This window comes from Panulirus ornatus, chromosome 61 (genome assembly GCF_036320965.1).
Source record: "Panulirus ornatus isolate Po-2019 chromosome 61, ASM3632096v1, whole genome shotgun sequence".
NCBI lineage: Eukaryota > Metazoa > Arthropoda > Malacostraca > Decapoda > Palinuridae > Panulirus > Panulirus ornatus.
This window is the reverse complement of record NC_092284.1, coordinates 13,492,556-13,555,286: the sequence shown is the minus strand read 5'-3', so window position 1 is coordinate 13,555,286 and position 62,731 is coordinate 13,492,556. Positions and strand designations below refer to the sequence as shown.

The 62,731-nt window shown below is 41.7% G+C and overlaps 2 long non-coding RNA genes across 5 annotated transcripts; both read right to left on the bottom strand.

The window, feature by feature from the left end:
• Positions 1-3,673: 3,673 nt before the first annotated feature.
• Positions 3,674-21,414, bottom strand: LOC139767384 (uncharacterized). 2 transcript variants are annotated; one of them, XR_011717056.1, is made up of 5 exons: positions 21,181-21,414; positions 10,364-10,496; positions 8,727-8,859; positions 7,087-7,219; positions 3,674-4,265 (listed from the first exon to the last, which is right to left on the bottom strand). It is a non-coding gene; the product is annotated as an uncharacterized lncRNA (long non-coding RNA). The 2 variants fall into 2 exon arrangements; XR_011717055.1 differs by lacking the exon at positions 3,674-4,265 and adding an exon at positions 5,453-5,579.
• Positions 21,415-52,133: 30,719 nt separating this feature from the next.
• Positions 52,134-60,894, bottom strand: LOC139767386 (uncharacterized). 3 transcript variants are annotated; one of them, XR_011717058.1, is made up of 3 exons: positions 60,644-60,894; positions 54,376-60,058; positions 52,134-52,838 (listed from the first exon to the last, which is right to left on the bottom strand). It is a non-coding gene; the product is annotated as an uncharacterized lncRNA (long non-coding RNA). The 3 variants fall into 3 exon arrangements; XR_011717060.1 differs by lacking the exon at positions 52,134-52,838 and adding an exon at positions 52,865-53,287; XR_011717061.1 differs by lacking the exon at positions 52,134-52,838 and adding an exon at positions 53,239-53,356.
• Positions 60,895-62,731: the final 1,837 nt, after the last annotated feature.

Genomic DNA, 62,731 nt, shown 5'->3' with positions numbered 1-62,731 from the left:
GGCCCAAGGGGAAAACGGGGGCACCCAAAAAAAGAAAATTTAAAGGGTTAAATTTAAACCCCCCTTGGGGTCCAAAGCCTTTACAGGATGTGTCAAAGGAAAGCCCCAAAATAAAAAGTTTATTAAATCCCCTTGGGGGGAAAACCAATACAGGATGGGCACCCAAAAAAAAAAAAAATAAAACGTTTATTTTTTCCCCTTTTTTGGGGGAAAAGGGCAAAAGGGGGTTGAGGCATCAAAAAAAGAAAATTTGAAAGTATTTAATCCTTGGGGTGAAAGGCAAGGGGAAATTGCATCCTTAAAAAAGAAAAATTAAGGGAAAAATTAATCCCCCTTTGGGGTTTTAAAGGGGGCCTTTACAGGGGAATAGGGGCATCAAAAAAGCCCCAAATTTAAAAGTTTATTTAAATCCCTTTGGGGGGGAAAAACCCCAATACATTGCATGAGCATCCAAAAAAAAGAAAAAAATTTTCCCCGGGGGGAAAAAAGGTGGGGCATCAAAAGGGAAAGAAACATTTCGAAAGCTTACTTTAATGCCACTTTGGGGATGCCAAAGGGCAAGAGAATTGCGTGAGGCATCAAAAATTTAGAGGAAAATTGAAGGATTAATCTAAATCCCCTTTGGCGTCTTCAAAGGCCTTTACAGGGGAATAGTGGCATCTAAAGGGAAAGAGACCTAATTAAAAGTTTACTTAAAATACCCTTTAGGGGTGCCAAAGTCCAATACAGTTGCATGGTGGCATCCAAAAATAAAAAGACAAATTAAAGGTTTATTTTAAATCCCCTTTGGCGCCGCCAAAGGCAATTACAGGGGCATAGAGGCATCAAAAGGGAAAGAAACATTTGGAAAGCTTACTTTAATGCCACTTTGGGGATGCCAAAGGGCAAGAGAATTGCATGGAGCACTCGAAAAATTTAGAGGAAAATTGAAGGATTAATCTAAATCCCCTTTGGCGTCTTCAAAGGCCTTTACAGGGGAATAGTGGCATCTGAAGGGAAAGAGACAAATTAAAAGTTTACTTAAAAGACAGTTTAGGGGTGCCAAAGTCCAATACCTTTGCATGGTGGCATCCAAAAATAAAAAGACAAATTAAAGCTTTATTTTAAATCCCCTTTGGCGCCGCCAAAGGCAATTACAGGGGCATAGAGGCATCATAAGGGAAAGAAACATTTGGCAAAGCTTACTTTAATGCCACTTTGGGGATGCCAAAGTGCAAGAGAATTGCGGTGAGGCATCCAAAAACTTAGAGGAAAATTGAAGGATTAATCTAAATCCCCTTTGGCGTCTTCAAAGGCCTTTACAGGGGAATAGTGGCATCTGAAGGGAAAGAGACAAATTAAAAGTTTACTTAAAAGACCGTTTAGGGGTGCCAAAGTCCAATACAGCTGCATGGTGGCATCCAAAAATAAAAAGACAAATTAAAGATTTAGTTTAAATCCCCTTTGGCGCCGCCAAAGGCAATTACAGGGGCATAGAGGCATCAAAAGGGAAAGAAACATTTCGAAAGCTTACTTTATGTCCACTTTGGGGATGCCAAAGGGCAAGAGAATTGCGGTGAGGCATCCAAAAATTTAGAGAAAAATTGAAGGATTAATCTAAATCCCCTTTGGCGTCTTCAAAGGCCTTTACAGGGGAATAGTGGCATCTGAAGGGAAAGACCCTAATTAAAAGTTTACTTAAAAGACCGTTTGGGGTGCCAAAGTCCAATACCTTTGCATGGTGGCATCCAAAAATAAAAAGACAAATTAAAGGTTTATTTTAAATCCCCTTTGGCGCCGCCAAAGGCAATTACAGGGGCATAGAGGCATCAAAAGTGAAAGAAACATTTCGAAAGCTTACTTTAGTACCACTTTGGTGATGCCAAAGGGCAAGAGAATTGCGGTGAGGCATCCAAAAATTTAGAGAAAAATTGAAGGATTAATCTAAATCCCCTTTGGCGTCTTCAAAGGCCTTTACAGGGGAATAGTGGCATCTAAAGGGAAAGACCCTAATTAAAAGTTTACTTAAAATACCCTTTGGGGGTGCCAAAGTCCAATACAGTTGCATGGTGGCATCCAAAAATAAAAAGACAATTTAAAGGTTTATTTTAAATCCCCTTTGGCGCCGCCAAAGGCAATTACAGGGGCATAGAGGCATCAAAAGGGAAAGAAACATTTGGAAAGCTTACTTTAATGCCACTTTGGGGATGCCAAAGGGCAAGAGAATTGCATGGACGCATCGAAAAATTTAGAGGAAAATTGAAGGATTAATCTAACTCCCCTTTGGCGTCTTCAAAGGCCTTTACAGGGGAATAGTGGCATCTGAAGGGAAAGAGACAAATTAAAAGTTTACTTAAAAGACCATTTAGGGGTGCCAAAGTCCAATACCTTTGCATGGTGGCATCCAAAAATAAAAAGACAAATTAAAGCTTTAGTTTAAATCCCCTTTGGCGCCGCCAAAGGCAATTACAGGGGCATAGAGGCATCAAAAGGGAAAGAAACATTTGCAAAGCTTACTTTAATGCCACTTTGGGGATGCCAAAGTGCAAGAGAATTGCGTGGAGGCATCCAAAAATTTAGAGGAAAATTGAAGGATTAATCTAAATCCCCTTTGGCGTCTTCAAAGGCCTTTACAGGGGAATAGTGGCATCTGAAGGGAAAGAGATAAATTAAAAGTTTACTTAAAAGACAGTTTAGGGGTGCCAAAGTCCAATACCTTTGCATGGTGGCATCCAAAAATAAAAAGACAAATTAAAGGTTTATTTTAAATCCCCTTTGGCGCCGCCAAAGGCAATTACAGGGGCATAGAGGCATCAAAAGGGAAAGAAACATTTGGAAAGCTTACTTTAATGCCACTTTGGGGATGCCAAAGGGCAAGAGAATTGCGGTGAGGCATCCAAAAATTTAGAGGAAAATTGAAGGATTAATCTAAATCCCCTTTGGCGTCTTCAAAGGCCTTTACAGGGGAATAGTGGCATCTGAAGGGAAAGACACAAATTAAAAGTTTACTTAACAGACCGTTTTGGGGTGCCAAAGTCCAATACAGTTGCATGGTGGCATCCAAAAATAAAAAGACAAATTAAAGGTTTATTTTAAATCCCCTTTGGCGCCGCCAAAGGCAATTACAGGGGCATAGAGGCATCAAAAGGGAAAGAAACATTTCGAAAGCTTACTTTAATGCCACTTTGGGGATGCCAAAGGGCAAGAGAATTGCGGTGAGGCATCCAAAAATTTAGAGAAAAATTGAAGGATTAATCTAAATCCCCTTTGGCGTCTTCAAAGGCCTTTACAGGGGAATAGTGGCATCTGAAGGGAAAGACCTAATTAAAAGTTTACTTAAAAGACCGTTTGGGGTGCCAAAGTCCAATACCTTTGCATGGTGGCATCCAAAAATAAAAAGAAATTTAAAGATTTAGTTTAAATCCCCTTTGGCGCCGCCAAAGGCAATTACAGGGGCATAGAGGCATCAAAAGTGAAAGAAACATTTCGAAAGCTTACTTTAGTACCACTTTGGTGATGCCAAAGGGCAAGAGAATTGCGGTGAGGCATCCAAAAATTTAGAGAAAATTGAAGGATTAATCTAAATCCCCTTTGGCGTCTTCAAAGGCCTTTACAGGGGAATAGTGGCATCTAAAGGGAAAGACCCTAATTAAAAGTTTACTTAAAATACCCTTTGGGGGTGCCAAAGTCCAATACAGTTGCATGGTGGCATCCAAAAATAAAAAGACATTTTAAAGGTTTATTTTAAATCCCCTTTGGCGCCGCCAAAGGCAATTACAGGGGCATAGAGGCATCAAAAGGGAAAGAAACATTTGGAAAGCTTACTTTAATGCCACTTTGGGGATGCCAAAAGGCAAGAGAATTGCATGGACACTTCGAAAAATTTAGAGGAAAATTGAAGGATTGATCTAACTCCCCTTTGGCGTCTTCAAAGGCCTTTACAGGGGAATAGTGGCATCTGAAGGGAAAGAGACAAATTAAAAGTTTACTTAAAAGACCATTTAGGGGTGCCAAAGTCCAATACCTTTGCATGGTGGCATCCAAAAATAAAAAGACAAATTAAAGCTTTTGTTTAAATCCCCTTTGGTGCCACCAAAGGCAATTACAGGGGCATAGAGGCACCAATAGGGAAAGAAACATCTGCAAAGCTTACCTTAATGCCACTTATGGGATGCCAAAGTGCAAGGGAATTGCGTGGAGGCATCCAAAACCTTAGAGGAAAATTGAAGGATTAATCTAAATCCCCTTTGGCGTCTTCAAAGGCCTTTACAGGGGAGTAGTGGCATCTGAAGGGAAAGAGATAAATTAAAATTTTATATAAAAGACAGTTTAGGGGTGCCAAAGTCCAATACAGCTGCACGGTGGCATCCAAAATTAAAAAGACAAATTAAAGGTTTATTTTCAATCCCCTTTGGCGCCGCCAAAGGCAATTACAGGGGCATAGAGGCATCATAAGGGAAAGAAACATTTGGAAAACTTACTTTAATGCCACTTTGGGGATGCCAAAGGTCAAGAGAATTGCGGTGAGGCATCCAAAAATTTAGAGAAAAATTGAAGGATTAATCTAAATCCCCTTTGGCGTCTTCAAAGGCCTTTACAGGGTAATAGTGGCATCTGAAGGGAAAGAGACAAATTAAAAGTTTACTTAACAGACCGTTTTGGGGTGCCAAAGTCTAATACCTTTCCATGGTGGCATCCAAAAATAAAAAGACAAATTAAAGATTTAGTTTAAATCCCCTTTGGCGCCGCCAAAGGCAATTACAGGGGCATAGAGGCATCAAAAGGGAAAGAAACATTTCGAAAGCTTACTTTAGTACCACTTTGGTGATGCCAAAGGGCAAGAGAATTGCGTGGAGACATCCAAAAATTTAGAGGAAAATTGAAGGATTAATCTAAATCCCCTTTGGCGTCTTCAAAGGCCTTTACAGGGGAATAGTGGCATCTAAAGGGAAAGACCCTAATTAAAAGTTTACTTAAAATACCCTTTGGGGGTGCCAAAGTCCAATACAGTTGCATGGTGGCATCCAAAAATAAAAAGACAAATTAAAGGTTTATTTTAAATCCCCTTTGGCGCCGCCAAAGGCAATTACAGGGGCATAGAGGCATCAAAAGGGAAAGAAACATTTGGAAAGCTTACTTTAATGCCACTTTGGGGATGCAAAAGGGCAAGAGAATTGCATGGACGCATCGAAAAATTTAGAGGAAAATTGAAGGATTAATCTAACTCCCCTTTGGCGTCTTCAAAGGCCTTTACAGGGGAATAGTGGCATCTGAAGGGAAAGAGACAAATTAAAAGTTTACTTAAAAGACCAGTTTAGGGGTGCCAAAGTCCAATACCTTTGCATGGTGGCATCCAAAAATAAAAAGACAAATTAAAGCTTTAGTTTAAATCCCCTTTGGCGCCACCAAAGGCAATTACAGGGGCATAGAGGCACTAAAAGGGAAAGAAACATTCTGCAAAGCTTACCTTAATGCCACTTTGGGGATGCCAAAGTGCAAGGGAATTGCGTGGAGGCATCCAAAATCTTAAAGGAAAATTGAAGGATTAATCTAAATCCCCTTTGGCGTCTTCAAAGGCCTTTACAGGGGAGTAGTGGCATCTGAAGGGAAAGAGATAAATTAAAACTTTATATAAAAGATCGTTTAGGGGTGCCAAAGTCCAATACAGCTGCACGGTGGCATCCAAAATTAAAAAGACAAATTAAAGGTTTATTTTCAATCCCCTTTGGCGCCGCCAAAGGCAATTACAGGGGCATAGAGGCATCATAAGGGAAAGAAACATTTGGAAAGCTTACTTTAATGCCACTTTGGGGATGCCAAAGGTCAAGAGAATTGCGGTGAGGCATCCAAAAATTTAGAGAAAAATTGAAGGATTAATCTAAATCCCCTTTGGCGTCTTCAAAGGCCTTTACAGGGGAATAGTGGCATCTGAAGGGAAAGACACAAATTAAAAGTTTACTTAACAGACCGTTTTGGGGTGCCAAAGTCTAATACCTTTGCATGGTGGCATCCAAAAATAAAAAGAGAAATTAAAGATTTAGTTTAAATCCCCTTTGGCGCCGCCAAAGGCAATTACAGGGGCATAGAGGCATCAAAAGTGAAAGAAACATTTCGAAAGCTTACTTTAGTACCACTTTGGTGATGCCAAAGGGCAAGAGAATTGCGGTGAGGCATCCAAAAATTTAGAGAAAAATTGAAGGATTAATCTAAATCCCCTTTGGCGTCTTCAAAGGCCTTTACAGGGGAATAGTGGCATCTAAAGGGAAAGACCCTAATTAAAAGTTTACTTAAAATACCCTTTGGGGGTGCCAAAGTCCAATACAGTTGCATGGTGGCATCCAAAAATAAAAAGACATTTTAAAGGTTTATTTTAAATCCCCTTTGGCGCCGCCAAAGGCAATTACAGGGGCATAGAGGCATCAAAAGGGAAAGAAACATTTCGAAAGCTTACTTTAATGCCACTTTGGGGATGCCAAAGGGCAAGAGAATTGCGGTGAGGCAATCAAAAATTTAGAGAAAAATTGAAGGATTAATCTAAATCCCCTTTGGCGTCTTCAAAGGCCTTTACAGGGGAATAGTGGCATCTAAAGGGAAAGAGACTAATTAAAAGTTTACTTAAAATACCCTTTGGGGGTGCCAAAGTCCAATACAGTTGCATGGTGGCATCCAAAAATAAAAAGACATTTTAAAGGTTTATTTTAAATCCCCTTTGGCGCCGCCAAAGGCAATTACAGGGGCATAGAGGCATCAAAAGGGAAAGAAACATTTGGAAAGCTTACTTTAATGCCACTTTGGGGATGCCAAAAAGCAAGAGAAATGCATGGACACTTCGAAAAATTTAGAGGAAAATTGAAGGATTGATCTAACTCCCCTTTGGCGTCTTCAAAGGCCTTTACAAGGGAATAGTGGCATCTGAAGGGAAAGAGACAAATTAAAAGTTTACTTAAAAGACCATTTAGGGGTGCCAAAGTCCAATACCTTTGCATGGTGGCATCCAAAAATAAAAAGACAAATTAAAGCTTTTGTTTAAATCCCCTTTGGTGCCACCAAAGGCAATTACAGGGGCATAGAGGCACTAATAGGGAAAGAAACATCTGCAAAGCTTACCTTAATGCCACTTATGGGATGCGAAAGTGCAAGGGAATTGCGTGGAGGCATCCAAAACCTTAGAGGAAAATTGAAGGATTAATCTAAATCCCCTTTGGCGTCTTCAAAGGCCTTTACAGGGGAGTAGTGGCATCTGAAGGGAAAGAGATAAATTAAAATTTTATATAAAAGACAGTTTAGGGGTGCCAAAGTCCAATACAGCTGCACGGTGGCATCCAAAATTAAAAAGACAAATTAAAGGTTTATTTTCAATCCCCTTTGGCGCCGCCAAAGGCAATTACAGGGGCATAGAGGCATCATAAGGGAAAGAAACATTTGGAAAACTTACTTTAATGTCACTTTGGGGATGCCAAAGGTCAAGAGAATTGCGGTGAGGCATCCAAAAATTTAGAGAAAAATTGAAGGATTAATCTAAATCCCCTTTGGCGTCTTCAAAGGCCTTTACAGGGGAATAGTGGCATCTGAAGGGAAAGACACAAATTAAAAGTTTACTTAACAGACCGTTTTGGGGTGCCAAAGTCTAATACCTTTCCATGGTGGCATCCAAAAACAAAAAGAGAAATTAAAGATTTAGTTTAAATCCCCTTTGGCGCCGCCAAAGGCAATTACAGGGGCATAGAGGCATCAAAAGTGAAAGAAACATTTCGAAAGCTTACTTTAGTACCACTTTGGTGATGCCAAAGGGCAAGAGAATTGCGGTGAGGCATCCAAAAATTTAGAGAAAAATTGAAGGATTAATCTAAATCCCCTTTGGCGTCTTCAAAGGCCTTTACAGGGGAATAGTGGCATCTAAAGGGAAAGACCCTAATTAAAAGTTTACTTAAAATACCCTTTGGGGGTGCCAAAGTCCAATACAGTTGCATGGTGGCATCCAAAAATAAAAAGACATTTTAAAGGTTTATTTTAAATCCCCTTTGGCGCCGCCAAAGGCAATTACAGGGGCATAGAGGCATCAAAAGTGAAAGAAACATTTCGAAAGCTTACTTTAGTACCACTTTGGTGATGCCAAAGGGCAAGAGAATTGCGGTGAGGCAATCAAAAATTTAGAGAAAAATTGAAGGATTAATCTAAATCCCCTTTGGCGTCTTCAAAGGCCTTTACAGGGGAATAGTGGCATCTAAAGGGAAAGAACCTAATTAAAAGTTTACTTAAAATACCCTTTGGGGGTGCCAAAGTCCAATACAGTTGCATGGTGGCATCCAAAAATAAAAAGACAATTTAAAGGTTTATTTTAAATCCCCTTTGGCGCCGCCAAAGGCAATTACAGGGGCATAGAGGCATCAAAAGGGAAAGAAACATTTGGAAAGCTTACTTTAATGCCACTTTGGGGATGCCAAATGGCAAGAGAATTGCATGGACACTTCGAAAAATTTAGAGGAAAATTGAAGGATTGATCTAACTCCCCTTTGGCGTCTTCAAAGGCCTTTACAAGGGAATAGTGGCATCTGAAGGGAAAGAGACAAATTAAAAGTTTACTTAAAAGACCATTTAGGGGTGCCAAAGTCCAATACCTTTGCATGGTGGCATCCAAAAATAAAAAGACAAATTAAAGCTTTTGTTTAAATCCCCTTTGGTGCCACCAAAGGCAATTACAGGGGCATAGAGGCACCAATAGGGAAAGAAACATCTGCAAAGCTTACCTTAATGCCACTTATGGGATGCGAAAGTGCAAGGGAATTGCGTGGAGGCATCCAAAACCTTAGAGGAAAATTGAAGGATTAATCTAAATCCCCTTTGGCGTCTTCAAAGGCCTTTACAGGGGAGTAGTGGCATCTGAAGGGAAAGAGATAAATTAAAATTTTATATAAAAGACAGTTTAGGGGTGCCAAAGTCCAATACAGCTGCACGGTGGCATCCAAAATTAAAAAGACAAATTAAAGGTTTATTTTCAATCCCCTTTGGCGCCGCCAAAGGCAATTACAGGGGCATAGAGGCATCATAAGGGAAAGAAACATTTGGAAAACTTACTTTAATGTCACTTTGGGGATGCCAAAGGTCAAGAGAATTGCGGTGAGGCATCCAAAAATTTAGAGAAAAATTGAAGGATTAATCTAAATCCCCTTTGGCGTCTTCAAAGGCCTTTACAGGGGAATAGTGGCATCTGAAGGGAAAGACACAAATTAAAAGTTTACTTAACAGACCGTTTTGGGGTGCCAAAGTCTAATACCTTTCCATGGTGGCATCCAAAAACAAAAAGAGAAATTAAAGATTTAGTTTAAATCCCCTTTGGCGCCGCCAAAGGCAATTACAGGGGCATAGAGGCATCAAAAGTGAAAGAAACATTTCGAAAGCTTACTTTAGTACCACTTTGGTGATGCCAAAGGGCAAGAGAATTGCGGTGAGGCATCCAAAAATTTAGAGAAAAATTGAAGGATTAATCTAAATCCCCTTTGGCGTCTTCAAAGGCCTTTACAGGGGAATAGTGGCATCTAAAGGGAAAGACCCTAATTAAAAGTTTACTTAAAATACCCTTTGGGGGTGCCAAAGTCCAATACAGTTGCATGGTGGCATCCAAAAATAAAAAGACAATTTAAAGGTTTATTTTAAATCCCCTTTGGCGCCGCCAAAGGCAATTACAGGGGCATAGAGGCATCAAAAGGGAAAGAAACATTTCGAAAGCTTACTTTAGTACCACTTTGGTGATGCCAAAGGGCAAGAGAATTGCGTGAGGCAATCAAAAATTTAGAGAAAATTGAAGGATTAATCTAAATCCCCTTTGGCGTCTTCAAAGGCCTTTACAGGGGAATAGTGGCATCTAAAGGGAAAGACCCTAATTAAAAGTTTACTTAAAATACCCTTTGGGGGTGCCAAAGTCCAATACAGTTGCATGGTGGCATCCAAAAATAAAAAGACAATTTAAAGGTTTATTTTAAATCCCCTTTGGCGCCGCCAAAGGCAATTACAGGGGCATAGAGGCATCAAAAGGGAAAGAAACATTTGGAAAGCTTACTTTAATGCCACTTTGGGGATGCCAAAATGCAAGAGAATTGCATGGACACTTCGAAAAATTTAGAGGAAAATTGAAGGATTGATCTAACTCCCCTTTGGCGTCTTCAAAGGCCTTTACAGGGAATAGTGGCATCTGAAGGGAAAGAGACAAATTAAAAGTTTACTTAAAAGACCATTTAGGGGTGCCAAAGTCCAATACCTTTGCATGGTGGCATCCAAAAATAAAAAGACAAATTAAAGCTTTTGTTTAAATCCCCTTTGGTGCCACCAAAGGCAATTACAGGGGCATAGAGGCACTAATAGGGAAAGAAACATCTGCAAAGCTTACCTTAATGCCACTTATGGGATGCGAAAGTGCAAGGGAATTGCGTGGAGGCATCCAAAACCTTAGAGGAAAATTGAAGGATTAATCTAAATCCCCTTTGGCGTCTTCAAAGGCCTTTACAGGGGAGTAGTGGCATCTGAAGGGAAAGAGATAAATTAAAATTTTATATAAAAGACAGTTTAGGGGTGCCAAAGTCCAATACAGCTGCACGGTGGCATCCAAAATTAAAAAGACAAATTAAAGGTTTATTTTCAATCCCCTTTGGCGCCGCCAAAGGCAATTACAGGGGCATAGAGGCATCATAAGGGAAAGAAACATTTGGAAAGCTTACTTTAATGCCACTTTGGGGATGCCAAAGGTCAAGAGAATTGCGGTGAGGCATCCAAAAATTTAGAGAAAAATTGAAGGATTAATCTAAATCCCCTTTGGCGTCTTCAAAGGCCTTTACAGGGGAATAGTGGCATCTGAAGGGAAAGAGACAAATTAAAAGTTTACTTAACAGACCGTTTTGGGGTGCCAAAGTCTAATACCTTTGCATGGTGGCATCCAAAAACAAAAAGAGAAATTAAAGATTTAGTTTAAATCCCCTTTGGCGCCGCCAAAGGCAATTACAGGGGCATAGAGGCATCAAAAGGGAAAGAAACATTTCGAAAGCTTACTTTAGTACCACTTTGGTGATGCCAAAGGGCAAGAGAATTGCGGTGAGACATCCAAAAATTTAGAGGAAAATTGAAGGATTAATCTAAATCCCCTTTGGCGTCTTCAAAGGCCTTTACAGGGGAATAGTGGCATCTAAAGGGAAAGACCCTAATTAAAAGTTTACTTAAAATACCCTTTGGGGGTGCCAAAGTCCAATACAGTTGCATGGTGGCATCCAAAAATAAAAAGACAATTTAAAGGTTTATTTTAAATCCCCTTTGGCGCCGCCAAAGGCAATTACAGGGGCATAGAGGCATCAAAAGGGAAAGAAACATTTGGAAAGCTTACTTTAATGCCACTTTGGGGATGCCAAAGGGCAAGAGAATTGCATGGACGCATCGAAAAATTTAGAGGAAAATTGAAGGATTAATCTAACTCCCCTTTGGCGTCTTCAAAGGCCTTTACAGGGGAATAGTGGCATCTGAAGGGAAAGAGACAAATTAAAAGTTTACTTAAAAGACCGTTTAGGGGTGCCAAAGTCCAATACCTTTGCATGGTGGCATCCAAAAATAAAAAGACAAATTAAAGCTTTAGTTTAAATCCCCTTTGGCGCCGCCAAAGGCAATTACAGGGGCATAGAGGCATCAAAAGGGAAAGAAACATTTGCAAAGCTTACTTTAATGCCACTTTGGGGATGCCAAAGTGCAAGAGAATTGCGTGGAGCATCCAAAAATTTAGAGGAAAATTGAAGGATTAATCTAAATCCCCTTTGGCGTCTTCAAAGGCCTTTACAGGGGAATAGTGGCATCTGAAGGGAAAGAGACAAATTAAAAGTTTACTTAAAAGACCTTTTAGGGGTGCCAAAGTCCAATACAGCTTGCATGGTGGCATCCAAAAATAAAAAGACAAATTAAAGGTTTATTTTCAATCCCCTTTGGCGCCGCCAAAGGCAATTACAGGGGCATAGAGGCATCAAAAGGGAAAGAAACATTTGCAAAGCTTACTTTAATGCCACTTTGGGGATGCCAAAGGTCAAGAGAATTGCGGTGAGGCATCCAAAAATTTAGAGGAAAATTGAAGGATTAATCTAAATCCCCTTTGGCGTCTTCAAAGGCCTTTACAGGGGAATAGTGGCATCTGAAGGGAAAGAGACAAATTAAAAGTTTACTTAAAAGACCGTTTAGGGGTGCCAAAGTCCAATACCTTTGCATGGTGGCATCCAAAAATAAAAAGACAAATTAAAGATTTAGTTTAAATCCCCTTTGGCGCCGCCAAAGGCAATTACAGGGGCATAGAGGCATCAAAAGGGAAAGAAACATTTCGAAAGCTTACTTTAATGCCACTTTGGGGATGCCAAAGGTCAAGAGAATTGCGGTGAGGCATCCAAAAATTTAGAGAAAAATTGAAGGATTAATCTAAATCCCCTTTGGCGTCTTCAAAGGCCTTTACAGGGGAATAGTGGCATCTAAAGGGAAAGACCTAATTAAAAGTTTACTTAAAATACCGTTTGGGGTGCCAAAGTCCAATACAGTTGCATGGTGGCATCCAAAAATAAAAAGACAAATTAAAGGTTTATTTTAAATCCCCTTTGGCGCCGCCAAAGGCAATTACAGGGGCATAGAGGCATCAAAAGTGAAAGAAACATTTCGAAAGCTTACTTTAGTACCACTTTGGTGATGCCAAAGGGCAAGAGAATTGCGGTGAGGCATCCAAAAATTTAGAGAAAAATTGAAGGATTAATCTAAATCCCCTTTGGCGTCTTCAAAGGCCTTTACAGGGGAATAGTGGCATCTAAAGGGAAAGAGACCTAATTAAAAGTTTACTTAAAATACCCTTTGGGGTGCCAAAGTCCAATACAGTTGCATGGTGGCATCCAAAAATAAAAAGACAATTTAAAGGTTTATTTTAAATCCCCTTTGGCGCCGCCAAAGGCAATTACAGGGGCATAGAGGCATCAAAAGGGAAAGAAACATTTCGAAAGCTTACTTTAATGCCACTTTGGGGATGCCAAAGGGCAAGAGAATTGCGTGGAGCAATCAAAAATTTAGAGGAAAATTGAAGGATTAATCTAAATCCCCTTTGGCGTCTTCAAAGGCCTTTACAGGGGAATAGTGGCATCTAAAGGGAAAGACCTAATTAAAAGTTTACTTAAAATACCCTTTGGGGGTGCCAAAGTCCAATACAGTTGCATGGTGGCATCCAAAAATAAAAAGACAAATTAAAGGTTTATTTTAAATCCCCTTTGGCGCCGCCAAAGGCAATTACAGGGGCATAGAGGCATCAAAAGGGAAAGAAACATTTGGAAAGCTTACTTTAATGCCACTTTGGGGATGCCAAAAGGCAAGAGAATTGCATGGACGCATCGAAAAATTTAGAGGAAAATTGAAGGATTAATCTAACTCCCCTTTGGCGTCTTCAAAGGCCTTTACAGGGGAATAGTGGCATCTGAAGGGAAAGAGACAAATTAAAAGTTTACTTAAAAGACAGTTTAGGGGTGCCAAAGTCCAATACCTTTGCATGGTGGCATCCAAAAATAAAAAGACAAATTAAAGCTTTAGTTTAAATCCCCTTTGGCGCCGCCAAAGGCAATTACAGGGGCATAGAGGCATCAAAAGGGAAAGAAACATTTGCAAAGCTTACTTTAATGCCACTTTGGGGATGCCAAAGGGCAAGAGAATTGCGTGGAGGCATCCAAAAATTTAGAGGAAAATTGAAGGATTAATCTAAATCCCCTTTGGCGTCTTCAAAGGCCTTTACAGGGGAATAGTGGCATCTGAAGGGAAAGACACTAATTAAAAGTTTACTTAAAAGACCGTTTTGGGGTGCCAAAGTCCAATACAGTTGCATGGTGGCATCCAAAAATAAAAAGACAAATTAAAGGTTTATTTTAAATCCCCTTTGGCGCCGCCAAAGGCAATTACAGGGGCATAGAGGCATCAAAAGGGAAAGAAACATTTGGAAAGCTTACTTTAATGCCACTTTGGGGATGCCAAAGGGCAAGAGAATTGCGGTGAGGCATCCAAAAATTTAGAGAAAAATTGAAGGATTAATCTAAATCCCCTTTGGCGTCTTCAAAGGCCTTTACAGGGGAATAGTGGCATCTGAAGGGAAAGACCTAATTAAAAGTTTACTTAAAAGACCGTTTGGGGTGCCAAAGTCCAATACAGTTGCATGGTGGCATCCAAAAATAAAAAGACAATTTAAAGGTTTATTTTAAATCCCCTTTGGCGCCGCCAAAGGCAATTACAGGGGCATAGAGGCATCAAAAGTGAAAGAAACATTTCGAAAGCTTACTTTAGTACCACTTTGGTGATGCCAAAGGGCAAGAGAATTGCGGTGAGGCATCCAAAAATTTAGAGAAAAATTGAAGGATTAATCTAAATCCCCTTTGGCGTCTTCAAAGGCCTTTACAGGGGAATAGTGGCATCTAAAGGGAAAGACCCTAATTAAAAGTTTACTTAAAATACCCTTTGGGGGTGCCAAAGTCCAATACAGTTGCATGGTGGCATCCAAAAATAAAAAGACATTTTAAAGGTTTATTTTAAATCCCCTTTGGCGCCGCCAAAGGCAATTACAGGGGCATAGAGGCATCAAAAGGGAAAGAAACATTTGGAAAGCTTACTTTAATGCCACTTTGGGGATGCCAAAAGGCAAGAGAATTGCATGGACGCATCGAAAAATTTAGAGGAAAATTGAAGGATTAATCTAACTCCCCTTTGGCGTCTTCAAAGGCCTTTACAGGGAATAGTGGCATCTGAAGGGAAAGAGACAAATTAAAAGTTTACTTAAAAGACCATTTAGGGGTGCCAAAGTCCAATACCTTTGCATGGTGGCATCCAAAAATAAAAAGACAAATTAAAGATTTAGTTTAAATCCCCTTTGGCGCCGCCAAAGGCAATTACAGGGGCATAGAGGCATCAAAAGGGAAAGAAACATTTGCAAAGCTTACTTTAATGCCACTTTGGGATGCCAAAGGGCAAGAGAATTGCGTGGAGGCATCCAAAAATTTAGAGGAAAATTGAAGGATTAATCTAAATCCCCTTTGGCGTCTTCAAAGGCCTTTACAGGGGAGTAGTGGCATCTGAAGGGAAAGAGACTAAATTAAAAGTTTACTATAAAAGACCGTTTAGGGGTGCCAAAGTCCAATACAGCTGCACGGTGGCATCCAAAATTAAAAAGACAAATTAAAGGTTTATTTTCAATCCCCTTTGGCGCCGCCAAAGGCAATTACAGGGGCATAGAGGCATCATAAGGGAAAGAAACATTTGGAAAGCTTACTTTAATGCCACTTTGGGGATGCCAAAGGTCAAGAGAATTGCGGTGAGGCATCCAAAAATTTAGAGAAAAATTGAAGGATTAATCTAAATCCCCTTTGGCGTCTTCAAAGGCCTTTACAGGGGAATAGTGGCATCTGAAGGGAAAGAGACAAATTAAAAGTTTACTTAACAGACCGTTTTGGGGTGCCGAACTCCAATACCTTTGCGTGGTGGCATCCAAAAACAAAAAGAGAAATTAAAGATTTAGTTTAAATCCCCTTTGGCGCCGCCAAAGGCAATTACAGGGGCATAGAGGCATCAAAAGGGAAAGAAACATTTCGAAAGCTTACTTTAGTACCACTTTGGTGATGCCAAAGGGCAAGAGAATTGCGTGGAGGCATCCAAAAATTTAGAGAAAATTGAAGGATTAATCTAAATCCCCTTTGGCGTCTTCAAAGGCCTTTACAGGGACATAGTGGCATCTAAAGGGAAAGACCCTAATTAAAAGTTTACTTAAAATACACTTTGGGGGTGCCAAAGTCCAATACAGTTGCATGGTGGCATCCAAAAATAAAAAGACAAATTAAAGGTTTATTTTAAATCCCCTTTGGCGCCGCCAAAGGCAATTACAGGGGCATAGAGGCATCAAAAGGGAAAGAAACATTTGGAAAGCTTACTTTAATGCCACTTTGGGGATGCCAAAGGGCAAGAGAATTGCGTGGACGCATCGAAAAATTTAGAGGAAAATTGAAGGATTAATCTAAATCCCCTTTGGCGTCTTCAAAGGCCTTTACAGGGGAATAGTGGCATCTGAAGGGAAAGAGACAAATTAAAAGTTTACTTAAAAGACCGTTTAGGGGTGCCAAAGTCCAATACCTTTGCATGGTGGCATCCAAAAATAAAAAGACAAATTAAAGCTTTAGTTTAAATCCCCTTTGGCGCCACCAAAGGCAATTACAGGGGCATAGAGGCACCAAAAGGGAAAGAAACATTTGCAAAGCTTACCTTAATGCCACTTTGGGGATGCCAAAGTGCAAGGGAATTGCGTGGAGGCATCCAAAATCTTAGAGGAAAATTGAAGGATTAATCTAAATCCCCTTTGGCGTCTTCAAAGGCCTTTACAGGGGAGTAGTGGCATCTGAAGGGAAAGAGATAAATTAAAATTTTATATAAAAGACCGTTTAGGGGTGCCAAAGTCCAATACAGCTGCACGGTGGCATCCAAAATTAAAAAGACAAATTAAAGGTTTATTTTCAATCCCCTTTGGCGCCGCCAAAGGTAATTACAGGGGCATAGAGGCATCATAAGGGAAAGAAACATTTGGAAAGCTTACTTTAATGCCACTTTGGGGATGCCAAAGGTCAAGAGAATTGCGGTGAGGCATCCAAAAATTTAGAGAAAATTGAAGGATTAATCTAAATCCCCTTTGGCGTCTTCAAAGGCCTTTACAGGGGAATAGTGGCATCTGAAGGGAAAGAGACAAATTAAAAGTTTACTTAAAAGACCGTTTTGGGGTGCCAAAGTCCAATACAGTTGCATGGTGGCATCCAAAAATAAAAAGACAAATTAAAGGTTTATTTTAAATCCCCTTTGGCGCCGCCAAAGGCAATTACAGGGGCATAGAGGCATCAAAAGGGAAAGAAACATTTGGAAAGCTTACTTTAATGCCACTTTGGGGATGCCAAAGGGCAAGAGAATTGCGGTGAGGCATCCAAAAATTTAGAGAAAAATTGAAGGATTAATCTAAATCCCCTTTGGCGTCTTCAAAGGCCTTTACAGGGGAATAGTGGCATCTAAAGGGAAAGACACTAATTAAAAGTTTACTTAAAATACCCTTTGGGGGTGCCAAAGTCCAATACAGTTGCATGGTGGCATCCAAAAATAAAAAGACAAATTAAAGGTTTATTTTAAATCCCCTTTGGCGCCGCCAAAGGCAATTACAGGGGCATAGAGGCATCAAAAGGGAAAGAAACATTTCGAAAGCTTACTTTAATGCCACTTTGGGGATGCCAAAGGGCAAGAGAATTGCGGTGAGGCATCCAAAAATTTAGAGAAAATTGAAGGATTAATCTAAATCCCCTTTGGCGTCTTCAAAGGCCTTTACAGGGGAATAGTGGCATCTGAAGGGAAAGAGACCAAATTAAAAGTTTACTTAAAAGACCCGTTTGGGGGTGCCAAAGTCCAATACCTTTGCATGGTGGCATCCAAAAATAAAAAGACAATTTAAAGGTTTATTTTAAATCCCCTTTGGCGCCGCCAAAGGCAATTACAGGGGCATAGAGGCATCAAAAGGGAAAGAAACATTTCGAAAGCTTACTTTAGTACCACTTTGGGGATGCCAAAGGGCAAGAGAATTGCGTGGAGACATCCAAAAATTTAGAGGAAAATTGAAGGATTAATCTAAATCCCCTTTGGCGTCTTCAAAGGCCTTTACAGGGGAATAGTGGCATCTAAAGGGAAAGACCCTAATTAAAAGTTTACTTAAAATACCCTTTGGGGGTGCCAAAGTCCAATACAGTTGCATGGTGGCATCCAAAAATAAAAAGACAAATTAAAGGTTTATTTTAAATCCCCTTTGGCGCCGCCAAAGGCAATTACAGGGGCATAGAGGCATCAAAAGGGAAAGAAACATTTGGAAAGCTTACTTTAATGCCACTTTGGGGATGCCAAAAGGGCAAGAGAATTGCATGGACGCATCGAAAAATTTAGAGGAAAATTGAAGGATTAATCTAACTCCCCTTTGGCGTCTTCAAAGGCCTTTACAGGGGAATAGTGGCATCTGAAGGGAAAGAGACAAATTAAAAGTTTACTTAAAAGACCAGTTTAGGGGTGCCAAAGTCCAATACCTTTGCATGGTGGCATCCAAAAATAAAAAGACAAATTAAAGCTTTAGTTTAAATCCCCTTTGGCGCCACCAAAGGCAATTACAGGGGCATAGAGGCACCAAAAGGGAAAGAAACATTTGCAAAGCTTACCTTAATGCCACTTTGGGGATGCCAAAGTGCAAGGGAATTGCGTGGAGGCATCCAAAATCTTAGAGGAAAATTGAAGGATTAATCTAAATCCCCTTTGGCGTCTTCAAAGGCCTTTACAGGGGAGTAGTGGCATCTGAAGGGAAAGAGATAAATTAAAATTTTATATAAAAGACCGTTTAGGGGTGCCAAAGTCCAATACAGCTGCACGGTGGCATCCAAAATTAAAAAGACAAATTAAAGGTTTATTTTCAATCCCCTTTGGCGCCGCCAAAGGCAATTACAGGGGCATAGAGGCATCATAAGGGAAAGAAACATTTGGAAAGCTTACTTTAATGCCACTTTGGGGATGCCAAAGGTCAAGAGAATTGCGGTGAGGCATCCAAAAATTTAGAGAAAAATTGAAGGATTAATCTAAATCCCCTTTGGCGTCTTCAAAGGCCTTTACAGGGGAATAGTGGCATCTGAAGGGAAAGACACAAATTAAAAGTTTACTTAAAAGACCGTTTTGGGGTGCCAAAGTCTAATACCTTTCCATGGTGGCATCCAAAAATAAAAAGACAAATTAAAGATTTATTTTAAATCCCCTTTGGCGCCGCCAAAGGCAATTACAGGGGCATAGAGGCATCAAAAGGGAAAGAAACATTTCGAAAGCTTACTTTAGTACCACTTTGGGGATGCCAAAGGGCAAGAGAATTGCGGTGAGGCATCCAAAAATTTAGAGAAAAATTGAAGGATTAATCTAAATCCCCTTTGGCGTCTTCAAAGGCCTTTACAGGGGAATAGTGGCATCTAAAGGGAAAGACCCTAATTAAAAGTTTACTTAAAATACCCTTTGGGGGTGCCAAAGTCCAATACAGTTGCATGGTGGCATCCAAAAATAAAAAGACATTTTAAAGGTTTATTTTAAATCCCCTTTGGCGCCGCCAAAGGCAATTACAGGGGCATAGAGGCATCAAAAGGGAAAGAAACATTTGGAAAGCTTACTTTAATGCCACTTTGGGGATGCCAAAGGGCAAGAGAATTGCTTGACGCATCGAAAAATTTAGAGGAAAATTGAAGGATTAATCTAACTCCCCTTTGGCGTCTTCAAAGGCCTTTACAGGGGAATAGTGGCATCTGAAGGGAAAGAGACAAATTAAAAGTTTACTTAAAAGACCAGTTTAGGGGTGCCAAAGTCCAATACCTTTGCATGGTGGCATCCAAAAATAAAAAGACAAATTAAAGATTTAGTTTAAATCCCCTTTGGCGCCGCCAAAGGCAATTACAGGGGCATAGAGGCATCAAAAGGGAAAGAAACATTTCGAAAGCTTACTTTAATGCCACTTTGGGGATGCCAAAGGGCAAGAGAATTGCGTGGAGACATCCAAAAATTTAGAGGAAAATTGAAGGATTAATCTAAATCCCCTTTGGCGTCTTCAAAGGCCTTTACAGGGGAATAGTGGCATCTAAAGGGAAAGACCCTAATTAAAAGTTTACTTAAAATACCCTTTGGGGGTGCCAAAGTCCAATACAGTTGGCTGGTGGCATCCAAAAATAAAAAGACAAATTAAATGTTTATTTTAAATCCCCTTTGGCGCCGCCAAAGGCAATTACAGGGGCATAGAGGCATCAAAAGGGAAAGAAACATTTGGAAAGCTTACTTTAATGCCTCTTTGGGGATGCTAAAGGGCAAGAGAATTGAATGGACGCATCGAAAAATTTAGAGGAAAATTGAAGGATTAATCTAACTCCCCTTTGGCGTCTTCAAAGGCCTTTACAGGGGAATAGTGGCATCTGAAGGGAAAGAGAAAAATTAAAAGTATACTTAAAAGACAGTTTAGGGGTGCCAAAGTCCAATACCTTTGCATGGTGGCATCCAAAAATAAAAAGACAAATTAAAGCTTTAGTTTAAATCCCCTTTGGCGCCACCAAAGGCAATTACAGGGGCATAGAGGCACCAAAAGTGAAAGAAACATTTCGAAAGCTTACTTTAGTACCACTTTGGTGATGCCAAAGGGCAAGAGAATTGCGGTGAGGCATCCAAAAATTTAGAGAAAAATTGAAGGATTAATCTAAATCCCCTTTGGCGTCTTCAAAGGCCTTTACAGGGGAATAGTGGCATCTAAAGGGAAAGACCCTAATTAAAAGTTTACTTAAAATACCGTTTGGGGGTGCCAAAGTCCAATACAGTTGCATGGTGGCATCCAAAAATAAAAAGACATTTTAAAGGTTTATTTTAAATCCCCTTTGGCGCCGCCAAAGGCAATTACAGGGGCATAGAGGCATCAAAAGTGAAAGAAACATTTCGAAAGCTTACTTTAGTACCACTTTGGTGATGCCAAAGGGCAAGAGAATTGCGGTGAGGCATCAAAAATTTAGAGAAAAATTGAAGGATTAATCTAAATCCCCTTTGGCGTCTTCAAAGGCCTTTACAGGGGAATAGTGGCATCTAAAGGGAAAGAACCTAATTAAAAGTTTACTTAAAATACCCTTTGGGGGTGCCAAAGTCCAATACAGTTGCATGGTGGCATCCAAAAATAAAAAGACAATTTAAAGGTTTATTTTAAATCCCCTTTGGCGCCGCCAAAGGCAATTACAGGGGCATAGAGGCATCAAAAGGGAAAGAAACATTTGGAAAGCTTACTTTAATGCCACTTTGGGGATGCCAAAGGGCAAGAGAATTGCATGGACACTTCGAAAAATTTAGAGGAAAATTGAAGGATTAATCTAACTCCCCTTTGGCGTCTTCAAAGGCCTTTACAGGGGAATAGTGGCATCTGAAGGGAAAGAGACAAATTAAAAGTTTACTTAAAAGACCATTTAGGGGTGCCAAAGTCCAATACCTTTGCATGGTGGCATCCAAAAATAAAAAGACAAATTAAAGCTTTAGTTTAAATCCCCTTTGGCGCCACCAAAGGCAATTACAGGGGCATAGAGGCACAAAAGGGAAAGAAACATTTGCAAAGCTTACCTTAATGCCACTTATGGGATGCGAAAGTGCAAGGGAATTGCGTGGAGGCATCCAAAAACTTAGAGGAAAATTGAAGGATTAATCTAAATCCCCTTTGGCGTCTTCAAAGGCCTTTACAGGGGAGTAGTGGCATCTGAAGGGAAAGAGATAAATTAAAATTTTATATAAAAGACAGTTTAGGGGTGCCAAAGTCCAATACAGCTGCACGGTGGCATCCAAAATTAAAAAGACAAATTAAAGGTTTATTTTCAATCCCCTTTGGCGCCGCCAAAGGCAATTACAGGGGCATAGAGGCATCATAAGGGAAAGAAACATTTGGAAAGCTTACTTTAATGTCACTTTGGGGATGCCAAAGGTCAAGAGAATTGCGGTGAGGCATCCAAAAATTTAGAGAAAAATTGAAGGATTAATCTAAATCCCCTTTGGCGTCTTCAAAGGCCTTTACAGGGGAATAGTGGCATCTGAAGGGAAAGACACAAATTAAAAGTTTACTTAACAGACCGTTTTGGGGTGCCAAAGTCTAATACCTTTGCATGGTGGCATCCAAAAATAAAAAGAGAAATTAAAGATTTAGTTTAAATCCCCTTTGGCGCCGCCAAAGGCAATTACAGGGGCATAGAGGCATCAAAAGGGAAAGAAACATTTCGAAAGCTTACTTTAGTACCACTTTGGGGATGCCAAAGGGCAAGAGAATTGCGGTGAGGCATCCAAAAATTTAGAGGAAAATTGAAGGATTAATCTAAATCCCCTTTGGCGTCTTCAAAGGCCTTTACAGGGGAATAGTGGCATCTAAAGGGAAAGACCCTAATTAAAAGTTTACTTAAAATACCCTTTGGGGGTGCCAAAGTCCAATACAGTTGCATGGTGGCATCCAAAAATAAAAAGACAATTTAAAGGTTTATTTTAAATCCCCTTTGGCGCCGCCAAAGGCAATTACAGGGGCATAGAGGCATCAAAAGGGAAAGAAACATTTCGAAAGCTTACTTTAATGCCACTTTGGGGATGCCAAAGGGCAAGAGAATTGCGGTGAGGCATCAAAAATTTAGAGAAAAATTGAAGGATTAATCTAAATCCCCTTTGGCGTCTTCAAAGGCCTTTACAGGGGAATAGTGGCATCTAAAGGGAAAGAACCTAATTAAAAGTTTACTTAAAATACCCTTTGGGGGTGCCAAAGTCCAATACAGTTGCATGGTGGCATCCAAAAATAAAAAGACAATTTAAAGGTTTATTTTAAATCCCCTTTGGCGCCGCCAAAGGCAATTACAGGGGCATAGAGGCATCAAAAGGGAAAGAAACATTTGGAAAGCTTACTTTAATGCCACTTTGGGGATGCCAAAAGGCAAGAGAATTGCATGGACGCATCGAAAAATTTAGAGGAAAATTGAAGGATTAATCTAACTCCCCTTTGGCGTCTTCAAAGGCCTTTACAGGGGAATAGTGGCATCTGAAGGGAAAGAGACAAATTAAAAGTTTACTTAAAAGACCATTTAGGGGTGCCAAAGTCCAATACCTTTGCATGGTGGCATCCAAAAATAAAAAGACAAATTAAAGGTTTATTTTAAATCCCCTTTGGCGCCGCCAAAGGCAATTACAGGGGCATAGAGGCATCAAAAGGGAAAGAAACATTTGGAAAGCTTACTTTAATGCCACTTTGGGGATGCCAAAGGTCAAGAGAATTGCGGTGAGGCATCCAAAAATTTAGAGAAAATTGAAGGATTAATCTAAATCCCCTTTGGCGTCTTCAAAGGCCTTTACAGGGGAATAGTGGCATCTGAAGGGAAAGAGACAAATTAAAAGTTTACTTAAAAGACCGTTTAGGGGTGCCAAAGTCTAATACCTTTGCATGGTGGCATCCAAAAATAAAAAGACAAATTAAAGATTTATTTTAAATCCCCTTTGGCGCCGCCAAAGGCAATTACAGGGGCATAGAGGCATCAAAAGGGAAAGAAACATTTGGAAAGCTTACTTTAATGCCACTTTGGGGATGCCAAAGGGCAAGAGAATTGCGTGGAGGCATCCAAAAATTTAGAGGAAAATTGAAGGATTAATCTAAATCCCCTTTGGCGTCTTCAAAGGCCTTTACAGGGGAATAGTGGCATCTAAAGGGAAAGACCTAATTAAAAGTTTACTTAAAATACCCTTTGGGGTGCCAAAGTCCAATACAGTTGCATGGTGGCATCCAAAAATAAAAAGACAAATTAAAGGTTTATTTTAAATCCCCTTTGGCGCCGCCAAAGGCAATTACAGGGGCATAGAGGCATCAAAAGGGAAAGAAACATTTGGAAAGCTTACTTTAATGCCACTTTGGGGATGCCAAAGGGCAAGAGAATTGCGGTGAGGCATCCAAAAATTTAGAGAAAATTGAAGGATTAATCTAAATCCCCTTTGGCGTCTTCAAAGGCCTTTACAGGGGAATAGTGGCATCTGAAGGGAAAGAGACAAATTAAAAGTTTACTTAAAAGACCGTTTGGGGTGCCAAAGTCCAATACCTTTGCATGGTGGCATCCAAAAATAAAAAGACAAATTAAAGATTTATTTTAAATCCCCTTTGGCGCCGCCAAAGGCAATTACAGGGGCATAGAGGCATCAAAAGGGAAAGAAACATTTCGAAAGCTTACTTTAGTACCACTTTGGGGATGCCAAAGGGCAAGAGAATTGCGTGGAGACATCCAAAAATTTAGAGGAAAATTGAAGGATTAATCTAAATCCCCTTTGGCGTCTTCAAAGGCCTTTACAGGGGAATAGTGGCATCTAAAGGGAAAGACCCTAATTAAAAGTTTACTTAAAATACCCTTTGGGGGTGCCAAAGTCCAATACAGTTGCATGGTGGCATCCAAAAATAAAAAGACAAATTAAAGGTTTATTTTAAATCCCCTTTGGCGCCGCCAAAGGCAATTACAGGGGCATAGAGGCATCAAAAGGGAAAGAAACATTTGGAAAGCTTACTTTAATGCCACTTTGGGGATGCCAAAAGGGCAAGAGAATTGCATGGACGCATCGAAAAATTTAGAGGAAAATTGAAGGATTAATCTAACTCCCCTTTGGCGTCTTCAAAGGCCTTTACAGGGGAATAGTGGCATCTGAAGGGAAAGAGACAAATTAAAAGTTTACTTAAAAGACAGTTTAGGGGTGCCAAAGTCCAATACCTTTGCATGGTGGCATCCAAAAATAAAAAGACAAATTAAAGCTTTAGTTTAAATCCCCTTTGGCGCCACCAAAGGCAATTACAGGGGCATAGAGGCACCAAAAGGGAAAGAAACATTTGCAAAGCTTACCTTAATGCCACTTTGGGGATGCCAAAGTGCAAGGGAATTGCGTGGAGGCATCCAAAATCTTAGAGGAAAATTGAAGGATTAATCTAAATCCCCTTTGGCGTCTTCAAAGGCCTTTACAGGGGAGTAGTGGCATCTGAAGGGAAAGAGATAAATTAAAATTTTATATAAAAGACCGTTTAGGGGTGCCAAAGTCCAATACAGCTGCACGGTGGCATCCAAAATTAAAAAGACAAATTAAAGGTTTATTTTCAATCCCCTTTGGCGCCGCCAAAGGCAATTACAGGGGCATAGAGGCATCATAAGGGAAAGAAACATTTGGAAAGCTTACTTTAATGCCACTTTGGGGATGCCAAAGGTCAAGAGAATTGCGGTGAGGCATCCAAAAATTTAGAGAAAAATTGAAGGATTAATCTAAATCCCCTTTGGCGTCTTCAAAGGCCTTTACAGGGGAATAGTGGCATCTGAAGGGAAAGAGACAAATTAAAAGTTTACTTAAAAGACCGTTTTGGGGTGCCAAAGTCTAATACCTTTGCATGGTGGCATCCAAAAATAAAAAGACAAATTAAAGATTTATTTTAAATCCCCTTTGGCGCCGCCAAAGGCAATTACAGGGGCATAGAGGCATCAAAAGGGAAAGAAACATTTCGAAAGCTTACTTTAATGCCACTTTGGGGATGCCAAAGGGCAAGAGAATTGCGTGGAGGCATCCAAAAATTTAGAGGAAAATTGAAGGATTAATCTAAATCCCCTTTGGCGTCTTCAAAGGCCTTTACAGGGGAATAGTGGCATCTAAAGGGAAAGACCCTAATTAAAAGTTTACTTAAAATACCCTTTGGGGGTGCCAAAGTCCAATACAGTTGCATGGTGGCATCCAAAAATAAAAAGACAAATTAAAGGTTTATTTTCAATCCCCTTTGGCGCCGCCAAAGGCAATTACAGGGGCATAGAGGCATCAAAAGGGAAAGAAACATTTGGAAAGCTTACTTTAATGCCACTTTGGGGATGCCAAAGGGCAAGAGAATTGCAGTGACGCATCGAAAAATTTAGAGGAAAATTGAAGGATTAATCTAACTCCCCTTTGGCGTCTTCAAAGGCCTTTACAGGGGAATAGTGGCATCTGAAGGGAAAGAGACAAATTAAAAGTTTACTTAAAAGACCGTTTAGGGGTGCCAAAGTCCAATACCTTTGCATGGTGGCATCCAAAAATAAAAAGACAAATTAAAGATTTAGTTTAAATCCCCTTTGGCGCCGCCAAAGGCAATTACAGGGGCATAGAGGCATCAAAAGGGAAAGAAACATTTCGAAAGCTTACTTTAGATGCCACTTTGGGGATGCCAAAGGGCAAGAGAATTGCGTGGAGACATCCAAAAATTTAGAGGAAAATTGAAGGATTAATCTAAATCCCCTTTGGCGTCTTCAAAGGCCTTTACAGGGGAATAGTGGCATCTAAAGGGAAAGACCCTAATTAAAAGTTTACTTAAAATACCCTTTGGGGGTGCCAAAGTCCAATACAGTTGCATGGTGGCATCCAAAAATAAAAAGACAAATTAAAGGTTTATTTTAAATCCCCTTTGGCGCCGCCAAAGGCAATTACAGGGGCATAGAGGCATCAAAAGGGAAAGAAACATTTGGAAAGCTTACTTTAATGCCACTTTGGGGATGCCAAAAGGGCAAGAGAATTGCATGGACGCATCGAAAAATTTAGAGGAAAATTGAAGGATTAATCTAACTCCCCTTTGGCGTCTTCAAAGGCCTTTACAGGGGAATAGTGGCATCTGAAGGGAAAGAGACAAATTAAAAGTTTACTTAAAAGACAGTTTAGGGGTGCCAAAGTCCAATACCTTTGCATGGTGGCATCCAAAAATAAAAAGACAAATTAAAGCTTTAGTTTAAATCCCCTTTGGCGCCACCAAAGGCAATTACAGGGGCATAGAGGCACCAAAAGGGAAAGAAACATTTGCAAAGCTTACCTTAATGCCACTTTGGGGATGCCAAAGTGCAAGGGAATTGCGTGGAGGCATCCAAAATCTTAGAGGAAAATTGAAGGATTAATCTAAATCCCCTTTGGCGTCTTCAAAGGCCTTTACAGGGGAGTAGTGGCATCTGAAGGGAAAGAGATAAATTAAAATTTTATATAAAAGACCGTTTAGGGGTGCCAAAGTCCAATACAGCTGCACGGTGGCATCCAAAATTAAAAAGACAAATTAAAGGTTTATTTTCAATCCCCTTTGGCGCCGCCAAAGGCAATTACAGGGGCATAGAGGCATCATAAGGGAAAGAAACATTTGGAAAGCTTACTTTAATGCCACTTTGGGGATGCCAAAGGTCAAGAGAATTGCGGTGAGGCATCCAAAAATTTAGAGAAAAATTGAAGGATTAATCTAAATCCCCTTTGGCGTCTTCAAAGGCCTTTACAGGGGAATAGTGGCATCTGAAGGGAAAGAGACAAATTAAAAGTTTACTTAACAGACCGTTTTGGGGTGCCAAAGTCTAATACCTTTGCATGGTGGCATCCAAAAATAAAAAGACAAATTAAAGATTTATTTTAAATCCCCTTTGGCGCCGCCAAAGGCAATTACAGGGGCATAGAGGCATCAAAAGGGAAAGAAACATTTCGAAAGCTTACTTTAATACCACTTTGGGGATGCCAAAGGGCAAGAGAATTGCGTGGAGACATCCAAAAATTTAGAGGAAAATTGAAGGATTAATCTAAATCCCCTTTGGCGTCTTCAAAGGCCTTTACAGGGGAATAGTGGCATCTAAAGGGAAAGACCCTAATTAAAAGTTTACTTAAAATACCCTTTGGGGGTGCCAAAGTCCAATACAGTTGCATGGTGGCATCCAAAAATAAAAAGACAAATTAAAGGTTTATTTTAAATCCCCTTTGGCGCCGCCAAAGGCAATTACAGGGGCATAGAGGCATCAAAAGGGAAAGAAACATTTGGAAAGCTTACTTTAATGCCACTTTGGGGATGCCAAAGGGCAAGAGAATTGCAGTGACGCATCGAAAAATTTAGAGGAAAATTGAAGGATTAATCTAACTCCCCTTTGGCGTCTTCAAAGGCCTTTACAGGGGAATAGTGGCATCTGAAGGGAAAGAGACAAATTAAAAGTTTACTTAAAAGACCGTTTAGGGGTGCCAAAGTCCAATACCTTTGCATGGTGGCATCCAAAAATAAAAAGACAAATTAAAGATTTAGTTTAAATCCCCTTTGGCGCCGCCAAAGGCAATTACAGGGGCATAGAGGCATCAAAAGGGAAAGAAACATTTCGAAAGCTTACTTTAATGCCACTTTGGGGATGCCAAAGGGCAAGAGAATTGCGTGGAGACATCCAAAAATTTAGAGGAAAATTGAAGGATTAATCTAAATCCCCTTTGGCGTCTTCAAAGGCCTTTACAGGGGAATAGTGGCATCTGAAGGGAAAGAGACCTAATTAAAAGTTTACTTAAAATACCCTTTGGGGTGCCAAAGTCCAATACAGTTGCATGGTGGCATCCAAAAATAAAAAGACAAATTAAAGGTTTATTTTAAATCCCCTTTGGCGCCGCCAAAGGCAATTACAGGGGCATAGAGGCATCAAAAGGGAAAGAAACATTTGGAAAGCTTACTTTAATGCCACTTTGGGGATGCAAAGGGCAAGAGAATTGCGTGGAGGCATCCGAAAAATTTAGAGGAAAATTGAAGGATTAATCTAAATCCCCTTTGGCGTCTTCAAAGGCCTTTACAGGGGAATAGTGGCATCTGAAGGGAAAGAGAAAAATTAAAAGTTTACTTAAAAGACCGTTTAGGGGTGCCAAAGTCCAATACCTTTGCATGGTGGCATCCAAAAATAAAAAGACAAATTAAAGCTTTAGTTTAAATCCCCTTTGGCGCCGCCAAAGGCAATTACAGGGGCATAGAGGCATCAAAAGGGAAAGAAACATTTGCAAAGCTTACTTTAATGCCACTTTGGGGATGCCAAAGTGCAAGAGAATTGCGTGGAGGCATCCAAAAATTTAGAGGAAAATTGAAGGATTAATCTAAATCCCCTTTGGCGTCTTCAAAGGCCTTTACAGGGGAATAGTGGCATCTGAAGGGAAAGAGACTAATTAAAAGTTTACTTAAAAGACCGTTTAGGGGTGCCAAAGTCCAATACAGTTGCATGGTGGCATCCAAAAATAAAAAGACAAATTAAAGGTTTATTTTAAATCCCCTTTGGCGCCGCCAAAGGCAATTACAGGGGCATAGAGGCATCATAAGGGAAAGAAACATTTGGAAAGCTTACTTTAATGCCACTTTGGGGATGCCAAAGGGCAAGAGAATTGCGGTGAGGCATCCAAAAATTTAGAGAAAATTGAAGGATTAATCTAAATCCCCTTTGGCGTCTTCAAAGGCCTTTACAGGGGAATAGTGGCATCTGAAGGGAAAGACCTAATTAAAAGTTTACTTAAAAGACCCTTTGGGGGTGCCAAAGTCCAATACCTTTGCATGGTGGCATCCAAAAATAAAAAGACAAATTAAAGGTTTATTTTAAATCCCCTTTGGCGCCGCCAAAGGCAATTACAGGGGCATAGAGGCATCAAAAGGGAAAGAAACATTTCGAAAGCTTACTTTAATGCCACTTTGGGGATGCCAAAGGGCAAGAGAATTGCGGTGAGGCATCGAAAAATTTAGAGGAAAATTGAAGGATTAATCTAAATCCCCTTTGGCGTCTTCAAAGGCCTTTACAGGGGAATAGTGGCATCTGAAGGGAAAGAGACAAATTAAAAGTTTACTTAAAAGACCGTTTAGGGGTGCCAAAGTCCAATACCTTTGCATGGTGGCATCCAAAAATAAAAAGACAAATTAAAGATTTAGTTTAAATCCCCTTTGGCGCCGCCAAAGGCAATTACAGGGGCATAGAGGCATCAAAAGGGAAAGAAACATTTCGAAAGCTTACTTTATGCCACTTTGGGGATGCCAAAGGGCAAGAGAATTGCGTGGAGACATCCAAAAATTTAGAGGAAAATTGAAGGATTAATCTAAATCCCCTTTGGCGTCTTCAAAGGCCTTTACAGGGGAATAGTGGCATCTAAAGGGAAAGACCCTAATTAAAAGTTTACTTAAAATACCCTTTGGGGGTGCCAAAGTCCAATACAGTTGCATGGTGGCATCCAAAAATAAAAAGACAAATTAAAGGTTTATTTTAAATCCCCTTTGGCGCCGCCAAAGGCAATTACAGGGGCATAGAGGCATCAAAAGGGAAAGAAACATTTGGAAAGCTTACTTTAATGCCACTTTGGGGATGCCAAAGGGCAAGAGAATTGCATGGACGCATCGAAAAATTTAGAGGAAAATTGAAGGATTAATCTAACTCCCCTTTGGCGTCTTCAAAGGCCTTTACAGGGGAATAGTGGCATCTGAAGGGAAAGAGACAAATTAAAAGTTTACTTAAAAGACCAGTTTAGGGGTGCCAAAGTCCAATACCTTTGCATGGTGGCATCCAAAAATAAAAAGACAAATTAAAGCTTTAGTTTAAATCCCCTTTGGCGCCACCAAAGGCAATTACAGGGGCATAGAGGCACCAAAAGGGAAAGAAACATTTGCAAAGCTTACCTTAATGCCACTTTGGGGATGCCAAAGTGCAAGGGAATTGCGTGGAGGCATCCAAAATCTTAGAGGAAAATTGAAGGATTAATCTAAATCCCCTTTGGCGTCTTCAAAGGCCTTTACAGGGGAGTAGTGGCATCTGAAGGGAAAGAGATAAATTAAAATTTTATATAAAAGACCGTTTAGGGGTGCCAAAGTCCAATACAGCTGCACGGTGGCATCCAAAATTAAAAAGACAAATTAAAGGTTTATTTTCAATCCCCTTTGGCGCCGCCAAAGGCAATTACAGGGGCATAGAGGCATCATAAGGGAAAGAAACATTTGGAAAGCTTACTTTAATGCCACTTTGGGGATGCCAAAGGTCAAGAGAATTGCGGTGAGGCATCCAAAAATTTAGAGAAAAATTGAAGGATTAATCTAAATCCCCTTTGGCGTCTTCAAAGGCCTTTACAGGGGAATAGTGGCATCTGAAGGGAAAGAGACAAATTAAAAGTTTACTTAAAAGACCGTTTTGGGGTGCCAAAGTCTAATACCTTTGCATGGTGGCATCCAAAAATAAAAAGACAAATTAAAGATTTAGTTTAAATCCCCTTTGGCGCCGCCAAAGGCAATTACAGGGGCATAGAGGCATCAAAAGGGAAAGAAACATTTCGAAAGCTTACTTTAATGCCACTTTGGGGATGCCAAAGGGCAAGAGAATTGCGTGGAGGCATCCAAAAATTTAGAGGAAAATTGAAGGATTAATCTAAATCCCCTTTGGCGTCTTCAAAGGCCTTTACAGGGGAATAGTGGCATCTAAAGGGAAAGACCTAATTAAAAGTTTACTTAAAATACCCTTTGGGGGTGCCAAAGTCCAATACAGTTGCATGGTGGCATCCAAAAATAAAAAGACAAATTAAAGGTTTATTTTAAATCCCCTTTGGCGCCGCCAAAGGCAATTACAGGGGCATAGAGGCATCAAAAGGGAAAGAAACATTTGGAAAGCTTACTTTAATGCCACTTTGGGGATGCCAAAGGGCAAGAGAATTGCGTGACGCATCGAAAAATTTAGAGGAAAATTGAAGGATTAATCTAACTCCCCTTTGGCGTCTTCAAAGGCCTTTACAGGGGAATAGTGGCATCTGAAGGGAAAGAGAAAAATTAAAAGTTTACTTAAAAGACAGTTTAGGGGTGCCAAAGTCCAATACCTTTGCATGGTGGCATCCAAAAATAAAAAGACAAATTAAAGATTTAGTTTAAATCCCCTTTGGCGCCGCCAAAGGCAATTACAGGGGCATAGAGGCATCAAAAGGGAAAGAAACATTTCGAAAGCTTACTTTAATGCCACTTTGGGGATGCCAAAGGGCAAGAGAATTGCGTGGAGACATCCAAAAATTTAGAGGAAAATTGAAGGATTAATCTAAATCCCCTTTGGCGTCTTCAAAGGCCTTTACAGGGGAATAGTGGCATCTAAAGGGAAAGACCCTAATTAAAAGTTTACTTAAAATACCCTTTGGGGGTGCCAAAGTCCAATACAGTTGCATGGTGGCATCCAAAAATAAAAAGACAAATTAAAGGTTTATTTTAAATCCCCTTTGGCGCCGCCAAAGGCAATTACAGGGGCATAGAGGCATCAAAAGGGAAAGAAACATTTGGAAAGCTTACTTTAATGCCACTTTGGGGATGCCAAAGGGCAAGAGAATTGCATGGACGCATCCGAAAAATTTAGAGGAAAATTGAAGGATTAATCTAAATCCCCTTTGGCGTCTTCAAAGGCCTTTACAGGGGAATAGTGGCATCTGAAGGGAAAGAGACAAATTAAAAGTTTACTTAAAAGACAGTTTAGGGGTGCCAAAGTCCAATACCTTTGCATGGTGGCATCCAAAAATAAAAAGACAAATTAAAGCTTTAGTTTAAATCCCCTTTGGCGCCGCCAAAGGCAATTACAGGGGCATAGAGGCATCAAAAGGGAAAGAAACATTTGCAAAGCTTACTTTAATGCCACTTTGGGGATGCCAAAGTGCAAGAGAATTGCGTGGAGGCATCCAAAAATTTAGAGGAAAATTGAAGGATTAATCTAAATCCCCTTTGGCGTCTTCAAAGGCCTTTACAGGGGAATAGTGGCATCTGAAGGGAAAGAGACTAATTAAAAGTTTACTTAAAAGACCGTTTAGGGGTGCCAAAGTCCAATACAGCTTGCACGGTGGCATCCAAAATTAAAAAGACAAATTAAAGGTTTATTTTCAATCCCCTTTGGCGCCGCCAAAGGCAATTACAGGGGCATAGAGGCATCATAAGGGAAAGAAACATTTGGAAAGCTTACTTTAATGCCACTTTGGGGATGCCAAAGGTCAAGAGAATTGCGGTGAGGCATCCAAAAATTTAGAGAAAAATTGAAGGATTAATCTAAATCCCTTTGGCGTCTTCAAAGGCCTTTACAGGGGAATAGTGGCATCTGAAGGGAAAGAGACATATTAAAAGTTTACTTAATAGACCGTTTTGGGGTGCCAAAGTCTAATACCTTTGCATGGTGGCATCCAAAAATAAAAAGACAAATTAAAGATTTTTTTAAATCCCCTTTGGCGCCGCCAAAGGCAATTACAGGGGCATAGAGGCATCAAAAGGGAAAGAAACATTTGGAAAGCTTACTTTAATGCCACTTTGGGGATGCCAAAGGGCAAGAGAATTGCGTGGAGAAATCCAAAAATTTAGAGGAAAATTGAAGGATTAATCTAAATCCCCTTTGGCGTCTTCAAAGGCCTTTACAGGGGAATAGTGGCATCTAAAGGGAAAGACCGTAATTAAAAGTTTACTTAAAATACCCTTTGGGGGTGCCAAAGTCCAATACAGTTGCATGGTGGCATCCAAAAATAAAAAGACAAATTAAAGGTTTATTTTCAATCCCCTTTGGCGCCGCCAAAGGCAATTACAGGGGCATAGAGGCATCAAAAGGGAAAGAAACATTTGGAAAGCTTACTTTAATGCCACTTTGGGGATGCTAAAGGGCAAGAGAATTGAATAGACGCATCGAAAAATTTAGAGGAAAATTGAAGGATTAATCTAACTCTCCTTTGGCGTCTTCAAAGGCCTTTACAGGGGAATAGTGGCATCTGAAGGGAAAGAGAAAAATTAAAAGTATACTTAAAAGACAGTTTAGGGGTGCCAAAGTCCAATACCTTTGCATGGTGGCATCCAAAAATAAAAAGATAAATTAAAGATTTAGTTTAAATCCCCTTTGGCGCCGCCAAAGGCAATTACAGGGGCATAGAGGCATGAAAAGGGAAAGAAACATTTCGAAAGCTTACTTTGATGCCACTTTGGGGATGCCAAAGGGCAAGAAAATTGCGTGGAGACATCCAAAAATTTATAGGAAAATTGAAGGATTAATCTAAATCCCCTTTGGCGTCTTCAAAGGCCTTTACAGGGGAATAGTGGCATCTAAAGGGAAAGACCCTAATTAAAATTTTACTTAAAATACCCTTTGGGGGTGCCAAAGTCCAATACAGTTGGCTGGTGGCATCCAAAAATAAAAAGACAAATTAAATGTTTATTTTAAATCCCCTTTGGTGCCGCCAAAGGCAATTACAGGGGCATAGAGGTATCAAAAGGGAAAGAAACATTTGGAAAGCTTACTTTAATGCCACTTTGGGGATGCTAAAGGGCAAGAGAATTGAATGGACGCACCGAAAAATTTAGAGGAAAATTGAAGGATTAATCTAACTCCCCTTTGGCGTCTTCAAAGGCCTTTACAGGGGAATAGTGGCATCTGAAGGGAAAGAGAAAAATTAAAAGTATACTTAAAAGACAGTTTAGGGGTGCCAAAGTCCAATACCTTTGCATGGTGGCATCCAAAAATAAAAAGACAAATTAAAGCTTTAGTTTAAATCCCCTTTGGCGCCACCAAAGGCAATTACAGGGGCATAGAGGCACCAAAAGGGAAAGATACATTTGCAAAGCTTACCTTAATGCCTCTTTGGGGATGCCAAAGTGCAAGGGAATTGCGTGGAGGCATCCAAAATCTTAGAGGAAAATTGAAGGATTAATCTAAATCCCCTTTGGCGTCTTCAAAGGCCTTTACAGGGGAGTAGTGGCATCTGAAGGGAAAGAGATAAATTAAAATTTTATATAAAAGACCGTTTAGGGGTGCCAAAGTCCAATACAGCTGCACGGTGGCATCCAAAATTAAAAAGACAAATTAAAGGTTTATTTTCAATCCCCTTTGGCGCCGCCAAAGGCAATTACAGGGGCATAGAGGCATCATAAGGGAAAGAAACATTTGGAAAGCTTACTTTAATGCCACTTTGGGGATGCCAAAGGTCAAGAGAATTGCGGTGAGGCATCCAAAAATTTAGAGAAAAATTGAAGGATTAATCTAAATCCCTTTGGCGTCTTCAAAGGCCTTTACAGGGGAATAGTGGCATCTGAAGGGAAAGAGACATATTAAAAGTTTACTTAAAAGACCGTTTTGGGGTGCCAAAGTCTAATACCTTTGCATGGTGGCATCCAAAAATAAAAAGACAAATTAAAGATTTTTTTAAATCCCCTTTGGCGCCGCCAAAGGCAATTACAGGGGCATAGAGGCATCAAAAGGGAAAGAAACATTTCGAAAGCTTACTTTAATGCCACTTTGGGGATGCCAAAGGGCAAGAGAATTGCGTGGAGAAATCCAAAAATTTAGAGGAAAATTGAAGGATTAATCTAAATCCCCTTTGGCGTCTTCAAAGGCCTTTACAGGGGAATAGTGGCATCTAAAGGGAAAGACCGTAATTAAAAGTTTACTTAAAATACCCTTTGGGGGTGCCAAAGTCCAATACAGTTGCATGGTGGCATCCAAAAATAAAAAGACAAATTAAAGGTTTATTTTCAATCCCCTTTGGCGCCGCCAAAGGCAATTACAGGGGCATAGAGGCATCAAAAGGGAAAGAAACATTTGGAAAGCTTACTTTAATGCCACTTTGGGGATGCTAAAGGGCAAGAGAATTGAATGGACGCACCGAAAAATTTAGAGGAAAATTGAAGGATTAATCTAACTCCCCTTTGGCGTCTTCAAAGGCCTTTACAGGGGATTAGTGGCATCTGAAGGGAAAGAGAAAAATTAAAAGTTTACTTAAAAGACAGTTTAGGGGTGCCAAAGTCCAATACCTTTGCATGGTGGCATCCAAAAATAAAAAGACAAATTAAAGATTTAGTTTAAATCCCCTTTGGCGCCGCCAAAGGCAATTACAGGGGCATAGAGGCATCAAAAGGGAAAGAAACATTTCGAAAGCTTACTTTAATGCCACTTTGGGGATGCCAAAGGGCAAGAGAATTGCGTGGAGGCATCCAAAAATTTAGAGGAAAATTGAAGGATTAATCTAAATCCCCTTTGGCGTCTTCAAAGGCCTTTACAGGGGAATAGTGGCATCTGAAGGGAAAGACCTAATTAAAATTTTACTTAAAATACCGTTTGGGGGTGCCAAAGTCCAATACAGTTGCATGGTGGCATCCAAAAATAAAAAGACAAATTAAAGGTTTATTTTAAATCCCCTTTGGCGCCGCCAAAGGCAATTACAGGGGCATAGAGGCATCAAAAGGGAAAGAAACATTTGGAAAGCTTACTTTAATGCCACTTTGGGGATGCCAAAGGGCAAGAGAATTGCGGTGACGCATCCGAAAAATTTAGAGGAAAATTGAAGGATTAATCTAACTCCCCTTTGGCGTCTTCAAAGGCCTTTACAGGGGAATAGTGGCATCTGAAGGGAAAGAGAAAAATTAAAAGTATACTTAAAAGACAGTTTAGGGGTGCCAAAGTCCAATACCTTTGCATGGTGGCATCCAAAAATAAAAAGACAAATTAAAGATTTAGTTTAAATCCCCTTTGGCGCCGCCAAAGGCAATTACAGGGGCATAGAGGCATCAAAAGGGAAAGAAACATTTCGAAAGCTTACTTTAATGCCACTTTGGGGATGCCAAAGGGCAAGAGAATTGCGTGGAGGCATCCAAAAATTTAGAGGAAAATTGAAGGATTAATCTAAATCCCCTTTGGCGTCTTCAAAGGCCTTTACAGGGGAATAGTGGCATCTAAAGGGAAAGACCTAATTAAAATTTTACTTAAAAGACCCGTTTGGGGTGCCAAAGTCCAATACAGTTGCATGGTGGCATCCAAAAATAAAAAGACAAATTAAAGGTTTATTTTAAATCCCCTTTGGCGCCGCCAAAGGCAATTACAGGGGCATAGAGGCATCAAAAGGGAAAGAAACATTTGGAAAGCTTACTTTAATGCCACTTTGGGGATGCCAAAGGGCAAGAGAATTGCGTGACGCATCCGAAAAATTTAGAGGAAAATTGAAGGATTAATCTAACTCCCCTTTGGCGTCTTCAAAGGCCTTTACAGGGGAATAGTGGCATCTGAAGGGAAAGAGACAAATTAAAAGTTTACTTAAAAGACCGTTTAGGGGTGCCAAAGTCCAATACCTTTGCATGGTGGCATCCAAAAATAAAAAGACAAATTAAAGATTTAGTTTAAATCCCCTTTGGCGCCGCCAAAGGCAATTACAGGGGCATAGAGGCATCAAAAGGGAAAGAAACATTTCGAAAGCTTACTTAATGCCACTTTGGGGATGCCAAAGGGCAAGAGAATTGCGTGGAGGCATCCAAAAATTTAGAGGAAAATTGAAGGATTAATCTAAATCCCCTTTGGCGTCTTCAAAGGCCTTTACAGGGGAATAGTGGCATCTAAAGGGAAAGATCCTAATTAAAAGTTTACTTAAAATACCCTTTGTGGGTGCCAAAGTCCAATACAGTTGCATGGTGGCATCCAAAAATAAAAAGATAAACTAAAGGTTTATTTTAAATCCCCTTTGGTGCCGCCAAAGGCAATTACAGGGGCATAGAGGCATCATAAGGGATAGAAACATTCGGAAAGCTTACTTTAATGCCTCTTTGGGGATGCCAAAGGTCAAGAGAATTGCGGTGAGGCATCCAAAAATTTAGAGAAAAATTGAAGGATTAATCTAAATCCCCTTTGGCGTCTTCAAAGGCCTTTACAGGGGAATAGTGGCATCTGAAGGGAAAGAGACAAATTAAAAGTTTACTTAACAGACCGTTTAGGGGTGCCAAAGTCTAATACCTTTGCATGGTGGCATCCAAAAACAAAAAGACAAATTAAATTTTTTTTTTTTCTTTTCATACTATTCGCCATTTCCCGCATTAGCGAGGTAGCGTTAAGAACAGAGGACTGGGCCTTAGAGGGAATATCCTCACCTGGCCCCCTTCTCTGTTCCTTCTTTTGGAAAATTAAAAAAAACGAGAGGGGAGGATTTCCAGCCACCCGCTCCCATATATATATATATATATATATATATACAAATATACAAACTATATCCATAAAAAAGTACAAAAGTTGTGTGTATTTTCACATGACAAAGTCAGGTTCTTCTTTTACTTTTATAATTCTGCCACTTCTGCTCACTTTCACAGATGGTATCACAGAAGCCATCTTATCAAATTCCTGTTCCTCATCTTCAACATGATTTCTTGGCCTCTTCACAGTTCTAACAACAGCTCTTAGTTTCTTATTCCCTACAACATTTACTTTTTTATCACTTGTGTCAAGTTGTTTAGAAAAGTTTTGTTTCTCCCAAACAAAATCATGAGTTTCTTTAAGCAAGTCTTTGAGAATATCAGAATCTGTAAACTCTTTTGACTTAGACCAGTGATAAAGTTTTTCAATGATTGCTTGAGATGAATAATCTGACTCATCCAACTGATCATTCATTTCATTTTTGATAATCTTAATAGGGTCAATATTGTTCAGAGTCATTTCTGAAGTCGTGGATGAAAATAATCTGTGTTAAATTAGTTGACTTGGTCTCTAATCCAGTGCGAGTTTGAATAACGATCGGCTGTTCTTGAATTACATTAAAGGATCCTTCTGTTGCACTGTCTTTTTCTGTCTGTGATGACACTGTAATTGTAAAGCTGGGGACAGCTTCTAGTTTGCTTGATATTATAGCATTTTCATCAGCATTTTTTGATAAGGATCCAGAACTTGATATTAAACAGGCCGATGATGTGGAAACTGAGGTAGGTATAGTGTAAGTCACAGCTTCCTCTGCACCTTCAGCAATTTTTAAGAGAATCTTCCCAACACAATCAACATCAAAGGCACTGGCTATACATATACATTTCCAATTAAATATTTAGTTTAAATCCCCTTTGGAGCCGCCAAAGGCAATTATAGGGGCATAGAGGCATCAAAAGGTAAAGAAACATTTCGAAAGCTTACTTTAATACCTCTTTGGGGTTGCCAAAGGGCAAGAGAATTGCTTGGAGACATCCAAAAATTTAGAGGAAAATTGAAGGATTAATCTAAATCCCCTTTGGCGTCTTCAAAGGCCTTTACAGGGGAATAGTGGCATCTAAAGGGAAAGACCCTAATTAAAAGTCTACTTAAAATACCCTTTGGGGGTGACAAAGTCCAATACAGTTGCATGGTGGCATCCAAAAATAAAAAGACAAATTAAAGATTTATTTCAAATACCCTTTGGCGCCGCCAAAAGCAATTACAGGGGCATAGAGGCATCAAAAGGGAAAGAAACATTCGGAAAGCTTACTTTAATGCCACTTTGGGGATGCCAAAGGGCAAGAGAATTGCATGGACGCATCGAAAAATTTACAGGAAAATACAAGTATTAATCTAAATCCCCTTTGGCGTCTTCAAAGGCCTTTTCAGGGGAATAGTGGCATCTGAGGGGAAAGAGAAAAATTAAGAGTTTACTTAACAGACCGTTTAGGGGTGCCAAAATCCAATACCTTTGCATGGTGGCATCCAAAAATAAAAAGACAAATTAAAGCTTTAGTTTAAATCCCCTTTGGCGCCACCAAAGGCAATTACAGGGGCATAGAGGCACCAAAAGGGAAAGATACATTTGCAAAGCTTACCTTAATGCCTCTTTGGGGATGCCAAAGTGCAAGGGAATTGCATGGAGGCATCCAAAATCTTAGAGGAAAATTGAAGGATTAATCTAAATCCCCTTTGGCGTCTTCAAAGGCCTTTACAGGGAAGTAGTGGCATCTGAAGGGAAAGAGATAAATTAAAATTTTATATAAAAGACCGTTTACGGGTGCCAAAGTCCAATACAGCCTCACGGAGGCATCCAAAATTAAAAAGACAAATTAAAGGTTTATTTTAAATCCCCTTTGGCTCCGCCAAAGGTAATTACAGGTCATAGAGGCATAAAAAGGGAAAAAACATTTGGAAAGCTTACTTTAATGCCACTTTTGGGATGCCAAAGGGCAAGAGAATTGCATGGACGCATAGAAAATATTAGAGGAAAATTGAAGGATTAATCTAACTCCCCTTTGGCGTCTTCAAAGGCCTTTACAGGGAATAGTGGCATCTAAATGGAAAGACCGTAATTAAAAGTTTACTTAAAATACCCTTTGGGGGTGCCAAAGTCCAATACAATTGCATGGTGGCATCCAAAAATAAAAAGACATATTAAAGGTTTATTTTAAATCGCCTTTGGCGCCGCCAAAGGCAATTACAGGGGCATAGGGGCATCATAAGGGAAAGAAACATTTGGAAAGCTTACTTTAATGGCACTTTGGAGATGGCAAAGGTCAAGAGAATTGCGGTGAAGCATCCAAAAATTTAGAGAAAAATTGAAGGATTAATCTAAATCCCCTTTGGCGTCTTCAAAGGCCTTTACAGGGGAATAGTGGCATCTAAAGGGAAAGACACTAATTAAAAGTTTACTTAAAATACCTTTGGGGTGCCAAAGTCCAATACAGTTGCATGGTGGCATCCAAAATAAAAGACTAAATTAAAGGTTTATTTTAAATCCCCTTTGGCGCCGCCAAAGGCAATTACAGGGGCATAGAGGCATCATAAGGGAAATATTTGCAAGCTTACTTAAGCCTCTTGGGGATGCCAAGTGAAGGGAAGTGAGGATCAAAATTTAGAAAATGAGGATTATCTAAATCCCTTTGGGTCTTCAAGGCTTTAAGGAGAGTGGCATTGAGGAAAGAGATAAATTAAATTTTATATAAAAGACCGTTTGGGGTACCAAGTCCATACATGCACGGGGATCCAAATAAAAGAAATTAAAGTTTTATTTTAATTTGGGGCAAAGGGAATTACAGGGGCATAGAGGCTATAAGGGAAAGGAACATTGGAAAGTTATTTAAATTTATCAAAGGGCAGAATTGTGCCACGAAAAAATTAGGGAAAATAAGGATTAATTACTCCCTTTGCGCTCAAAGGCTTTACAGGGATAGTGGCATCTAAGGAAAACGAATAAAGTTTACTAAATACCCTTTGGGGTGCCAAAGCCAAAAGTTGCATGGGCATCAAAAATAAAAGAATATTAAAGGTTTATTTAAATCCCTTTGGCGCCCAAAGGCATTACAGGGATAGGGCATCTAAGGAAAAAATTAAAGTTACTTAATGCCACTTTGGTGATGACAAAGTCAAAGAATTGCATGGGCATCAAAATAAAAAATAAGGTTATTAAATCCCTTTGGCTCTGAAAGATTTTCAGGAGATATAGTGGCATTAAGGGAAAGACTAATTAAAAGTTACTTAAATACCCTTTGGGTGCCAAGTCCATCGTGCTGGTGGCATCAAAATAAAGACAAATTAAGTTTATTTAAATCCCTTTGGCCCAAGAATTACAGGGATAGAGGCATCAAAGGAAAGAAACATTTGAAAGCTTACTTTAATGCCACTTGGATGCAAGGGCAGAGAATTGATGGCATCAAAATTTAGAGAAAATGAAGGATTAATCTAACCCTTTGGGTCTTCAAAGGTTTACAGGGGAAAGTGGCATTGAGGAAGAGAAATTAAAAGTACTTAAGACGTTTGGGCAAAGTCCAATACTTTGCATGGTGGCATCCAAAAATAAAAAGAAAATAAAGTTTATTTAAATCCTTTGGCGCCCAAAGGCAATTCGGGGCATGGGCACAAAAGGAAAGAACATTGAAAGCTTACTTAATGCCTTTGGGGCAAAGGCAAGAATTCTGAGCATCCAAAATTAGAGAAAATTGAAGATTAATCTAAATCCCTTGGCGTCTTCAAGGCTTTAAGGATAGTGGCATCTAAGGAAAGATAATAAATTTATTAAAAACTTTGGGTGCCAAAGTCCAATACAGTTGCTGGGCATCCAAATAAAAGACAAATTAAAGTTTATTTTAATCCCTTTGCGCCGCCAAAGGCAATTACAGGCATGAGGCATAAGGAAAAATTGGAAGCTTACTTAATGCACTTGGGATGCAAAGAAATGGGCATCAAAATTAGGAAATGAAGGTTATTAAATCCCTTTGGCGTCTTCAAAGGCTTTACAGGAATATGCATCTAAGGAAAGAAATTAAAAGTTACTTAAACTTGGGGTGCCAAGTCAATACTGCATGGTGCATCAAAAATAAGACAATTAAAGTTTTTTTAAATCCCCTTGGCGCAAGGAATACAGGGCAGAGCACAAGGAAAAACATTGAAAGCTTACTTTAATCCTTGGATGCCAAAGGCAAGGAATGCTGAGCATCAAATTAAGAAATTGAAGGTATCTAATCCTTTGGCGTCTCAAGCTTTCAGGGATATGGCATCTAAGGAAGAATTAATTATTAAAACTTGGGTGCCAAAGTCCAATACTGCAGGGCATCCAAAAAAAAGACAAATAAAGTTATTAATCCCTTTGGCGCCAAAGCAATTACAGGGGCATAGAGGCATCAAGGAAAGAAACTTTGGAAAGCTTACTAATGCCATTGGGGATGCAAAGGCAAGAGAATTGCGGAGCATCAAATTTGAGAAAATGAAGATTAATCTAAATCCCTTTGGCGTCTTCAAAGGCCTTACAGGGAATAGTGGCTAGGAAGAAATAAAAGTTTATTAAACCTTGGGGGCAAGTCCAATACTTGCAGGTGGCATCCAAAAATAAAGAAAATTAAGTTTTTAAATCCCTTTGCGCCAAAGGCATTAAGGCATAGAGCACAAAGGAAGAAACATTTGAAGCTTCTAATGCCCTTTGGATCCAAAGGCAAGAGAATTGCTGGCATCAAATTAGAGAAAATGAAGTAATTAATCCCTTTGGCGTCTTAAGGCTTTAAGGATAGTGGCATCTAGGGAAAGACAATTAAAAGTTATTAAAAACCTTTGGGGTGCCAAAGTCCAATACAGTTGCATGGTGCATCCAAAAATAAAAAGAAAATTAAAGGTTTATTTTAAATCCCCTTTGGCGCCCCAAAGGAATTACAGGGGCATAGAGGCATCAAAAGGGAAGAAACATTTGAAAGCTACTTTAATGCCTTTGGGATGCCAAAGGCAAGAAATTGGTGGAGCATCAAAATTTAGAGGAAAATTGAAGGATAATCTAATCCCCTTTGGCGTCTTCAAAGGCCTTTACAGGGAATAGTGATCAAGGGAAAGACAATTAAAGTTTACTTAAAACCTTTGGGGTGCCAAAGTCAATACTTGCATGGTGGCACCAAAAAAAAAAAAAATAAAGTTTATTTAAACCCTTTGGCCCCAAAGGCAATTACAGGGCATAGAGCACAAAGGAAAACTTGAAAGTTACTTAATGCCTTTGGGGATGCCAAAGTCAAGGAATTGCGTGAGGCATCCAAATTAGAGAAAATTGAAGGTTAATCTAACCCCTTTGGCGTCTTCAAAGGCTTACAGGGATAGTGGATTAAGGGAAGAAATTAAATTTATTAAAAACCTTTAGGTGCCAAATCCAATACTTGCAGGTGCATCCAAAAAAAAGAAAATAAAGTTTATTTAAACCCTTGGGCCGCCAAAGCAATACAGGGGCAAGAGGATCAAAAGGAAGAAACATTTGAAACTTACTTTATGCCACTTTGGGATGCCAAGGCAGAAATTCGTGAGGCATCCAAAATTTAGAGAAAATTGAAGGTAATTAATCCCCTTTGGCGTCTTCAAAGCCTTTACAGGGAATGCATCTAAGGGAAAGACAATAAAGTTACTTAAAACCTTTGGGGTGCCAAAGTCCAATACTTCATGGTGGCATCCAAAAAAAAAACAAATAAAGTTTATTTAAATCCCCTTTGGGCCGCCAAAGGCAATTACAGGGCATAGAGGCATCAAAGGAAAGAAACATTGGAAAGCTTACTTTAATGCCACTTTGGGGATGCCAAGGGCAAGAATTGCAGACCAAAAATTTAGAGAAAGGATATCTAATCCCTTTGGCGTCTCAAGGCCTTAAGGGAATATGATCAAGGGAAAGACAAATAAGTTACTTAAACTTTGGGGTGCAAAGTCCATACTTATGTGCATCAAAAATAAAGAAAATTAAAGTTATTAACCCTTTGGCCGCCAAGCAATACAGGCATAGAGGCATCAAGGGAAAGAACATTGAAACTTACTTTATCCACTTTGGGGATGCCAAAGGCAAGAGAATGCGGACATCAAAAATTTAGAGGAATGAAGTTAATTAATCCTTTGGGCTTCAAAGCCTTTACAGGGATAGTGGCATCTGAGGGAAAGAGACAAATTAAAAGTTTACTTAACAGACCGTTTAGGGGTGCCAAAGTCCAATACCTTTGCATGGTGGCATCCAAAAATAAAAAGACAAATTACAGATTTAGTTTAAATCCCCTTTGGCGCCGCCAAAGGCAATTGCAGGGGCATAGAAGCATCAAAAGGGAAAGAAACATTCGGAAAGCTTACTTTAATGCCACTTTGGGGATGCCAAAGGGCAAGAGAATTGCATGGACTCATCGAAAAATTTAGAGGAAAATTGAAGGATTAATCTAACTCCCCTTTGGCGTCTTCAAAGGCCTTTACAGGGGAATAGTGGCATCTGAAGGGAAAGAGACAAATTAAAAGTTTACTTAACAGACCGTTTAGGGGTGCCAAAAGTCCAATACCTTTGCATGGTGGCATCCAAAAATAAAAAGACAAATTAAAGATTTAGTTTAAATCCCTTTGGTGCCGCCAAAGGCAATTACAGGGGCATAGAGGCATCAAAAGGGAAAGAAACATTTCGAAAGCTTACTTTAATACCACTTTGGGGATGCCAAAGGGCAAGAGAATTGCGTGGAGACATTGAAAAATTTAGAGGAAAATTGAAGGATTAATGTAAATCCCCTTTGGCGTCTTCAAAGGCTCATTCTAGTCAGTACACCGACATTGGTATTGACAGCAGAATGAAACCTGTAAGTGTAGCAGAAGGCAACCTGAAGTTTAAGCAGAGGACAACCTGGAAGTACAGCAGACAAACTAGAGGTACAGCAGAAAACAACTTGAATGTAGAGCAAATGACAACTTGGAGGTTCAACATAAGACAACCTGGAAGTGCAGGAGACAGACTGGAGGTTCAGCAAAAGACCTGAAGGTGCATCAGAAGAGAACCCGGAGGAACAGGAGAGGACAACCTGGAAGTACAGCAGATGACAACCTAGTAGTACAGCAAAAGGCAACCTAGAGGTACAGCGGAAGAGAACCTGTAGGTGTAGCAGAAGACGACCTGGAGGTACAGCAGAAAAAAAACCTGATGGTGAAGCAAACAACTTGAAGGTGCAGCAGAAGACAGTCTTCTCCTGGAGGTATAGCAGAAGATAACCTTGAGGTGAAGCAAAAAGCTTGAAGATACAGCAGAAGACAACCTGAAATAGAAGCAAACAGCCTGAAGGTACAGCAGAAGACAGCCTGGAGGTACAGCAAAAGACAACCTGAAGGTACAGCAGAAGAGAACCTGCAGTTACAGCAGAGGACAACCAGGAGATACAGCAGCAGACAACCTGAAGATGGAGCAGAAGATAACCAGGAGATACAGCAGCAGACAAATTGGAAGTACAGCAGAAGACAACCTGGAGGTACAGCGAAAAACATTAATGTACAGCAGAGGACAACTTGGAGGTTCAAAAGAAGCCAACCTGGAAGTGCAGGAGGCAGACTGGAGTTTGCAGCAAAAGACCTGAAGGTGCAGCAGAAGAGAACCTGGAGGTACAGCATAGGACAGTCTGAAAGTACAGCAGAAGGCAACTTGGAGGTATATCAGAAGACAACCTTGAGATGCAGCAGAAGACAAGCTAGAAGTACAGCAGATGAGAACCTGAAGGTGAATCAAAAGCTTAAAGGTACAGCAGAAGACAGACATGAGGTACAGTAAAAGAGAACCTGGAGAAACAGCAGAGCGCAACCTGGAAGTACAGCAGAAGATTACCTCGAGGTACAGCGGAAGACAACATGGAAGGTACAGCAGAGCACAACCTAGATGTACAGTAGAAGATAACCTGAGTGTGGAGCAGAGGAAAACCTGGAGTTACAGCAGAAGACAGCCTGGAGGTGCATCAGAAGACAACCTGGAGGTACAGGAGAAGAAAAGCTGGAGGTACAGAAGCATAAAACCTGTAAGTGTAGGAGAAGACAACCTGAAGGTGGAGCAGAGGACAACCAGGAAGTGCAGCAGAAGACAACCAGAAGATGGAGCACAAGAACACCTGGAGGTGGAGTAGATGTCAATTTAGAGGTAGAAAAGATCTCAACCTGAAGGTACAGCAGAAGACAAGCTGGAGGTGGAGCAGACTAACTGGAGGTACAGCAGAAAACGACTTGAATGTACAGCAGAGGACAACTTGGAGGTTCAACAGAAGAGAACCTGGAAGTACAGCAGACGACAACCTGGAGGTGCAGCAGAGGACAACCTGAAGATACAGCAGATGACAATCTTTAGGTACAGTAGAGGGCAACCTGGAAGTACAGGAGAAGAACACCTGGAGGTACAGCAGAAGACAACCTGGAGATTCAGTAGAAGACAACCTAGAGGTACAGCAGAAGACCACCTGGAGGTACAGCAGCAGACAGCCTGGAAGTACAGCAGAAGGCAACCTGTAGCTGCAGCAGAAGACAACCTGGAGGTAAAGCAGAAGACAACCTGGAGTTACAGCAGAAGACAACCTGGAGGTACAGCAGAAGACAACCTGGATGTGCAGCAGGAAAAAACCTGGTGGTGAAGCAAATAGTTTGAAGGTGCAGCAGCAGAAGACAACCTGTAGATACAGCAGCAAACACCCTGGAAGTACAGCAGAAGACAACCTGGAGGTGAAGCGAACAGCTTGAAGATACAGCAGAAGACAACCTGGAAGTACAGCAGAAGACAACCAGTAGGTGTAGCATAAGACAACCCATAGGTGTAGCAGAAGACAACCTGGAGGTGCAGCAAAAAAAAAAAAACCTGGAGGTGAAGGAAATAGCTTGAAGGTACAGCAGACGACAACCTCGAGGTACAGCAGAAGACAACCTGGAGGAACAGCAGAGCACAATCTGCAGGTACAGGAGAAGAAGACCTGGAGGTACAGCACAATAAGACCAGGAAGTGCAGCAGAAGACAACCTGAAGATACAGCAGAAGACAACCTGAAGATGGAGCAGAAGACAACCTGAAGATTCAGCAAAAGACAACCTGGAGGTGTAGCAGAAGACAACCTGAAGATTCAGCAGAGGACAACCTGAAGATTCAGGAAAACACAACCTGGAGGTGTAGCAGAAGACAACCCGAATATTCAGCAGAAGACAACCTGAAGTTGGAGCACGAGACAACCTGAAGATTCAGTAGAAGACAACCTGAAGATTCAGGAAAATCCAACCTGGAGGTGCAGCAGAAGACAACCTGAAGATTCAGTAGAAGACAACCTTAAGATTCAGCAGAAGACAACCTGAAGATTCAGCAGAAGACAACCTGAAGTTGGAGCACAAGACAACCTGAAGATTCAGTAGAAGACAACCTGAAGATTCAGCAGAAGACAACCTGAAGATTCAGCAGAAGACAACCAGGAGATACAGCAGAAGACAACCAGGAGATACAGCAGAAGACAACCTGAAGATGGAGTAGGAGATACAGCAGCAGACAAATTGGAAGTACAGCAGAAGACAACATGGAGGTACAGCGAAAAACATTAATGTACAGCAGAGGACAACTTGGAGGTTCAAAAGAAGCCAACCTGGAAGTGCAGGAGGCAGACTGGAGTTTGCAGCAAAAGACCTGAAGGTGCAGCAGAAGAGAACCTGGAGGTACAGCATAGGACAGTCTGAAAGTACAGCAGAAGGGAACTTGGAGGTATATCAGAAGACAACCTTGAGATGCAGCAGAAGACAAGCTAGAAGTACAGCAGATGAGAACCTGAAGGTGAATCAAAAGCTTAAAGGTACAGCAGAAGACAGACATGAGGTACAGTAAAAGAGAACCTGGAGAAACAGCAGAGCGCAACCTGGAAGTACAGCAGAAGATTACCTCGAGGTACAGCGGAAGACAACATGGAAGTACAGCAGAGCACAACCTAGATGTACAGTAGAAGATAACCTGAGTGTGGAGCAGAGGAAAACCTGGAGTTACAGCAGAAGACAGCCTGGAGGTGCATCAGAAGACAACCTGGAGGTACAGGAGAAGAAAAGCTGGAGGTACAGAAGCATAAAACCTGTAAGTGTAGGAGAAGACAACCTGAAGGTGGAGCAGAGGACAACCAGGAAGTGCAGCAGAAGACAACCAGAAGATGGAGCACAAGAACACCTGGAGGTGGAGTAGATGTCAATTTAGAGGTAGAAAAGATCTCAACCTGAAGGTACAGCAGAAGACAAGCTGGAGGTGGAGCAGACTAACTGGAGGTACAGCAGAAAACGACTTGAATGTACAGCAGAGGACAACTTGGAGGTTCAACAGAAGAGAACCTGGAAGTACAGCAGACGACAACCTGGAGGTGCAGCAGAGGACAACCTGAAGATACAGCAGATGACAATCTTTAGGTACAGTAGAGGGCAACCTGGAAGTACAGGAGAAGAACACCTGGAGGTACAGCAGAAGACAACCTGGAGATTCAGTAGAAGACAACCTAGAGGTACAGCAGAAGACCACCTGGAGGTACAGCAGCAGACAGCCTGGAAGTACAGCAGAAGGCAACCTGTAGCTGCAGCAGAAGACAACCTGGAGGTAAAGCAGAAGACAACCTGGAGTTACAGCAGAAGACAACCTGGAGGTACAGCAGAAGACAACCTGGATGTGCAGCAGGAAAAAACCTGGTGGTGAAGCAAATAGTTTGAAGGTGCAGCAGCAGAAGACAACCTGTAGATACAGCAGCAAACACCCTGGAAGTACAGCAGAAGACAACCTGGAGGTGAAGCGAACAGCTTGAAGATACAGCAGAAGACAACCTGGAAGTACAGCAGAAGACAACCAGTAGGTGTAGCATAAGACAACCCATAGGTGTAGCAGAAGACAACCTGGAGGTGCAGCAAAAAAAAAAAAACCTGGAGGTGAAGGAAATAGCTTGAAGGTACAGCAGACGACAACCTCGAGGTACAGCAGAAGACAACCTGGAGGAACAGCAGAGCACAATCTGCAGGTACAGGAGAAGAAGACCTGGAGGTACAGCACAATAAGACCAGGAAGTGTAGCAGAAGACAACCTGAAGATGCAGCAGAAGACAACCTGAAGATGGAGCAGAAGACAACCTGAAGATTCAGCAAAAGACAACCTGGAGGTGTAGCAGAAGACAACCTGAAGATTCAGCAGAGGACAACCTGAAGATTCAGGAAAACACAACCTGGAGGTGTAGCAGAAGACAACCTGAAGTTGGAGCACAAGACAACCTGAAGATTCAGTAGAAGACAACCTGAAGATTCAGGAAAAATCCAACCTGGAGGTGCAGCAGAAGACAACCTGAAGATTCAGTAGAAGACAACCTGAAGATTCAGCAGAAGACAATCTGAAGATTCAGCAGAAGACAACCTGAAGATTCAGCAGAAGACAACCTGAAGATTCAGCAGAAGACAACCTGAAGATGGAGCAGAAGACAACCAGGAGATACAGCAGCAGACAACTTGGAAGTAAAGCAGAAGACAACCTGGAGGTACAGCGGAAAACAACATTAATGTACAGCAGAGGACAACTTGGAGGTTCAAAAGAAGCCAACCTGGAAGTGCAGGAGGCAGACTGGAGTTTTCAGCAAAAGACCTGAAGGTGCAGCAGAAGAGAACCTGGAGGTACAGCATAGGACAGTCTGAAAGTACAGCAGAAGGCAACTTGGAGGTATATCAGAAGACAACCTTGAGATGCAGCAGAAGACAACCTAGAAGTACAGCAGATGACAACCTGGAGGTACAGCAGCAGACAACGTGTAGGTGCAGCAGTAGACAAATTGGAGGTGCAGCAGGAAAAAACTTGGAGGTGAAGCAAATAGTTTGAAGGTACAGCAAGAGACAACCTAGAGGTACAGCAGAAGACAACCTGAAGGTGAATCAAACTGCTTAAAGGTACAGCAGAAGACAGCCATGAGTTACAGTTAAAGACAACCTGGAGAAACAGCAGAGCACAACCTGGAGGTACAGCAGAAGATAACCCCGAGGTACAGCGGAAGACAACATGGAGGTACAGCAGAGCACAACCTAGATGTACAGCAGAAGATAACCTGGAGGTACAGCATCATACAACCTGTAAGTGTTAGCAGAAGATAACCTGAGTGTGGAGAAGAGGAAAACCTGGAGTTACAGCAGAAGACAGCCTGGAGGTGCATCAGAAGACAACATGGAGGTACAGGAGAAGAAAAGCTGGAGGTACAGAAGCATAAAACCTGTAAGTGTAGCAGAAGACAACCTGAAGGTGGAGCAGAGGACAACCAGGAAGTGCAGCAGAAGACAACCAGAAGATGGAGCACAAGACAACCTGGAGGTGGAATAGATGTCAATTTAGAGGTAGAAAAGAGCTCAACCTGAAGGTACAGCAGAAGACAAGCTGTAGGTGGAGCAGACTAACTGGAGGTACAGCAGAAAATGACTTGAATGTAGAGCAGAGGACAACTTGGAGGTTCAACAGAAAAGAACCTGGAAGTACAGCAGACGACAACCTGGAGGTGCAGCAGAGGACAACCTGAAGATACAGCAGAAGACAACCTGGAGGTACAGCAGAAGACAACCTGGAAGTGCAGGAGGCAGACTGGAGTTTTCAGCAAAAGACCTGAAGGTGCAGCAGAAGAGAACCTGGAGGTACAGCATAGGACAGTCTGAAAGTACAGCAGAAGGCAACTTGGAGGTATATCAGAAGACAACCTTGAGATGCAGCAGAAGACAACCTAGAAGTACAGCAGATGACAACCTGGAGGTACAGCAGCAGACAACGTATAGGTGCAGCAGCAGACAAACTGGAGGTGCAGCAGGAAAAAACTTGGAGGTGAAGCAAATAGTTTGAAGGTACAGCAAAAGACAACCTAGAGGTACAGCAGAAGACAACCTGAAGGTGAATCAAACAGCTTAAAGGTACAGCAGAAGGCAGCCATGAGGTACAGTAAAAGAGAACCTGGAGAAACAACAGAGCACAACCTGGAGGTGCAGCAGAAGATAACCCCAAGGCACAGCGGAAGACATGGAGGTACAGCAGAGCACAACCTAGATGTACAAGAGAAGATAACCTGGAGGTACAGGATCATACAACCTGTAAGTGCAGCAGAAGATAACCTGAGTGTGGAGCAGAGGAAAACCTGGATTTACAGCAGAAGACAGCCTGGAGGTGCATCAGAAGACAACCTGGAGGTACAGAAGAAAAGCTGGAGGTACAGCAGTATAAACATGTAAGTGTAGCAGAAGACAACCTGCAGGTGGAGCAGAGGACGGCCTAGAGGTACAGCAGCAAAGAACCTGGAATTACAGCAGAAGACAACCTGGAGGTGCAGCAGAAACAAACCTGGAGGTGAAGCAAACAGCTTGAAGGTACAGCACAAGACAACCTAGTGGTACAGCAGTATACAACCTGTAAGCGCAGCAGAAGATAACTTGAATGTGGAGCAGAGGATAACCTCGAGTTACAGCCGAAGACAACCTGGAGGTGCATCAGACGACAACCTGGAGGTACAGGAGTAGAAAACCTGGAGGTACAGCAGAAGACAACCTGAAGGTGCAGCAGAAGACAACCTGAAGATGCAGCAGAAGACAACCTGAAGATGCAGCAGAAGACAACCTGAAGATGCAGCAGAAGACAACCTGAAGATGCAGCAGAAGACAACCTGAAGATACAGCAGAAAATAACCTGAAGGTAAAGCAGAAGACAACCTGGAGGTGCAGCAGACAAACTGGAGGTACAGCAGAAAACAACTTGATTGTACAACAGAGGACAACTTGGAGGTTCAACAGAAGACAATCTGGAAGTGCAGGAGACAGACTGGAGGTTTAGCAAAAAACCTGAAGGTGCAGCAGAAGAGAACCTGGATGTACAGCAGAGGACAATATGGAAGTACAGAAGAAGACAACCTGGAAATGCAGCAGAAGACAACCTAGAGGTACAGCAGATGAGAACCTGGAGGTATAGCAGCAGACAACCTGGAAGTACAGCAGAAGAAAACCTGTAGGTGCAGCAGCAGACAACGTGGAGGTGTTGCAGAAAAAAACCTGGAGGTGAAGCAAACAGCTTGAATATACAGCAGAAGACAACCTGAAGGTGAATCAAACAGCTTGAAGGTACAGCAGAAGACAACCCCGAGGTACAGCAGAAGATAACCTGGAGGTACAACAGAAGACAGCATGGAGGTACAGTAGAGCACAACCAGGAGGTACAGTATCAGACAACCTGGAGGTATGTATCAGACAACCTGGAGGTATATCAGCAGACAACATGAAGGTACAGCAGTATACAACCTGTAAGTGCAGCAGAAGATGACCTGAAGTGGAGCAGAGGACAACTTGGAAGTACAGCAGAAGGCAACCTGAAGTTGGAGCAGAGGATATCTTAGAAATACAGCAGAAGACAACCTTGAAGTGCATCAAACTAACTGGAGGTACAGCAGAAAACAACTTGAATATACAGCAGAGGACAATTTGGAGGTTCAATAGAAGACAACCTGGAAGTGCAGGAGACAGACTGGAGGTTCAGTAAAAGACCTGAAGGTGCAGCAGAAGAGAACCTGGAGGTACAACAGAGGACAACCTGGAAGTATAGCAGAAGACAACTTGGAGGTACAGTAGAAGACAACCTGGATATGCAGCAGAAGACAACCTAGCGGTACAACAGAGGACAACCTAGAGGTACAGCAGCAGACATCCTGGAAGTACAGCAGAAGAAAACCTGTAGATACAGCAGAAGACAACCTGGAGATGCAGCAGATAAAAATCTGGAGGTGAAGGAAACAGTTTGAAGGCACAGCAGAAGACAACCTAGAGGTACAGCATCCGACAACCTAGAAGTACAGCAGAAGACATCCTGGAGGTGCAGCAGACATAAACCTGGAGGTGAAGCAAACAGCTTGAAGGTACAGCAGAAGACAACCTAGAGGTACAGCACTATACAACTTGTAAGTGCAGCAGAAGATACCCTGAAGGTGGAACAGAGGATAACCTAGAGTTACATCCGAAGACAATCTGAAGATGGAGGAGAAGACAACCTGAAGGTGAAGCAGAGGACAACCTGGAGGTGCATCAGTAGACAACCTGGAGGTACAGGAGAAGAAAACCTGTAAGTGTTGCTGAAGACAACCTGAAGGTGGAGCGGAGGATAACCTAGATGTACAGCAGAAGACAATCTGGAGGTACAGCAGAAGACAGCCTCGAGGCACAGTAAAAGACAACCTGGAGGTACAGTAGAAGCAAAACCTGGAGGTGAAGCAAACAGCTTGAAGGTACAGCAGAAGACAACCTGAAGGTACATCAGAGCACAGCCTGGAGGTGCTGCAGAAGAGAAACCTGGAGGTGAAGGAAACAGCTTGAAGGTACAGCAGAAGACAACCTGAAAGTACATCAGAGGACAACCTGGAGGTGGAACAGAAGACATCCTGGAGGTACAGCAGAGCACAACCTGGAGGTACAGCAGCAGACAACCTGTAGGTACAGCAGCAGACGACCTGGAGGTACAGCAGCAGACGACCTGTAGGTACAGCAGAAGAAGACCTGTAGGTACAGTAGAAGACGACCTGGAGGCACAGTAGAAGACGACCTGTAGGTACAGTAGAAGACAACCTGGAGGTACAGTAAAAGATAACCTGAAGGCACAGGACAAGACGACCTGTAGGTACAGTAGATGACCTCTAGGCATAGAAGACGACCTGTAGGTACAGTAGAAGACAACCTGTGGGTAGAGTAGAAGATGACCTGTGGGTAAAGTAGAAGACAACCTGGAGGTACAGTAGAAGATGACCTGTAGGTACAGTAGTAGACGACCTGTAGGTACAGTAGAAGACAGAGGTAAAGTAGAAGATGACCTGTAAGTACAGTAGAAGACGACCTGTGGGTACAGTAGAAGACGACCTGTAGGTACACTAGAAGACGACCTGTAGGTACACTAGAAGACGACCTGTAGGTACAGTAGAAGACGACCTGTAGGTACAATAGAAGACGACCTGTAGGTACAATAGAAGACGACCTGTAGGTACAGCAGAATACAACCTGTAGGTACAGCAGAATACGAAGATTAGGTACAGCAGAAGATGACCAGTAGTTACAGCGAAACACAACCTACAGGTACCGTTGAGGACATACTGTAGGTTCAATAAGAGGCAACAGGTTACTATATAGTAAGGCATATCAAGGGGTCATAAATAATGGCAGTATTGTTGAAAAAAAAAGAATTATCATTATATAAGATCCCATCTTATAACACGTTATAGGATACTATAAAGAGACTTAATATAAACCTTATACCACGAAACATATGAAAAACGTACACGTGAGTGAAATCCACTGGTCTAAAAGATAATGATAGACTCAGCCTATGTAACGCAGCACAGGAGGAAACATTAACAAAGAGTGAACTGTAAGAAATATATGATCAAATCTTCCTAACATTTCTATGCTGACGTCAAAACCATTTTGAAGTCGACGTCATCAGGCCGACCTAATCATGGAACAGTGACGTCAGAACATCAGGTGACGTCACCAACATATATAAATACAACGTGTAAAAAAAATTGAGATGAAAACTTGGGCTGGAATCCAGAAGTGTGTTAACAGGTCTGAGGCCTACGGCTCCCACCCTCCCACCCGCTCACGGTCTCGGTGTCTCCATGTACTTCATCCTACCAACCAAATATGTTGACGTCTTTTCTGATAATATACTCTCTATATCAGATAAAATTATCTATTTCTTCATCAAAATGGTCATACAAAGTTCATTAAGAGTTTCTTTTAAATAGACGTATATGAAAAAGTAAATATCTCGATACGTAATCACGTAATCAAAGTATATTCTTTATGCTCATATGTAAAAATGTACAGCTTCTACGTAATGTATAGATAACATAACTATTCACTCGTATCGTCTATAAATTTCACCAGAAGTAAAGCATAATAAAGATTTGACGATGAATCATATGGCAACAGCTCCACCCACTTGCGTCCTGGGTTTCGTTCAGTGATTCACCGCCAGCGTCAAACATGTCTTATGATTTCAACGAAAACTTACTTACCTCGTCCAGGTCATGCAGCGTCCTCAGCATGACTTCTCTATCCAAATGTATAGCAGTATAATACTTTGACCTCCATTTGGCTGCCTCTTGTGACGAACGCTTGTTTGTGTGTGATCTTCATGGCATCGACAACTGAATGTTTACACTCTCTGAATGTCTTGTACACCAGATGAAGACGCTTTAGGATAATTAGCCATTGTTCTTATATCCACTGGTATGTCGACAGTTCTCACACCGTAACACTGTCAAAAAAATGGGTTTAAAACCATTGTACAAACACAGACACACACTGGATAAATCCTTAAGCCACCATTGCTCTGGGTCAACTGACATAAACATCTGACGTCACATATTTGAACGACGGAGAATGTATTTGAGAAGGATAACTACCCTAGATTACTATAGGTTTTATGAAGGCGTTAATATTGCCACCACTAAATCTATCTTATGGATAAGCTCGTAACTTGTAAAGGAGAACGTGTAGAGAACGGTTAGGGTAAAAAAAAAGACTTTCTCCTAGGTGACATATTAAGTAAAATGTGCTTAATAGTAAAGCGAACTTATACTGATAATGAAGTGCTTTGATTTTGATCATTGTATTAATATGTGTACTATCTTTTATGGTGTTATTGTGACCATTAACACCACCTTTTCGAATCTCAAATTTCGGTGGAACCTATCATCTCTGCCGAAAATATCAAAAAATGTCATCAGAGGAGATATCAGACGCAGAGCAGGTGATTATTGTAACGCTATCTGATCGCTGAGGTAGAGTTCTATATATCACTTTCATGATAGACTGGCACCACACTAGTCTAGGAGAGTAACATTTTCCATACTGATCTTTTTCGATTGGACAGATATGCCAGCGGCGTGATCAAAGCGCCATCCTCTAGAGACGCAGATAACACGTATGACAGCCAGTGATAGAAAATATCAGAATTGAACTTAACACATGATACCTTATACCTGTGTTCACTTGTGGAGCCCCTCTGTGAGTTAAGCTACCTTGGGGCGCCAGGCACTATATTAAAACCATTAATTCCTCACACGTAAAGCATGAAATTATAACACTATACACAAATCCTATATAAGCTGATCACGGAGTCGATAGCATGCTGGGTTAACTTATAGTAACGCTAATGCGGAATGCATGTTTCTAGATATTTTAATGGCTCGATCCCCTCCAGCATTTGGCGCCATAATAGTCGCATGAATAATCAAAGCAACTCATATGTTGGGCAAAAGCACATCCAGTTGTGAAGTGTCTAGTTCACGAAGTGCATATAAAGGGTCTTGTCATCACATGTGACTTGCACTTTGTGCACTGAACATAATGAAGGATTCATCAGGATAGCAGTCCTCCAGGTCCTCTGGATATGCCTGTTGCAACCTTGCAGCCATTTGACGTATTTCAGTGGCATAAATTCCCTCAACAGTGCTCACGCTAGTCAGTACACCGACACTGGTATTGACAGCAGAATGAAACCTGTAAGTGTAGCAGAAGGCAACCTGAAGTTGGGGCAGAGGAGAACCTGGAGGTACAGCAGATGACAACCTGGTAGTATAGCAGAAGACAACCTGGAGGTACAGCAGAAGACAACCTGGAGATGCAGCAGAAGACAACCTGGAGGTACAGCGGAAGACAACTTGGAGGTACAGCAGAAGACAACCTGTAGGTGCAGCAGACGACGACCTGGAGATACAGCAGAAAAAAACGTGAAGGTCAAGCAAACAGCTTGAAGGTACAGCAGAAGACAACCTAGAGGTACAGCAGAAGACAACCTCAAAGTGAATCAAACATCTTGAAGGTACAGCAGAAGACAGTCTTCACCTGGAGGCATAGCAGAAGATAACCTTGAGGTGCAGCAAAAAGCTTGAAGATATAGCAGAAGACAACCTGAAAGCGAAGCAAACAGCTTGAAGGTACAGCAGAAGACAGCCTAGAGGTACAGCAAAAGACAACCTGAAGGTACAGCAGAAGAGAACCTGGAGTTACAGCAGAGGACAACTTGTAAGTACAGCAGAAGACAGCTTGAATTAGCAGTAGAGCACAACCTGGAGGTACAGCAGAAGATAACCTGGAGGTACAGCAGTATGCAACCTGTAAGCGCAGCAGAAGATAACCTGAATGTGGAGCAGAGGATAACCTGGAGTTACAGACGAAGACAACCTGGAGTTACATCAGAAGACAACCTGGAGGTACAGATGAAGAAAACCTGGAGGTACAGCAGAATAATACCTGTAAGTGTAGCAGAAGACAACCTGAAGGTGGAGCAGAGGACAACCTGCAGGTACAGCAGAAGACAACCTGGAGGTGCAGCAGAACACAACCTTGAGGTATAGCAGACAAACTGGAGGTACAGCAGAAAGCAACTTGAATGTACAGCAAATGACAACTTGAAGGTTCAACAGAAGACAACCTGGAAGTGCAGGAGACAGACTGAAGGTTCAGCAAAAGACCTGAAGGTGCAGCAGAAGAGAACCTGGAGGAAGAGGAGAGGACAACCTGGAGGTTCAGCAGATGACAACCTGGTAGTACAGCAGAAGACAACCTGGAGGTACTGCAGAAGACAACCTGGAGATGCAGCAGAAGACATCCTAGAGGTACAGCAGAAGACAACTTGGGGGTACAGCAAAAGACAACCTGTAGGTGCAGCAGAAGACGACCTGGAGGTAAAGCAGAAAAAAAACCTGAAGGTGAAGCAAACAGCTTGAAGTTACAGCACAAGACAACCTAGAGGTACAGCAGAAGACAACCTGAAAGTGAATCAAACAGCCTGAAGGTACAGCAGAAGAGAGCCTTGAGGTACAGCAAAAGACAACCTGAAGGTACAGCAGAAGAGAACCTGGAGTTACAGCAGAGGACATCCTGGAAGTACAGCAGAGGACAACTTGGAGGAACAGCAGAGCACAACCTGGAGGTACAGCAGAAGATAACCTGGAGGTACAGCAGTATACAACCTGTAAGCGCAGCAGAAGATAACCTGAATGTGGAGCAGAGGATAACCTGGAGTTACAGACGAAGACAACCTGGAGTTACATCAGAAGACAACCTGGAGATACAGATGAAGAAAACCTGGAGGTACAGCAGAATAATACCTGTAAGTGTAGCAGAAGACAACCTGAAGGTGGAGCAGAGGACAACCTGCAGGTACAGCAGAAGACAAGCTGGAGGTGCAGCAGAAGACAACCTGAAGATGCAGCAGGAGAAAACCTGGAGGTATACCAGAAAATAAACTGAAGGTACAGCAGAGGACAACATGGAGGTTCAAAAGAAGACAACCTGGAAGTGCTGGAGACAGACTGGAGGTTCAGCAAAAGACCTGAATGTGCAGCAGAGGAGAACCTGGAGGAACAGGAGAGGACAACCGGGATGTACAGCAGAAGATAACCTAGAAGTGCAGCTGGAGACAACCTGAAGGTACATCAGTATACAAACCTCTAAGTGCAGCAGAAGATAACCTGAATGTGGAGCAGAGGATAACCTGGAGTTACAGCAGAAGACAACCTGGAGGTGCATCAGAAGACAACGTGGAGGTACAGAAGAAAACCTGGAGGTACTGCTGAATAAAACCTGTAAGTGTAGCAGAAGACAACCTGAAGGTGGAGCAGATGACAACCTGGAGGTACAGTAACAGACAACCTGGAAGTACAGCAGAAGACAACCTGTAGGTGCAGCAGAAGACAACCTGGAGGTACAACAGAAAAAACCTAGAGGTGAAGGAAAGAGATTGAAGGTACAGTAGAAGACAACATTGAGGTACAGCAGAAGACAACCTGGAGGTACAGTAGCAGACAACCTGGAGGTAAAGCAGAAAATGACTTGAAGGTACAGCAGAAGACAACCGGGAGGTACAGTAGAAAAAAAACCTGTAGGTGAAGCAAACAGCTTGAAGGTACAGCAGAAGACAACCAGTAGGTGTAGCAGAAGACAACCTGGAGGTACAGCGGAAAAAAAACTTTGGGGTGAAGGAAATAACTTGAAGGTACAGCAGACGACAACCTCGAGGTACAGCAGAAGACAACTTGGAGGAACAGCAGAGCACAACCTGGAGGTACAGCAGAAGATAACCTGAAATTACAGCAATATAAAACCTGTAAGTGCAGCAGAAGATAACCTGAATGTGAAGCAGAGGATAACCTGGAGTTGCAGCAAAAGACAACCTGGAGGTACATCATAAGACAACCTGGAGGTACAGAAGAAAACCTGGAGGTACAGCACAATGAGACTTGGAAGTGTAGCAGAAGACAACCTGAAGATGCAGCAGAGGACAACCATAAGATTCAACAAAAGACAAACTGAAGATGGAGCAGAAGACAACCTGGAGGTGCAACAGAAGACAACCTGAAGATGGAGCAGAAGACAACCAGGAGATACAGCAGCAGACAACCTGGAAGTACAGCAGAAGACAACCTGTAGGTGCAGCAGAAGACAACCTGGAGGTACAGCGGAAAAGAGCATTAATTTACAGCAGAGGACAACTTGGAGGTTCAAAAGAAGACAACCTGGAAATGCAGGAGGCAGACTGGAGTTTTCAGCAAAAAACCTGAAGGTGCAGCAGAAGAGAACCTGGAGGTACAGCAGAGGACAACCTGGAAGTACAGCAGGAGACACTTTGGAGGTACATCAGAACACAACCTGGAGATGCAGCAGAAGACAACCTAGAAGTACAGCAGATGACAACCTGGAGGTACAGCAGCAGACAACGTGTAGGCGCAGCAGAAGACAACCTGGAGGTGCAGCAGGAAAAAACCTGAAGGTGAAGCAAATAGTTTGAAGGTACAGCAGAAGACAACCTAGAGGCACAGCAGAAGACAACATGAAGGTGAATCAAACAGCTTGAAGGTACAGCAGAAGACAGCCTTGAGATACAGTAAAAGACAACCTGAAGGTACAGCAGAAGACAACTTGGAGGAGCAGCAGAGCACAACCTGGAGGTACAGCAGAAGATAACCAGGAGGTACAGCAGCATAAAACCTGTAAGTGCAGCAGAAGATAACCTGAATGTGGAGCAGAGGATAACCTGGAGTTACAGACGAAGACAACCTGGAGTTACATCAGAAGACAACCTGGAGATACAGAAGAAAACCTGGAGGTACAGCAGAATAATACCTGTAAGTGTAGGAGAAGACAGCCTGAAGGTGGAGCAGAAGACAACCTGGAGTTACATCGGAAGACAACCTGGAGATACAGATGAAGAAAACCTGGAGGTACAGCAGAATAATACCTGTACGTGTAACAGAAGACAACCTGAAGGTGGAGCAGAGTACAACATGCAGGTCCAGCAGAAGACAACCAGGAGGTGCAGCAGAAGACAACCTGAAGATGCAGCAGGAGAAAACCTGGAGGTATAGCAGAAAATAAACTGAAGGTACAGCAGAGGACAACTTGGAGGTTCAAAAAGAAGACAACCTGGAAGTGCTGGAGACAGACTGGAGGTTCAGCAAAAGACCTGAAGGTGCAGCAGAGGAGAACCTAGAGGTGCAACAAAAGCAAACTTGTAGGTGAAGAAAACAGCTTGAAGGTACAGCAGAAGACAACCTAGTGGTACAGCAGTATACAACCTGTAAGTGCAGCAGAAGATAACCTGAATGTGGAGCAGAGGATAACCTGGAGTTACAGCCGAAGACAACCTGGATGTGCATCAGAAGACAACCTGGAGGTACAGGAGAAGATAATCTGGAAGTACAGCAGAAGAAAACCTGGAGGTGCAGCAGAAGACTACCTGAAGGTGCAGCAGAAGACAACCTGAAGATGGAGCAGAAGACAACCTGAAGGTACAGCAGAAGACAACCTGGAGGTACATCAGAAGACAACCTGGAGGAGCAGCAGACAAACTGGATGTACATCAGAAGACAACCTGGAGGAGCAGCAGACAAACTGGAGGTACAGCAAAAACAACTTGAATGTACAGCAGAGGACAACTTGGAGGTTCAACAGAAGACAACCTTGAAGTGCAGGAGACAGACTGGAGGCTCAGCAAAATACCTGAAGGTGCAACAGAAGAGAACCTGGAGGTACGGTAGAGGACAACCTGGAAGTACAGCTGAAGACAACCTGGAGGTACAGCAGAGGACAGCCTGGAAGTACAGCAGAAGACAACCTGGAGGTACAGCAGAAGACAACCTGGAGATTCAGTAGAAGACAGTCTAGAGGTACAGCAGGAGACAATCTCGAGGTACAGCAGCAGACAGCCTGGAAGTACAGCAGAAGGCAACCTGTATGTGCAGCAGAAGACAACCTGGAAGTGAAGCAGAAGACAACCTGGAAATGCAGCAGAAAAAAAACCTGGAGGTGAAGCAAACAGTTTCAAGGTACAGCAGACGACAACCTCGGGGTATAGCAGAAGATAATCTTGAGGTAGAGTAAAAGACAACCTGGAGGAACAGCAGAGCAGAACCTGGAATATAGCAGAAAATAACCTGGAGGTACAGCAGAAAACAACATGGAGGTACAGCAGCAGACAACATGGAAGTACAGCAGCAGACAACCTGGAAGTGCAGCAAAAGAAAACCTGTAGCTGCAGCAGAAGACAACCTGGAGGTACAGCAGCAGACAACCTGGAAGTACAGCAGAAGACAAAATGTAGGTGCAGCAGAAGAAAACCTGGAGGTACAGCAGAAGACAACTTGGAGGAACAGCAGAGCACAACATGGAGGTAAAGCAGAGTATAACCTGGAGGTACAACAGTATACAACCAGTAAGTGCAGAATAAGATAACATGAATTGGAGCCGAGGATAACCTGGAGTTACAGGAGAAGACAACCTGGAGGAGTATCAGAAGACAACCTGGAGGTACAGGAGAAGGAAACCTGAAGGTACAGCAGAATAAAGACTAAGTGTAGCAGAAGCCAACCCAAAGGTGAAGTAGAGGACAGCCTGGAGGTACAGCAGAAGGCAACCTGGAGGTACAGAAGAAGACAACCTGGAGGTACAGTAGAATAAAACCTTGAGGTACAGCAGAATAAAACCTGTAAGTGGAGCAGAAGACAACCCGAAGGTGGAGTAGAGGACAACCTGGAGGTACAGCAAAAGGCAACCTGGAGGTACAGAAGAAGACAACCTAGAGGTACAACAGAAGACAACCTGGAGGTACAGCAGCAAACACCTTGGAAGTACAGCAGAAGACAACCTGGAGGTGAAGCAAACAATTTGAAGTTACAGCAGAGGACAACATGGAGGTACAGAAGAAGACAATCTTGAGGTGAAGCAGAGCACAACCCAGATTTACAGCAGAAGGTAACCTCGAGGGACAGCAGTATACAATCTGTAAGCGCAGCAGAAGATAACCTGAATGTGGAGCAGAGGATAACCTGGACTTCCAGCAGAAGACAGCCTGGAGGTGCATCAGTAGATAACCTGGAGGTACAGGAGAAGAAAACCTGGAAGTACAGCAGAAGACAAACTGGAGGAGCAGCAGACAAACTGGAGGTACAGCAGAAAACAACTTGAATGTACAGCAGAGGACAACTTGGAGGTTCAAAAGAAGACAACCTGGAAGTGCAGGAGACAGACTGGAGTTTTCAGCAAAAGACCTGAAGGTGCAGCAGAAGAGAACCTGGAGGTACAGCAGAGGACAACTTGGAGGTACATCAGAACACAACCTGGAGATGCAGCAGAAGACAACCTAGAAGTACAGCAGATGACAACCTGGAGGTACAGCAGCAGACAACGTGTAGGTGCAGCAGAAGACAACCTGGAGGTGTAGCAGGAAAAAACCTGGAGGTGAAGCAAATAGTTTGAAGGTACAGCAGAAGACAGCCATGAGGTACAGTAAAAGACAACCTGGAGGAACAGTAGAGCACAACCTGAAGGTACAGCAGAAGATAACTGGAGGTACAGCAGAAGACAACATGGAGGAACAGCAGAGCACAACCTGGATGCCCAGCTGTAGATAACCTGGAGGTACAGCAGCATACAACCTGTAGGTGGAGCAGAAGATAACCTGAGTGTGGAGCAGAGGAAAACCTGGAGTTACAGCAGTAGACAACCTGGAGGTGTATCAGAAGACAACCTGGAGGTACAGAAGAAAAGCTGAAGGTACAGCAGTATAAAAACTGTAAGTGTAGCAGACGACAACCTGAAGGTGGAGCAGAGGACAACCTGGAGGTACAGCACCAGACAATCTGGAAGTACAGCAGAAGACAACCTGAAGATGGAGCACAAGACAACCTGGAGGTGGAGTAGATGTCAACCTAGAGGTAGAGAAGTGGACAACCTGAAGGTACAGCAGAAGACAAGCTGGAGGTGGAGCAGACTAACTGGAGGTACAGTAGAAAACAACCTGAATGTATAGCAAAGTACAACTTAGAGGTTCAACAGAAGACAACCTGGAGGTACAACAGAAGACAA